The 71,697-nt window shown below is 40.2% G+C and overlaps 4 protein-coding genes, 1 long non-coding RNA gene and 1 other non-coding gene across 7 annotated transcripts; 3 read left to right on the top strand and 3 right to left on the bottom strand.

Moving 5' to 3' along the window:
- The first annotated feature begins 1,306 nt into the window (after nt 1–1,306).
- Nucleotides 1,307–18,109, top strand: rspry1 (ring finger and SPRY domain containing 1). 2 transcript variants are annotated; one of them, XM_053319423.1, is made up of 15 exons: nt 1,307–1,641; nt 2,104–2,731; nt 6,228–6,280; nt 8,298–8,410; nt 10,034–10,160; nt 10,745–10,803; nt 11,928–11,994; nt 12,429–12,560; nt 12,689–12,804; nt 12,906–13,049; nt 13,163–13,274; nt 13,598–13,700; nt 13,857–14,009; nt 15,338–15,442; nt 15,587–18,109. In XM_053319423.1, the coding sequence occupies exons 2-15, from the start codon at nt 2,334–2,336 to the stop codon at nt 15,681–15,683; spliced, it is 1,779 nt and encodes a 592-aa protein (XP_053175398.1). In that variant the 5' UTR covers nt 1,307–1,641; nt 2,104–2,333; the 3' UTR covers nt 15,684–18,109. The 2 variants fall into 2 exon arrangements, with proteins under 2 accessions (XP_053175398.1, XP_053175399.1); XM_053319424.1 differs by lacking the exon at nt 1,307–1,641 and having other exon boundaries at nt 1,660–2,731.
- Nucleotides 18,110–18,534: 425 nt separating this feature from the next.
- arl2bp (ADP-ribosylation factor-like 2 binding protein) lies at nt 18,535–22,274 on the top strand. Its single transcript, XM_053319530.1, has 7 exons — nt 18,535–18,586; nt 18,848–18,926; nt 20,386–20,447; nt 20,684–20,790; nt 20,964–21,049; nt 21,730–21,826; nt 21,928–22,274. Exons 1-7 carry the CDS (start codon nt 18,568–18,570, stop codon nt 22,015–22,017), a joined length of 540 nt encoding a protein of 179 aa, XP_053175505.1. The 5' UTR covers nt 18,535–18,567; the 3' UTR covers nt 22,018–22,274.
- A 588-nt stretch (nt 22,275–22,862) lies between these two features.
- On the bottom strand, nt 22,863–32,096 carry pllp (plasmolipin). Its single transcript, XM_053319633.1, has 4 exons — nt 31,664–32,096; nt 26,630–26,803; nt 25,700–25,816; nt 22,863–24,405 (listed from the first exon to the last, which is right to left on the bottom strand). The coding sequence occupies exons 1-4, from the start codon at nt 31,826–31,828 to the stop codon at nt 24,298–24,300; spliced, it is 564 nt and encodes a 187-aa protein (XP_053175608.1). The 5' UTR covers nt 31,829–32,096; the 3' UTR covers nt 22,863–24,297.
- Nucleotides 32,097–33,318: 1,222 nt separating this feature from the next.
- trnal-cag (transfer RNA leucine (anticodon CAG)) lies at nt 33,319–33,401 on the bottom strand. The gene has a single exon. It is a non-coding gene; the product is annotated as a tRNA-Leu (tRNA).
- Nucleotides 33,402–34,624: 1,223 nt separating this feature from the next.
- Nucleotides 34,625–43,979, bottom strand: tgm2l (transglutaminase 2, like). Its single transcript, XM_053319244.1, has 15 exons — nt 43,883–43,979; nt 43,276–43,446; nt 42,124–42,354; nt 41,288–41,406; nt 40,712–40,840; nt 40,004–40,181; nt 38,320–38,461; nt 38,119–38,222; nt 37,758–37,900; nt 37,541–37,640; nt 37,085–37,230; nt 36,823–36,952; nt 36,516–36,676; nt 35,358–35,494; nt 34,625–34,905 (listed from the first exon to the last, which is right to left on the bottom strand). Exons 1-15 carry the CDS (start codon nt 43,896–43,898, stop codon nt 34,725–34,727), a joined length of 2,088 nt encoding a protein of 695 aa, XP_053175219.1. The 5' UTR covers nt 43,899–43,979; the 3' UTR covers nt 34,625–34,724.
- A 24,672-nt stretch (nt 43,980–68,651) lies between these two features.
- On the top strand, nt 68,652–68,903 carry LOC128358349 (uncharacterized). Its single transcript, XR_008321399.1, has 3 exons — nt 68,652–68,672; nt 68,748–68,813; nt 68,892–68,903. It is a non-coding gene; the product is annotated as an uncharacterized LOC128358349 (long non-coding RNA).
- Nucleotides 68,904–71,697: the final 2,794 nt, after the last annotated feature.

The raw sequence follows: 71,697 nt of genomic DNA on the forward strand, positions 1-71,697 counted from the left end.
CAGTACACTATTTAACTATTTGGATGACTTATGAATACCTATCCAATGTATGCACAACCTCAAAAAATCTTCTGCTGCATGCTCCTTGAGCTAAGACCCATAATTGTGTGATCACTCAAGTTTTTCATGACAGCATTAGATGTGTTAGCAGGCCGGATTCACACGGCATATTGTGCATGCTTTCAGTTCTTTCTTTAAAATAATAATGATTGTACCGTCTCATATGTGACTGGGAGTTCAGATGTCCACATTCAGAGACGTGTCAGATTTGTCTAACCACATTTATTATGATCATATAAAAATTACTTATAGGCTGACTCTGGACTCACCTCTGCTGTATTCTTTTGATAAACTGATCTGAAAAACAGTTTGTTTGTGTTATTAAGATAGACTTAATAAATGTGACCTTTTTGACACCAGTAAACAGATTCTCAAATCCTTTTTTTAACCTGTCTGCTGTATGATTGACTATTATATTCAATGTCATGTATTTTATGGGCACACTTTTAAATATAATAGATATATTTTACTTGTATCTGTATAATTTATACTCATGTCCTCACTGTTCAGCAGGACTTTTGGTATGTTGGGAATTCTGTGGATTGGCGTCCATAATCTCTGGGAAAAGTCTGAGTGCAGGGGATCTGGTCACCTTTTGGCCATTTACATACTTTTCTTTAAAAGAAAAAAAAACAACAATTTCTGTTTTGTTATTTCATTGCATTGTATTGTATCCACATTACACAAATGTGGTATCACACTTGATTGATATATCAACTATACTAAATAAATCCAACAAAGTTCATCATTAGTACTGAGAAGTCCATGTATAAGCAGCATTTTAATATATCAGTCATGCCCGGTTTTCTGCTAAATTAGTACTTTTACTTTAGTAGACTACTTTAAGTAGCCTAGGCTAAATTTAGCTGGTAATACTTCCATACTTCGATACATACTATAAGTATGAATTAAATGCAGTACTTTCACTTGTAATGAAGTATTTTTACTCTGTTCTACTGATAGGGAACTTTTCCACTCCTCAGGCTATGTACTTCTTCCAACACTGCAGGTCACTAAAATGAGATGGGTCACCAAATACGATGTAACACCTGCACTGATCTAACATGCGAAAGAAAGTCTGCTCTTATCTTATATAACAAAGACTTTCAAACTAATTCAGTTCACAGACATATAGTGAAAGAAAGCAGTCAGGCAGAAAGGGTTTTTTAAACTATATAAAAATAGGGAAGCTGCGGTGTTTACAGTATGTTGACGTTGTATTGAACAGAAACACTCCTCTTTGCTCCGTCAGCCTCTCTGCTGCCAGCGCTACGGAACTGAGCGAGCAGCTAGTATAGCGTTGAAGCGTCGTTAAAGTGTGTGAGAGGTGTTAGCTTACCGTCATATATGAATGTGCTGGTTTTAGGTGTCTTGTTAGATACGAACGGCTCGTGTCAATGTACCTCTTGACTTCACTCGGCGCTTGAGTAGCACCTTGAGTTGTCTGTTTCTGCGCTGAGCTAACTTGTGGAGTTTGACAGTAGAAGCAGAGAAGCTAACCTGGCTAACAGCTAGCTGGTTAGCTACCTGTTTAGTTAGCTGCTCAGTTCTGGCGTGACTGCACGTTGAATGTTTTCTGACGTAAGTATTCGTTTCAAGTGAATTCGTTAACGAAATGATACATATGAGTTTGTATGACATATGAGTTTGTTTCATTTGCTAGCGTTACAGCTGTTGCTTGGTGGGTGGCTAGCTTGTTAGCAGGCTAACTGAAGAGCTCTTGTTTGTCAACAATACTAATAATCTGTTAAGAGCTCATTGTTGATACACTTAACCTACAACATAACTTCAGTCAGAAAACAGGTAGACATCGTATAGTAGCTGTTGTCTTTAAGAGATGAGAAAGTAAAGGGCTGATGTTAATTTTCTCTCTAGTTTTCACAGTTTATTCTCTTGACTGAATTGACAGTGTTATCTCATGGGGTGTGTCACTTCAGCTGAGCTTTGCTGCTGGCAGGACATGATCTGTTGTGAAACAGCTGAAGCGAAAGCTCTGACAGAATTTCATGTTGTCCTTTTCTGTTCTTTATGTTGCTTCCACAGCTCTGTAAGCCCTGGATGATAGCTGGACCTGAACCTTGTGCTGTGAATGATGTTAAGAGGTTTTCCAGTTGCATCACCTGACCCCTCCTGGTCCATTTAATCTTCTGTGTATACAAATCCGCCCCAAACCCGAATACTACATCTCTGCTTGGCAACAGTATGATCGTTCACGCTGACCCCACCCAGCCCACTGGGACAAATATCCCCCAAAACCAAGCCTGTCAAATGATATGATAGTAGCCGCCTGGATCACTTTCTGTGCCTGCAGGAACCTTGCAAGGGTTCTGCTCTTCCTTTCCTCCTCAAACTCCCTTCCTCCATTCTGGGAGACCTTTGCCAGTGTGGTCACCGGCACTGGAACCATGGGTAACAGCTGTGTGTGCCGGGAGGATAGTGACTTAGAGGATCATCACCATGGGTCGTCAAGGGCGGCCCGAGGACAAGCTAGGCGGGTGGATCACGGTACAAGTGTAGGTGTCGATACAGTAGAGGCCCGTAGCAGTCGTCCCAGGGACCCGGTCAGGCCACCACGAAGAGGTCGAGGGCCCCATGAGCCACGACGGAAGAAGCAGAATATGGATGGCCTTGTGCTGGACACGCTGGCTGTCATCAGGACACTTGTAGACAAGTAAGTCTAGATAGATGATAATTATATAATATCCTAATCTCCATCCTAATAGTGATGAAGGTGGGAGGAGAAACAGACTAATACAGTTTTTAATTTAATGTTCTGTTGTTAAGTCGGGGTCATGAAAACATGTAGCAGTGTGAGGATGACAACAAGCATACAGATTATCATTGTGACCGTTAGATACTATAGATCAATTTGCTCTTTGTATGGGTGTGTAGTAAGCACACCTGAGAACACTTAACCTTGATGCTTTACTTCACATTCATGCAGTAAGTTATATATTAAGGTAGGTACAGTGGCAATATTGTCTACTACTGAGGCACCATCATCAAAGTGTAGTTGTCCATGGAGCCAAACTTATTCCTACTAGCGTAAAAAAAAACCTCAGAGACTTCCAGCTGAAGCATCACATGAGATTGTTTTGCGGTCACAACCACACTAAAATGAAATACACCAACACTGAGCACTTAGAGATGCTTTTCATACTTTGCTATTGAGAAATGCTGATCGGGCCGGCAAAGCTATCACACTTCCCCTGTCATCAAAACAAACAAAAACAATCCATGGTATCATCTTGTCACTTCCCTCTGTTGTTTTACTGCAGATACACAATAAGGGAGGAAATAGCTTCACAAATCACACTTCTTATGTCTTCTTCTCATGTCTTCACCATACATCACCTTTGTAGTCTATACCTAGGATTGAATGTTTTCTTGTGGTTGCAGCATAAAACACAAATGTGTCATTGACTTTTTCAAGGAAACCGTAGCTGGAACATCATTTTAAAATTCACAATAGATAGTTGATAATAATGGAGTAAATTATTTTTATCCCAGTAATTTGACAAAAAAACACACCCCTTAAACATGTAAATGTAAAGGCTACAACCTCGACAGAAATTCATCTTCTACCAAAGTGACAAAATAACATACTTTTTAAACCTGAATATACTAACTGTTAATTTGTTCATTCAGCTGCTGCAGATACAGTCTCTTTAACCTGTGGCATGAAATAGGGAAGAAAAGATTCAATCAATCAGACTGATTCAATCAGTCAAACGTTATTTATATAGCACTTTTCATACAGGCTAGTGCAGTTCAAACACAGGCAGAACAAAGGACTATATAAAGAAAAGGATTTTAAAAACAAAGAACAAATTTAAAGACAAAATTGAGACCAATGATGCAGGATAAAATATATGATAAAAAATGTTTAGAAAATTGAAATAAAATAAGTAAAAATTAAGTAAATAAATAAAATAATTAAATAAATAAGCAAAATAAGAGAGAAAAGAGAAGCGGCTTATTAAAAGTTAGAGTAAAAACTTAGTTAAAATAGAAAAAAAGACAAAATAAAAGTAAAATAAAAGATTAAGTTGAATAAAGGCTGGACTAAAACTTTAAAATAGATTCAAAAGAAACAGACAAATCAAATAAGACGATAAGATAAAACCTATAGAATGATAATAATAAAACAATGTAAAATAAAGTAGAAAACATAAAAAGATAAATCTCTATCTCTTACTGGACATCATGGAAAAAAGTTATTTTGGTGCATGAGGAACAAGCTAACAGCAACAGTAAATAGAGAAACACTGTGGGAGAGCACTATGTTGTTGCCATCAAACAGGGAAAACCCTTCAGAGAGGACTTTGTGCAAGTCTGTTTCCTCTCTGAACAGTGTTTCCTCTCCTGGCATTTTTTCCGGTTTTCTGCAATGATGAAGCAAGATTTATTTATTAATTATAGCTTCAGCAGATGCTTTCTTTCTTCACCTGGTCCTCCACTGTGCTGCCTATATGACAGACAGGTAGCAGCACTAAAGGCAGACTACTTAGTAATATGTGTGTTGTTTCTCAGCTGACTTGAAAAGACAGATCATATTATTTTCTCCTCAAACCTGATCACCGAAACATCTCTTGTTTTCCAGCATATTCTAGACTTGTGTTGACCCTTTTTGCAAGTGTGTGTGTGGGTGGGTGGGTGTGTCTCCAGGTGAACTGTAGTCCACTATTGTAGCATAACAAGTGCTTGTATAACAGGACAACATTAGCAGGTTGAAAAGTTGACCCAGTGTAGTTAATTAATAACTGTGCTTCAAAGTTGAACTTCACTATTTATGGCAGGTGTGGTAACATCAATGCTGTAGTTCATTAACACTGAGGCATGTTAACAATGCAGTCATGTTTTGCACATTAAATGAGAGGAAGTGATTGTGAGAAATCCTGTAAAACACCTCAAGTCTTAACACAAGGAAAGTTACAACTTCCAGCTTTAAAGGTTTTTCAACAGCTGACAGTGAAATTCTAGGCTAAGTTAGGACTGAATTAAGTAATTTAGTGACCTAGTGTCCTTTTCCTGTTTGTTCTTGTAACTTCATAAAAAGGATGGCGTGTTTAAAAGAACACATCTTAGAGTAACATTCACTACATTACTATAATCCCCACAATAATATCACCTTTGTGAACTAATAATAGTGAATTCAACTGAATTACCTTCATTGTCTTCCTTACTGGAAATTTGTCTTCAGCTTCCTCCAATACATTAAAAAATACAAACAATACACACCATATCATAAAGACATTAAAAAACCTACATCAACACTACACAACAGAAAAAACATACAGCAACTGACAATTGTGTAAAGGAGCAGGAAAACCGCAGCAACCATTATTATTTTAATTTTATTATTGCCTCTGTCAGAGCAGTGTTGATTCAAAATGAATTATGACACTGTGTTATTATTTAACATTTGACAGCCTAAATGATTATTTCTCTCATCAAAAAGGCAATCAATAGATGAATTAATATAAAGTGGAGCACATTATATTTGGAAGCTGGTCCAACATCTGTGTGTCAAGATGGTAAAATGTAACAGTTGCTGCAACATATTGCACAAAAATATTGCTCACATTCAGATTAGTAAAAACCACTGACTGCTTCTCATCAGCCAAGTATGAAACATGCTCATACATTTTCTAAGAATTCCTACACTAACTCTTATTTCTCTTTTCCTTATGCTTGGTGTTCTCTGCTATAAATACTGCAGAGCTTTGAGTTTCAATTTGATGAAAAAATGTGGTACAAATGAAACATATCAGCGTGACTTCAATGAAACAGCTGTCTGACAGGAAGCAGTTTTCAGCATGGGACGAGTCATGACAAGCAGCAGCAGCAGCATCATCATCAACAACCACTGAAATAAATCCATCATAATTATACATTATACGCCTGCTTTAACCTCAGAGACATTACCATCCATGTCCATTACTGCAAACACAAAAGCACACATAGGCCTGAATCATTTGTTTATGTTATTACAGATGCACCCATCACAGAGACAATAAACACTTGATACTAAAAGGCTCCATGTCCATTTGCGCAAAGCAAAGCCCGCACATAAATAAATAAGCATATCACAAAATGTAGAACTGAGTTTGTGATTTATAACAGGCTGCTTTTACATTCTCTGCAAACTCTGCTTTGTTTTCCAGTGACCAAGAGCCCCCTTACTCCATGATCACTTTGCACGAGATGGCAGAGACAGGTAAGGAGAACAAAAGACATTCACACAACAAGCAGACGGCACTGTGTCCCAGAGTGACAACTAGTTTTATAAAAGCGGTAAAGAATACACAGAGAAATGTGATATAATGTAATAAGTGTGTGCTTGAAATGTTCAGTTCAGAGGTTCTAATGTGGGAAAAGAGAGCAGCATTAGCCTCACTTAGTAACAGTCATTTGACAGTGTGGCTAATGTGGTCTCAACCAACAACAGTATTTCTTGGTCAGTTTTTAGTCACATGCACAACTCTAAAGGCTCTGACTGTCTGTCTTACATTGACTGCAGCTGTAGACTTAGATGTTTTCCAGATTATCCAGAGGATTCATGATTTGTACCGACAGCTCATGAGTCCCAGACATTTAAACATCTCCAGAGGTTACGTTGCCTTCAGATTACGATGTCCCATTGCCCTCAGGCCGCTGGTGGTGGTGGTGGTGGTGTTGTTTTGGAGGACTGCTGAGGTCATGGTGTTACAGCAGCATTGTAAGCAGCAGACACAGGCGCAGTCCTCATCCTCTGTTCACACATTTCAATTCAAACCATTGGAAAAGTCACATAGGCTACTGTTGATATTCTCACTCAAAATGAGTATCTATACCAATTCACATTCATAAATTCCCCATCAGTCATTAATAAATGTTTGGTTAATCTTATAGAAAAAGACATTCACAATCATTTTAATAAACACAGATCAAACTTGTACATTTACATATATAAAAACGTGTATCACCTGCACAAAAATAAAAATTGATCCATTTTATTTCCATTTTTGTACACTGTGGGTCACATTAGGAAAAGTCCAGCTAAAACACATTTGTTTAGGATGTTTTTACAGCTCTCACATGTAAATAATGGGTCAGGTTAAAGTAGATGATTGGTTAGAATCAGGTGTGAAAGACGGGCAATTATGTCAAACTTTTCCTAAACAGAGGAGGGCCGGCTGCAACACCACCTACCTCAAAATGCTGCCGTCATATCACCGATTCACCGCCTCAGCATTTTCTCCAGCTCACCCCCTCAGCTCAGCTTGAGAGGTGGGGGTCCTGTGCCATCACCTGGGGAATGGATGGTCATTACTTTTACTGTAGCCATTATGCGCTGTCAGCTTGATCTGTGTGAACTGTGTCTAAAGAGGCATCTGTAGTGTGACAGTAACTGACAGCTCCGGTTCCCTGCTTGAGTTTGTGTCTAGTTGCAGTTGTGTGTTTTTTTTGTTTTTTTTGTGCATACAGTGAATGAAGCTCTCTTGCTATGTGTGTGTGTGTGTGTGAGTGAATGAGTGAGTGAGTGTGTGTGTGAGTGCCTTGTGTCATGCATATGGTGTTTGATGGTCACATGGCATGGTGTTGCGTGGCTTGAGAACAGCCAAGTTGGGTATTAGCTTGCAGATACTGAACCCTGAAGGCAGCCAAGCAGAGAGTCAGTCAGCCAGCCACTCACTTTCTGTTTGACGAGTGATACCATGTTACATTATTCATGTCGACCGGGCCTTTTTAGAAGTGATAGTGATGTGTTTTTTTTTTGTGTGTGTGTGTGTTTTTTACTGAGTCACCTAATGGGCAGGAGCTGATGGATGTTGTGTTTATGCTGCTTCTGATGCTCATAAGGTTCAGGTTCAGGTTCATCCAGTATCTGTTTGCATTAAGATGAATAATGCTTCTGTTCTGCCCTGAAGAAATGTATTAATGAATGAACACACACACAGACACACACACACACACACACACAGCCACACTAGACCAATTCTTAAAGAAAATAATGAATGTGATGAAAAAAATCTCCACCTGTTGATGTGTTTTTTCATATATAGTTTTTATAGGAAAGACATTTAAGGATTATTATTAGGAGAGCAGGTCATTCAAATGTTTTGCTATTGAGCTGTCTTAAGTGCAGTTGTATGTATCATGCTTTATGGATTCACTCAGTTGGATCTCACATCAGTCTCCTCTCCTCTCCTCTCCTCTCCTCTCCTCTCCTCTCCTCTCCTCTCCTCTCTCAGATGATGGTTGGCTGGAGGTTGTCCAGTCTCTGATTCGAGTGATCCCACTGGACGATCCGCTCGGCCCTGCAGTAATCACCCTCCTATTGGATGAGTGTCCCTTGCCCACCAAGGTTAGAGGTTATGTGTATATGTTGTGTATGTTTGTTTTAGACAAAAAGTGGATTGATTAGGGGTAATAAATTCACACTTACATTGTCCTTAGTTGTGTGTGTGAATGAAAGCTGTGGTAAAAAATTGAGATTCAGCCCTGGCACCTCCAATCAGAAACCCAATCTTTGGCCTGAGGGAAAAGGTGTCCATCATGTCCAATATGGACTTTGTCATATTGTGTGCTTATCTCCCTCTCTCCTTATTACCTGTCATATCTTCACTGCTGCTATCAAATAAATGCATCAAATTTCCCCTCCAAAATATTTGAAAATTCAAAACACCTAAAGGCATTGGCTTGTAACTCAGTTGCAAACTCAATTATTTACATCCTGCAGGCTGCAGATTCTCCACAGGAGCAGTTTTTCATTATTAGAACAGTTTAACTTACTGTACAGTAGGAACATAAGAACATAAGATGTGGACTTATCGGCATGCAGAGCAAACGTAGCAGCAATTTAGACCTTCAGATAAAATACTAATCACCAATGAGCTTAAAAGTAGATATTAAATACTTTATATAGAAATAGAAATTCAGCCTATTCAGCACCAAAGACAGAGCTTAGTCAACCGTCACTGTTTTCTTTTAGCGTCTGCTCTCTCTCTACCCCCTGTCTCCCACCCCACCGCTTTTCCCCCTTTGAACAAATAAAATATGTTAGGACCCCCTGCTTCTCTCTCTCAAGTAACCTGAGGACAGAGGACGTGACACTCTGCTCTCTTTCTAGAAGTACATAAACTCTGTATTCTTTCTTACATTCTGCAAAAAAATATGCTCCACTTTCATCAAAACATTTAGCCCCAAACGTCCACACAAACACAAACACAAACAGCTGTCATGAAAAAGGATAAAGCTGCACTTGTCACTTTCCTTGCCGGTGGCTCAAGTTTTATAAATGCAGATGCTGAGCTATTACTTGCCTGTAGATAGAAACATCAACATGTTTACTCGTCTTGCATTTTTATATGGCACCGGCTGGAGTGGAGCCGCAGGTCTGAAACAGTTGGCAGTGTGATGCTACAGCTGGATGATATCAGCTGAGCGCCTGGTTTCTGGTGCATCAGTGACACTCTGTCCCTGATAATAAAGTAAATTTAATTTACTGGGTGTGGTGTGCTTTCTACTGCAATCACATCTATCTCTCCCCACTAGAGAATCCAATTGTGTGTGTGTGTGTGTGTGTGTGTGTGTGTGTGTGTGTGTGTGTGTGTGTGTGTGTGTGTGTGTGTGTGTGTGTGTGTGTGTGTGTGTGTGTGTGTGTGTGTGTGTGTGTGTGTGTGTGTGTGTGTGTGTGTGTGTGTGTGTGTGTGTGTGTGTGTGTGTTCCCACCTCTGTATTTTGTATCTTTCACTGTACTGCTTTGTATCTTGACCTATTTGCAGCATTCCACATCACAATCGTGTGAATTTGGAAAGATTGCCACTGAAATTGTAATATTCAATCTTCTTCCTCCTCAAGCTTTGAATAGTTTCAAGTCACTGCGTGTGTGTGTGTGTGTGTGTGTCCTTCATTAGAGTAACTGCTTCATATCCTCTCTCTCTCTCTCTCTCCCTCTCCCTCTCTCTCTCTCTCTCTCTCTCTCTAGGATGCTCTGCAGAAACTCTCTGACATGTTAAGTCTGAGTTCGGCTGTAGCGCGACAGGATGCTCTGAACCCTGCTAAACACAGAAACACCACAGCTGTGCTAGGATGCCTGGCAGAGAAACTGGCTGGTACACTCCACATATACACACACCTCTCTGTCTGTAGTTATTCAGTGTTTTCTCTCACATGTTATGTAGCCTTGGAAGTTCTTAACATTAAAATTCCTTCATGTTGTTGTTATAAAACTCACAAAACAGCATCTAAGAACACAATGCAAGGTGAACCTGCCAGTCTCTTACAACAATAAAATGTTGCCAAGAAACAAGTTCTGTTCCCGTCAGCAGACTTTTCACTAACTAACTTTTCATTTCATTTGTTGTTAAAAGTGGCAACCAGACAAACTTAGCAACTATGTGCATTTAACAGCTAAATAGACAGATATTTCACTCAGCAGTTGTTGGAGACCAAAAACAATAGAGTGTGAATAATGGCCAGATGTGTAAATAATCAATATGATACGTGATAATAAGTCAGTATTGTTTCCACTTCTCCCAAATGGCCACAAATATCACATACTCCAGTTTTAAAGACCTAAATGAGACAAATTGTAAAGGATTAGACACAAACACAGACAGAACTGGAGCTTCTCATATTACTAAACATTTTGTATAGCTAATATCAGCTCTCTAATTTATTCTTTGTATTTTTTAAGGACCAGCCAGTATTGGACTGTTGAGCCAGGGAACCCTGGAGTACCTTCTGGAGAGCCTGGTGAGCAAAGCAGTGTCACCAAAAAGACTCTAACATGATGAATGTGCAGCATTACATTCTGCAAAGTGCAAGTTAACCCAAAATAACTAAACTTTTTTTTAACATCCGACATTTGGTGATGCATTGTCAGCGCTTTAGTGGCAGGGCAGCTGCTGTAATTATCTTGCTGTTATTCAAGATTCAAGAAATTCTATTTCCATTTGCACAGAGTACGTCCACACTGGAATTCTTAGTTTAAAAAAAAAGAGAAGAAAACAAATTCACAATAAATTAAATTTGAATGTATTTACAGAGTTTCTAATACAGTGCTGGAGCAAGTATTGCACATGAAGAGCATGTTAAACCAGTATTTAAATAAGAGGGTTGACTAAATAAGCATAACTAAACAAGAAAGGTGCTTGTGGTTGGAGGTGATAGAAGGGAAGATCAGATGTTATGCAGTGCAGTGTTAAGGCATCAGTATGCTTTAAGTGAGCAGACAGTGGGAAGTCTTAAGTCTAAGCATATGGGACTGCCAGATTTCTGGAGGTTTTTCAACTTAGTTTTAAATCCCATGATATTATATAGTTGTGCAACTGTGCAGAAGCAGGATATTTTGCTTTTACCACTGTGCTATTATTACTAGCACTCAAATTGTTGTTGTTGGATAAGAGCCTCACTGTCTTCTGATTGAATTTGCTTTGTTGTGCTTCATTAGAGCTTTGAGGAAGTCACTTCAGCAACAAAAAGCAACCACATGTTGACAGTTCCTTTGAGCACAAAATAAAATAAGTGGTTAACTTTAGTGAAAAATATTACACAACCAGTACACAGGAAAAGTCCTTCCAGCACTGTGCACTTTCTTTAAACATGAAGCAGCTTCCTGGTAGAGTTTATCCTGGAACACAGTCACAGCCTTGGTTACGCAGTCAATTAAATAAAGTAGTTGTGAAACACTCTGCATGATTCTCTGTTGGTGTCAGTGTCAAATTATTACAAGACTATTGAAAACCACTGAAATCTGTCCATGGAAGTATTTGTTTGTTTAAGTGTTTGATAGAAATGTGTTTTCTGTCAAATTGATGAAATGAAAAAGATCTCAAACTATTGTCTTTTTTTTGGTTTTTTTGTCATTCTTCCTCCAGAGCTCTGAGGCCCACCCCACTGTCATGCTGTTTGCTCTGATTGCCTTGGAGAAGTTCTCCCAAACCAGTATGTCCACTCACTCACTCCCATCTGAAGACCAGTTCAAATCAGACATACACCATTAGACCGGTTGAAACTAGTGACTTCCTTTCAAAGGAATTCAAAAAAAGGATTGACAGTGACCTTTGCGTTGATGAAAGCAATGAGCAGAGATGCTGTCCACTGTTGGATACACTTTCCCATTCACATCAATGAGAAAGTGTGTCCAAACTTTTGACTGGTACTTTAAACTTGAGTATCTGCTAAAGAGTAGCCCACAACATACAGTACCAGTCAAAAGTTTGGACACACTTTCTCATTGAAGTGAATGGGAATTAGAAAGTGTGTCCAAATTCACTGCATTGTCACTGGTTTCCATTTGGATTTGCTGCTGTAACATTTCTCTTCAATGTTGTGTTTGTATTATATTCCGTCTCACACCTGCTTCTTCTTGGCTTCAGGTGAGAACAAACTAACGGTGTCCGAGTCTTGTATCAGCAATCGACTGGCTGTCCTGGAGTCATGGGCAGAGCATCCCGACTACCTGAAGAGGCAGGTGGGATTCTGCTCACAGTGGAGCCTTGACAACCTGTGTGAGTAGCCTGTGTTTTTAATGTACAGTGTTCATGTAGGATGACTTAATAATGAGATGTTTGTGCCTCTGTGAGTCACCGAGGACAAAAATGTGGTAATGGTTCCCTCTGGTGTCCTCTCCGTTCAGTCCTAAAGGATGGTCGTCAATTCACCTATGAGAAAGTCAACCTCAACAATATCAATGCCATGCTCAACAGCAACGATGTCAGTGAGTACCTCAAGATCTCCCCCAGTGGACTAGAGGTAAGTCTGAAATTAGTCAAATGTAAATATTTTTCAAGATTTACATTTCACATTCACAATTTATGACCGGTTCCCCTCCATGTTTTTTCTCCCCCCCTCAGGCACGATGTGACGCCTCGTCCTTTGAGAGCGTGCGTTGCACATTCTGCGTGGATTCGGGCGTTTGGTACTACGAGGTGACGGTGATTACGTCAGGCGTGATGCAAATCGGATGGGCCACCAAGGACAGCAAGTTCCTCAACCATGTACTTAAAATCTCAAGCTTTTCTGCTGTTACGTTTTTTTTTTCCCTCATTCCGTCTCTGTTGTTCTGCAGTCACATGACGCTGCGTTTTGTGTGTGTGTGTGTGTGTTACAGGAGGGTTACGGGATTGGAGATGATGAATACTCATGTGCGTATGATGGCTGCAGGCAGCTCATCTGGTACAACGCTCGCAGTAAACCTCACTCTCACCCCTGCTGGAAGGAAGGTACGCACTGCACAGTAATAAACACACACTTGTGACTTGGGACTACTTTTTTTTTTGTCTACTTTTTTATCATACGCCTCAAAAAATAAAATTTGAAAGCGTTGTCAATAGAGGAGAGGGGCCACCACACTTTAAATGTCAGACTCTTTTGTTTATAAATTGCTTTATTGTTTTCGACGTCTCCGGAGTGTTTTCAGATTATAGCACCCACATGCTGCTGTCACTGCCAGCATTCAGGCCCTGATTCACCTCCTACATGGAGGATTGATAGTAATAATAACAGCGTGCCACGGCTTCACTCTGCTGCCTGGGTTCTTGTTTAGGAGACGCCATCGGCTTCCTGCTGGACCTAAGCAAGAAGCAGATGATCTTCTATTTGAATGGACATCAGCTGCCGCCAGAGAAACAGGTCTTCTCCTCGGCCACGTAAGTCAGCACACACACACACACGCACACACACAGTCACACACGCACACACGCACAGTCACACACACATAGTCACCTCCCGAATTTCTCTTTGTCTATAATTTCTCCTCTTTTCCCAACTAATCACATTTTTTCCTTCATCTCCGCCTCCATCAGGTCTGGTTTCTTTGCGGCAGCCAGCTTTATGTCTTACCAGCAGTGTGAGTTTAACTTTGGGGCCAAGCCTTTCCGCCACCCACCTTCAGTCAAGTTCAGCACCTTCAACGACTTCGCTTCACTGCTGCCCAGTGAAAAGATCATCCTACCCAGGTAAAGACTGAAGCTGCTCCTCACAGTGATTTTAATGGCAGTACCTAAAATAAACACTGACAGTCTGGAGAACAGTATGTAATCCGTTCCCAGCTGTCCCAGTGAATAATTGTTTGCACACAGTGTTCAACAAGGAGGTAGGCATGATACAAACATGACTCATTGTGTGGGGTTGATTCAGTGTAAATAAAGCCTTTTCATTACTTCATTTAATTGTTGGCTACAGTACATTAAAGCAGCTCTTTGTTAAAAAAGACTAGTTAAAGATCTTTATTAAGACCAGTTACATTTAACAATATGAACAAAACAATATCTGTACAGTCTGTTCTCTAATGCAACACATCATAGCAGGAAGAACACAGGTGTTCCTACTAACATGAATTATGACTCTGCACAGTTAGTTTTTCCATTTAACTATGGTAGCATATGCTGTTTTCTGGAGGTGGAACATGAAAATGAAGTGCATGTGTTATTAATCAAACGTATTACACCTGTGTTTATTTTGATAAACGTGTTTTACTCTGTAATAAATACTTTTTGTAAACACAACCTTGAATATTACCATCAGTGAAATAACGCCCAACACAACGCAACTGATCAAACAAACCTGAATATTACAAAGATGAGACTTATAGGGAGGTTATTTGTATTGGATCACAGGTTTTGCTTTTATTGTGTCCAATCTTTTTTTGACAAAAAAAGCTTAAAAATGTGTTTACTTGCTCAACAATTTGTGATTTACCTGGAGAATATGATGAGAGCCATCTAGGGGTAGAATATTGCAATATGTCATAAAATTAAATATAATTACTTTGTAATAAAAATCAAAATGCTAAACAGCCCACCGTTTTATGGGACATTATTATTATCATTATTATTATTATTATTATCAGTAGTAGTAGGAGTAATTTGATGACATGCAGGCACCTAAATAAATTGTACTATGTGCCAACACACAAAGCCAAACCTGCATTAAACAGTTTATTTTATGTATAAATATTTATATAATTTAAGAAGCCATTGTAACAAGCACGTTTTCTTGTAAACAAAGTGTGTTTGTAATTTGTTGGAAGTTGCTTTTTTTGGTGCGTTTCCTGCACTTGTGTGAAACCATCAACTGAATAATGTATTTCTGTCACCTGACGAGAAGGATACACATCCACAGAGCGACTTCAGAGCGCCTTTCAGTATGGACTTGCTGCAGTGCATTGCATAATCTTCTATACAGCATGTTAGTGCTGCAGTGCAAGGGTGTTATCACAATGCGGCCACTATTATATTTTTTTCACTTTACTCTGTGTGTGTGCTTGTGTGTGTGTGTTTTCCAGACACCGGCGTCTGGCCTTACTAAAACAGGTTAGCATCCGAGACAACTGCTGCACGCTGTGTTGTGATGTCATGGCTGACACAGAGCTGCGGCCCTGTGGACATGGGTATGTGTGCATCTAGTGTCAAAAATATTTGGATAAAAGATCTTTGAGAATAACTTGTTTTAATATATATATAATATATACGTGATTTTCTGTGGATGGATAATACGTTCTTGCTTCATGTTTTTCCCCTCCCTTCTTCTTTAGTGGTATGTGTATGGAGTGTGCCTTACAGTTAGAGACGTGCCCCCTGTGCCGCCAAGACATCCAGACCCGAGTCAGACTCATTGCACATGTCTCCTGACACACTTCCTGCCCCTTCTCCAGTAGGGAGAGACACACAAGCCCTACAGCCTCCTCCTCTAATCCCCTCTCGGCCAGCAGGGCTGCAAGGATGGCGCCACGGCGTTGTGATAACCCCAGATCTCACAGTTCTGGTCAGAGGAAGCGACGATGGAGGGGTTAAAGAGCAGAAAGAGAGGAGATGAGAGGAGGGGGAAATAAAAACCACAGCTGGATCACCGAGAGCTTTTTTTTCCTCATTTACTTGCACCTCCTCTTTTTGTATCCTTCTGACAACTCACTGCAGAAGCTGGGCCAAGAATCATCAACTTTCTTCTACCAGTGTGTTTTTCAGACAAGAGCAGAAACAATTACCAGAATAACCAGATCACAGACAGAACCGACTTCTCATCTGAAAGCCCTCGTGTAGAGTCATCAAACCTCCTTTCAGAAACGAGGACCCGCTGCGCTTTCAGTACAGAGCCTACTACTAATCCCACCACTTGTCATGCACATGTCTGCGGATCCGAAATGGCTGGGTAGCAGGAAAGAGCACAGCCTGTAGTGCAGTATTAAGCCCAAGGTACAGATAAATTTGAGATGTATCTCACTTTGATATTTTTAGGTGTAGATATGCGATTTATGTTGTTCCTGAGGTAGCATTTTCATTGTCTTTGCTCAATGTTGTGCCAACGCTTTGGTCACTGTCTGCACTGATTGATCATATCCTGGAAGGGATTTCAATCAGGAAAAAAACACCTGTGGTTGAAATGTTGGATTTTGTTGTTGGTGTCAGTTTAGGGCCTATTGAAAGTGTCAGAAAGCAAAAAAAAAAAAAATTGCAGGATTATATCTAGAGCTCAGTTTTCTGATTCAGTTTACATAAACAAATATTAAAGATAACATCAAATCATAACAGAGAAAATTTATGACACAAGTCTTGTCTTACAACAAATGGAATACTTGAATCAGTATTGAGAATTGTGATTTTCAGCAAGGCCAGCCCTGCTGCTGCTTGTGCTTTATTTAAAGTTTTTGCTCAGATTTTTGGTTTTTCCTTCAGTCTCAGTCATGTATTTAACCGCCGCAGCAAATAAAATAAGCAAGGGTGAAAATTCACAAGACATTCATCTGTACCGTATCACCTTTTTCCAAACTATGTTGTGCATAAGCTTGAAGAGCCAGTGAGGGAGAAAAGTTGTACAATTGAATTGGGATTGCATAATTGCTTTTAACAATTAAGCAAACCTTATAATGCGGGTCCACCATCAGTAAGGCTCATTTGGAGTAAATATGTCTTAATTTTTTGTTTGTGGTGACAAACTTGAGCGTCTGTATTAAGACGGCAACTTTTGGATCCACCAGATATGATTTAAGATTGTGTTATAGATGATGGTGAGTGCTGATGTGTTGTGGCGTGGACGTACAACACATTCTGTTGATGGACAGTGTTGTATCAGGTGATCAGTAAATTGTGTAAAACAAATGTGAAATGTTAAAGTGAATCCTGTTTTTCCTCTATATCAGTTTACTAAATATCCCAGGGTCCTCCTCAGGATGATGATGATGATGATGATGATGATGTTCTGGGTCTGATTGGGCAGTGAAATACTTGACCTAAATTAGCAAAGAAACTACCCACCGTACAGTGGGATTACATGTGCATTTATGTTTCACCTGCCACAAATCACAGCACTCTTAGTGGGATTGTTTGCATACAGAACTAACAGGAAGTGTCCTGTAGCTTCCAGGTTTTCAGTAAGTGAGACTGGTTCAGACTGAGTAACGTGTGGTTTCCCCTCGTCCTGCTTTATATAACAACAATAGCACATATCTGCTCTCATTTCGCCTTTTCTCCATCTTTCTCCCCTCTGTCCCCATGACAACCTTCATGGACTTTCTGTTGTTCTGTCCATCCCTTACTTGAAGCATCTCTGGGTTGACTGATTATATTTTCATTTTGGACACACGTGGTGAATCAAACATACAAACAAGATTGTGATTCAAGAAAAATTCTATTCATACAACTTTAAAAAGACATTTAAAATTATAACACTGAATGATTTTGAATTTATTATAGGTCAAGTCGTTTATGAAAAAAATCCAGAAGAGTTCCTACTCAACCAAATTGCATGAACTGGATCTATAAAAATCATTCAGACCATTGTGGAATGATTTCTGAAGAAAACATGCGTCTCAGTATGACTAAAGACTGGTGTGGTCACTGTTTGCTACCTTGTATTACCTGGAGCACCTTATACATGCAGGTGAGAGAAATTATGAGATGTCTCTGTGCTTAGAGATGAAGTTCAGGATTGTAAAGAATACGTTTTGTGAGTTGTATTTAAAACATCTATAAAGGAATTTGCCCCAGAGTTCCCAAAGATGTGATTTATTATTAAGAATTGTTGTTTCTTGGTTTGTGATATTTGTAATAAATGTATGTTCATGTGATTATTGCATGGCTGGGTGGTGATTATTTACACTTTATTCAATCCATGTGTTACATTTTACATGTCAGATCACTGACACTGACATTGTTTTTAGAGTCATTTGGATTACTTCAACAAGTATAAGTAGACAAAATGTGTAAATAGACATACATTTTTGAATAAGTAGTGAATAGTTACAGCAGAATATATAGATTATTTAAAGTTGAAACTCGGGCATGATTCCTCTTATTCTTCAAGTCAGTGAAAACCTATATAGTAGGTAGGTATAGTCATATGTCTATATGTCTATGGGTATAGTAAGCACTACGTCTCAAGGCTGTGGGAATGGGAACCAACGTGCTCTACTTTTGTTCTGCCGGACGTGACGCAGAGGCACACACATAGTCGCTGTTTCCTTGGTAACAACATTACGTTCGCTTTTCACCATCCACGTTCACCATTTATTCAAACAACATGGACATCCAAGAACGAAGTAAGCAAAAAATATTTGATTTAAGTATGTGTGCATCTTCATAGAAATGTAAAGCAACACTTTGTTTGGAAAAAAAAACCCGCGAGATGTCTCTAACAAACCTTGACAGCTCAGGTTCAGTGACGTATGTTTAGCTAACGTTAGCAGCCAGCTAACGACCGTTGACATGAAACATCAACGATACGTTTGCTGTACAAGTTTGAATAATATCTGCTGTTAAAAACCAGTGTTCAAAGGTTACATCTCCTCCTTTGTCTTCAGATATCAGGAGCTGTGGAGAGAATATAGTAGACATGGTAGACATGGTTGACATGGACGAGGAAAACTTTGCTATTTCCAGGTAGGTGTAGCAGGTGTGTTAACGTGTTAACCGGTAACTTTGAGCCCAAAGCATCCCTGGTTGATGGTAGCAACACGAAAATAACACGTAGTAGTCCCCATAAAAACTTCAAATTATCATAAATTGAATGTTCAACGCAGTATATTTTCGTCCTTTTAGTTCTCGCCAACAAGAAGCATTCACTTTTCTTCGCTTATTTTACTAAAAATTAATCTTTTAAAAGCAGGGTTCCCACGGTCATGAAATTCCTGGAAAAGTTATGAAATTAGAAACACCCCCCCCCCCCCCCCACACACACACACACACACACACACACACACATACACACACTTTTACCATGTCAAAAATCAGTAGATTAATTTAATATGAATATACTAATCATCAATTTGTATATTTAACTTTTTAATATCTTCTAATTTGTGATCTGGGGCTAAACACTTGCTCTGGTATGTAGTTATAAAATGCACCCATCATTTAGTGAGATCAAAGTGTCAAAACATCTGTTAAAAGGCTCCAGAATACAGGAAATGACATCTACTGTGTTAAAAATGTTCAGGGGGATGACCCCCAGACCCCACTCCCTTTTCAAATGCTTCCATGCTGTACATAGTCATGCTTCTTTCCTTAAAGCACAAATTAAATAAAAAATGTCCTTGACATATGGTCATGGCCATGAAAGCCCCCCTCAAATCTCACTCCAAAGTTTTCTGAAAAGTTGACAGCTCTGGTTATGATGTTCAACAAAAACCTCAACAAAGCTCTCCAACTGAAACAGTTGGACCTGATTTGGGATGGGGGCAAGTAAAAATCCATTACTGTGCCCTATAGTCGCTATGTGGGCCTACCTTTGTTAAACTACTTAAATTTAGTTATGAAAATGGTCTAAAATATTATGGAATAGTTATGGAAAAGTTTTGAAAATTCAATGGTAAAAATGTGTGGGAAGCCTGTAAAATGTTAGCTTGTTTGAGATGAAACGCTGAAGCTCGTTGGAGTATCCCATACAAGTGAAACAGGCGGTATGCTGGTCAAACTGGGTGAATACACAGTTTGTACACAGTATCTAACAACAAACTATATAGCGTACTTACACAATGACAAACTAGTTTATTTGTTGAATATGAGCTGCACACTGCCTACTTATATGCAACGTTTTGTTTCCCATACAAGAAACCTTAGAAGTAAACGCTTCAGTTTAAAGGACCAGTGTGTAAGATTTAGTGGAATCTAGCAGAATGGATTTGGCAGAAATGGAGTTTAATATTCATAAGTGTGTTTTGATTAGTGTATAACCTGAAAATGGAGCCTGCAATCTTGCACTACCATGTTTCTACAGTAGCCTGGAAACCAAACTCTTAATCTCTCTTTGCTCTCTCAGCAACACATAGCCTACTGCATATTTCTTATAGCTTATTACATATACAGCAACTCTAACAGAGTTTTTTTTTTCTTCTTCCAGTTCCTCAGCAGCAGACACAGCTTTCGATGCAGTTATTGGCTGCATAGAGGACATCATTATGGGTAGGATTATCAATGAAACTACTCTTTTTTTCCAGTTGTTTATACAGAGGTGTTGTTTTTTTTCAGTAGAAATAGTTTCAATGACACTGTTTGTGAAAGATAAATGTGTCTGTAAAAACACACCACTGATACACACAGAGAGTTGGTGTTGTAAGGAATGACAATTCGAAGTCACAGAAATCTTCAGTGTCTCATCAAGAAATGGCTCGAAAAGTGTGACGTTCTGTGTGTTTTAGAGGAGGAGTTCCAGCAGCTTCAGCAGAGCTTCATGGAGAAATACTACATGGAATTTGATGACTCTGACGAGAACAAACTGAGCTACACGGCCATTTTCAATGAATATGTGAGTTGTTGGGCTTCTCACTTAGGTCCCACACCACTTCTTTATAAAACGTGACAGTGATATAACCCTAACATTTCAACCCATAGCTGTGTTAAAGTCTAAACATATTTTGAACTGAACTTCTGTTCAGTAGTAAGGAGGTAATCTTATTTCCACCTGTGGATGTTGTGTAGGTTGACCTGCTGGAGAAACATCTGGAGCAGCAGCTGATGAGGAGGATCCCTGGTTTCAACATGAACACCTTCATAGAGCTGCTCATGTAAGACATCATATTTTATTCTGACTGTATTGCAGTGGCAGTTTCTCTTCCCCAAACAGGCGTTTTAGTTGAAATGGTGACACAGCGTAGTCTCTTTGAAAACAACCTGTCAGCTTATACAATCCTTCCTTTATCCCTTACATACTGATCAGGATCAAATTTGACCTGTTTTTTTTTACATTTGAGAGCTGTAAAAACATCCTATACACATTTGTTTTAAGCAGACTTTTTCTAATGTGACCCACAGTATACAAAAATGGAAATAAAATGCATAATTTTTTATTTCTATTTTTGTGCAGCTGATACACATTTTTGTATATTCAAATGTTATATTTAAAAAAAAAACATCATTCAAACATGTTATATTCTTCATATTCTATAAAATGTTCTCCTGGACCATAAAATAGTGATTGTCTTTTTTCCCATAAATAAATGGATATGGATAAATACACTGTGTTTGCTCTCTAACAGCTTCATTAAGGATTAATGAAACATGTATTAATGACTGGAGAATTCATGAATGTTAATTGGTGTAGACACCAATCATGAGTCAGGATATAAACTGTATGTAAGGGTTCATGCACCCGTTCCTTATAAGAAGTCATGTTTTGCAACCGGCCACTAGGTGGCACACTAGCACATTGCAAATGTAATGCAGCATATCTCTCCTCCATCTGCAGGCAACACAAAGAGGAGGTGCCCTGTGACATCTTTGACATGCTGCTGACATTCACCGACTTCATGGCCTTCAAGGAAATGTTTCTAGAATACAGAGCTGTGAGTGGTCTGCATGCTTGTAAAAATATTTAAACATGAATGAAATGTATAGTGTTTGTACTTTGCTCTATTGACAGCTGTATAAATCTGTGCATTTCCAGGAGAAAGAGGGTCGAGGTCTGGATCTGAGCCAGGGACTGGTGGTCACCTCTCTGATCCCCACAGACTCCAAACGCACCACTGAGTCGTAGTGACACTCACATGATTGAAAGGTCCAACTCTTGAATTGCCTCTTTCTCCATGTGTTCGCGTAAAATCTTTCCCACAGGCCTGCAGAAACTTCAGCTTGTGGCCAGTGTGAGTTTTTTACTATGCTGGTTGCACACCATGTAGATCAATAGTCTATATGCATTCTTCTGTATGTAGTGGGTAGTTAAAGAATGAAAGACGGATGGTTTTGCCTTCTTTCTACTCTCCAAACATTGCACTAGGCATACAATACTTGAAATATTCACATTTATAAACCTGGAATTTACAGGTGAGAGAGGCCTAATGTTTACATAACATTCATCCTCTTATACACATAAGCATTTATTCTTTCTGCCTGTTTGGGGAGTAGGAACCCAAACACTGGTGCTGGTACAAGACTAATGTTTGTGTTTCCCACTGATACACATATGTATGTAACGTGCATTTGCAGATTCCTCAGTAAGCAGGGGAGGAAAATCACTGGAAATGATTGAATCTATGATCGTGCTCTTTCTCTCGTTTTTATCACAAGAAAGGAAAAGAGCAGAACTGATGTATTTGTTTGACATTACACCTGAAGTTCTAAATTATTTGGTCAGTTTGAGTTTTGTGCCTGTGAAAGTGAATTTTAATGTGTGTGAATGTGTGTATATAGTGTGTGTGTCTGTGTGTGTCTGTGTGTGTCTGTGTGTGTGTGTTTGAGATGTGTGTGAGATGTATTTGTCATTTTCTACTTGTCTTCTTACCTAACAGTTTAAATTGTAAAAATATATTTATGTCACTGGTGAAATACTGTTGGAAGAAAAATTAGTTAGTAAAAAGATATTTTCAAATAAACAGGTAAAAGTCTTGAATCACCAAGTGTTTTATTTAAACAAGTGTGTCGTTGAGCCCCGACATTCCTCCGCAGGATTTCACTAGCATTCAAATTCCAGGTATAAAAACATAGTTTCATAAAGGCACATACAAGAGGAGTTAAGCAGCGCTGCACACTTTGTCCCGGCACTGTAAGAAGCTAGTGTACCAATATTTGGATCATTATGGGAGTCACTGTCATCAGGAACACTTTTATTAAAACTGCACATTCTTCCATCCACAACCTTAGTTATCAGTTTATCAGTGCTTTGGCTTGGCTTTCGAGGAATGAATGTGAGCACATGACACAACCTGCATGTTCAGAGGAAATCTACAAAACACAAATACCATGCATACACTCATCTCTGAACTCTTTCTGTACGTGTGTCAGATTAGAATGAGATTAAGAGACTTTGCTACTAGATAGCACAGGAGTCAAGCATGTCATCACGTGGCCTATTACAGTCATAGACACATCTAATAGATGCAACAAAAACAACACTCTGTAAACAAGAAATGCAAGACAAACTTTTCAGCACGTATGTTTTTTTTTTTTCCATATTTGTCCCTCACAGACAAACACACCTCACAGGAGTCCAATGTAGAGGAAATCATTTCTATCAAAGTCTTGAGGCTGGCCAGGCTGTCAAGTTTGGAGAAAGACAAGTTCTTGTGAACAGGATCTTGTCTTTTCCTGTTTGCCCAGGAGCAGAAAAGTCAGAGTTTAACAGTTTAAATCTAATCATTGCTAATCTATTACAGAGTAACTTAGGACACATCTTGTTTACTTTATGTTATGAAATAATACCATTCATGCCGCAAAGTTAACAATCGTTACAGGAACCGTCCCCATTGATTTTACTTTACCTCTGGTAATTTTAGCTACATAGTGTGGCCTTTTAAATAATTATTCCGATTAAATTATTATTTGGAAGTGTTTTACGCTGTAGTTTACAGCACAATTAATTCTGATTTGAGGCAAATTACCCTGACAGATTACCATCTGAGGTTTACAGTCACAAACATATATAAATATATAAATCCCATTCACTCCACATGATTAACACCACTGTTGTTGCCAACAATTTAGGGCAATTCTGTCTTTATATATTCAGAATTTAATAGTTACCATTGTAATTGCCAAAGCAAAAACATATTTCATTTTAAAACATATTTGTATATTATGTGGGTAAAAGTCTATTGAGTTTAAGTGAGTGGTATTGTCTAACTGAATTAGGTGTTATCATTATTATTATTGACCATTATTAAGACCAGGCTATGGTCAGGATCTGGGGTACCAGAGGCAGCAGTAGTGGTAAAGTGACACTTTGTTGACATCAACACTAGACTATCCAAATCACCCAGATAGCTTGAGGGAAAGAAAACACAGAGTCTTTTCCTGGGCACAGACTTGCATGGTTTGAGTCCTAGGTCGGCACTGTGTTGTTCGCAGCGTTTCCTCCATTTCCTTTCCAGTCCAGATAAGAGAAGAAAGCACTGGCACCGTACGCCACAGTCACCACAGCACCAAAGAACTGGACAGACAGACAGACAGAAAGAGGGTGAGACACCGACAGGAAGTGAAAGAGGGAGAGGAGAGATAATTACACCAACATATATCAGATCTATATGTTTCACATCTATAAAGACTTCAGGTATTTACAGCTTTAACACTAATGACCCATTATTCCTGATAAATACTCACCCATCTCACCTGGTGTGCCCAATAAAACACGACTGATAAGAGTTTATGATGACAGGACCAAGGCCAGGGCCACTGTGTGTGTGTGTGTGTGTGTGTGTGTGTGTGTGTGTGTGTGTGTGTGTGTGTGTGTGTGTGTGTGTGTGTGTGTGTGTGTGTGTGTGTGTGTGTGTGTGTGTGTGTGTGTGTGTGTGTGTGTACTTGTACATCTATCTTTGTGAGAACCAATTAAAGTTTTACACCTTGTGAGGACATTTTTGTAAAGTGAGGACTTTTTGGGACATACCTCCAAAGTCCTGTTTGAGGCTCAAGATTTAGTTTTAGGGTTAAGATTAAAATTAGGTTTGGAGTATGGTTTGGGGTTAGGCATTTAGTAATGATGTTTAACGGGTGAGTAAAGAGCTTGGGAATGCATTATGTGAAAGAGAGGGTCCTCACAACTATAGAATGACCAACAAACGGGTGCAGGTATGAATGAAGACGTGTGCTACTGAAAACTCAACAGGACTTTGGCCTGTGGAAGAGACAATAAAACTCTGTACCCAGCCTGTATTTCCTGATACTACATACCTTTAGTGTGCAATCTAACACACACACATTACACTTCTATCTCCTGCCTTCTCTTTTAAAATCTTCTTATTAATATAAATCATTAGCTCCTTTAAACAGCAAAGGTGAGGAGCTGGTGGAAACTGTGTGACCAAGGTGGGTGGACTTAAACACTCCCAAGTACTTCACTGGCTTCACAGCCATGTGAGCAATGAGAAAGCCCTTTATCTTACTTTGGCTCTTATATGTCTTAATTTTTCCAGTGTGTGTTCCTGCCACCACCTGATAAGTAAACATGCTATCAGAAACACACCTACTGTAGCCAAACAGTCACAGTGTGAAAATGGAAGGTCGGAGAGAAAACTTAAAAAATGTGCTCAGAGTTCGATTAGGCAGGGCAGGGAAGGATCATGGGAGGATTGATGGACTAAATTTCTGTCTCTTGGATTTGCTTTTGCAGTCACATTTGTTATATGACAAGCCAGGATACATTATCAAGGGTGGGAGGGTGATCTTTCTTGCATTTTTAACCAGGCCTTTGTATGTGAGTGAGTGTGAGCGACCGGTGCGAGCCTTACAGCAGCGGCTGCCATATGTCCGTAGAAATGGGTGGAGTAGAAGGGATGAACAGATGATGCGTTGGCCAGGAAGGCGGTCACATAGAGGACTGTGGCAACGCCATTGTACACCATCACCTATAGCAGAAGAGGTGAGACATAAGTATATCATCAGAGTTTCTCCTCTCTGTTCTGGCATTCCCTCCTGTTTGATTATTCTCTGTCTCCTTATTTTCTTGTTTTAGTGTCTTTCTGCCTCTTGGACCACTGCTTTGGCATCTTACGATGTCTTATAACCCAATTTACTATCTTAATTCCTCTTTTTTCTTATCTGTTTTCATTTGATTGAGCCACAAATTATCCTTGATCCATAAACTCTCAATTCAAGAAAATAGAAATCTTCAATCTAGATCATGCTGCCCTTTTTCTTGGTCAGGCACCATTTATTAATTGTTCATTTAATGAATGCATTAAGACCCTGACTAGAGGACAATAGAGAGTGTGTGTTTTTAGCCAGGCTGCACCTCGATGCAACTAAAATCAGCTGCACAGAGGACTCAGAGGGAATGATGTAATTTTAAACAAATTTCCTAACTGAGCTTTTTTTAATATGAGAGATGGTGTCCTACATGAACAGGTCATTTTCTGATCAGGTAGATCAGTTCTGATTATTTCACATGATTTTTTAGTGTTACGCTCTCAATCAATAGTAGTCAAGGGTTTCTTTTTTCCAGACATTGATTGTTGCTCATTTAGTCATTAATGTCTTATATTAAAGAGAAATACTAAAAATTATACAACTTTAAAATGTCATGGTCCTTAAGGCCAATGCTAAATAAAGCACATTTGATATAATTCTGCAATGAATAAACAGCAATATTTATAATAGTATAAAAGTAACAGTTCAGTAAAACAAGTCTCAAACTTCTTCCTCCTGTGGTCACTCCGTACCGTTATTGGCCAGGGGACAAAAGTGAGCTTTTGCTGGGTGCCAAACAGGATCATAAGAAAGAGGATGGTGGTGAGGATCCACAGAGTGACAGCCACGAACATCACCCAGCCGTACACGGGGAATGCCATGTAGGGGGCGCTGGCTATCAACGCCCACTGGAGCAGCCCCAGAAACTAGAGTGGTGACAGGGAGGAGACAGGTGACGTGGTGCAGCAATAAAAAGTACAATTTTTCAACATAAACCAATGATTATGTCACATTTTTTCAAATGCATCTTAATATAATGTTAACAATATGTATATTTCAGATGTTAGTGCTCATTGGTTATTGGTGTAGAGACAGTAATACTCATTCTCAGCGGTTAGTCGTCCTTTTATTCAAAGTATTTGTATAATGATGTAATTCCCTACTTTTCATCATAATTTTGGTTTTGTCAGAAAAAAGGGACTCATGCAATGTGCTGCACTGAAAAGAGTTAAAGATCGTGTAAAGTGAATTCAAACATTTTCTTCTAAACACATTAAATAGGTCATAAATGTATTTCTAAAAAATGTGTAAAAAGCATTTCAACCATTTAGATTTGAATTGTGGAGCTAGGCTTCACAAACTGTGTTTAAAGATTTCTGTGTTCAGGATTTAGTGATTAGCATAAACCCGCCCCTGCTGCTGTAGAGGTATAAATACATTCAACACACACTACTACTACAGTTTACAGTTAGCTAGTTAGCTGAGTTAGCCGCCGAGCTAGCCGTCGAGTTAGCTGCTGTGCTAGCAGCAGAAAGCTCTCAGTAGCACATAAAAATGTAGCTCTGCTACTCAAGTCTGTGTTTTTGTCTTTTTTATGTGTCCACCATGACAGACGACAAACAATGAGAAATTACTTAGTCACTGTCTAATAAGAGTACTTTAAAGACTGTGTAAAGTGAAGTGGTCTAGCAGCTGAGCTAGCAGCAGAAAGCTCTCAGACATAGCGTCCATGTTTCTGGTAGAGGTGGTGACTTTGATTGACAGGTGACACTTGGTAGGGGGCGGGGTTTCAGCAAACTCAGTGGGCACTCCCACAGCGTTTGGGAGCAGGCTTGAAGCCTAATTTCATATATTTGGCGATTTTTTTAATCGTTCAAATTTGGCAGGGTGGTTAACAACACACTTTTCTGTGGTATATCAAACTCAGAACACATATTTATTCTTACTTTACACGGACTTTAAGTTCACTGAGATAGTCTTTTTAAGAGAGTATCTCATCAATGCCAGTATACAGAGAAAGGTTGATAACAGCAGACAATAATAGTTACAATATACGTGTAGTATATATGAGTATTGTTCCAAGACTTGGAAAAAATGATACTATCCTTAACCAAAACTGCATTTTCTACAATACCCTGTCTTTAATGAAAAAAAGCTATGTGCAATATAATTAATTATATACACTAGTTCCTTTAAAACAAAGATGTCATTCTGACAGAAGCCACACAAGGTTTCTCTCTTTGCCTCCGTGTCCCTCTGCTTCTAACCCATGAGAAAGGACATGAGAGGGCAGTGTATTATGTATGCAGAGGTCATGTTTCACACACACACTCACTCACACACACACACACACACACACACACACACACACACAGTAGGCACTCTGATGTTGACCTTCACAAAGCACCCATCTTAACAAAGACCTCTGTTATGACTTAGAGGTCCAGTTGAAAACTTCAGATTCTGCACTCAAACAGTAAAATGTTTATGACACACAGCTTGAGTCAAGCATATTGTTGTCATATTCATGTCCACTATATATTAACATTATTACTCTGCCCAGGTGGAAAGATTTTAAACAAAAGTGACAAATGGAGGAAGGAATTCTGATTAGTGATTACATCATCACTGAAGGTTAATTATGCACAAAAGAATTGAGCAAGTTCAAATCTGTGTGATAAGCAATATGTTATCTTTTCACTGCCAATGTGTGAAGCAGGTTCAAGCAACTGTCTTGTTGAACCACAAGCCCCAGTATTTAAAGATTATGCAGATGTGTTTATAATGCAGTATACATGGAGCATATTATTTATTAATATTGCATAAGGGGATGGAAGTTTGAAACAGGAGACTATAGGTGTTCTTGGATTAAACTCTGAACAGCAGATGAATGAATGTGATGATGTAGAAAGAAAAATGTTTCAAATATAAATACTGGTGCTTCCTATTATTGCTCCTTTCTTTTTTGTGTTGGTGATGACTAAGGGTTTGACATTTTAAATTATGCTGCCATGAATGAATGACATAACAACCAACACACACACACACACACACACACACACACACACACACACACACACACACACACACACACACACACACACACACACACACACACATTACAGTCCTTTACCAGAGATTTACCCTAACCCTTATCATAACCCAAGCTGAAACCAAGTCTTTCCCTCTAATGTATTGATTTGTCAGGGATGCACAATAACCACTGGAAATATAGCACAGGTCTGTTCACAGACAAGGAAGAGACTAAAAGGCCACAAAAACAATTTCTACAAGTTTAATCTACCACCATTGTGTGATTATGATATCCTAGTTTCCTGCTCAGTTCAAGCTCAAAGTATCTATTGATGCCCAGCTTCAAGTTATTTCATTTACTGCCAGTCAGACATTGGAGCTGCCTGAACATGCTGTGAGTAGTCTAACAAATAGACCAAAGTGTCATACTGTGAAGTCAAATATAGTCTTGCAATACCGGTTAATTGGAGATCTATGCCCACCGAAGTCTGGTTAACAGCTGCTAACAAAGCTACACCTCTTACATTTTGTCACATTTTGACACACCGTACTGGAAATGATGTTCTCTCTCCATAGTGAACTGCATGCCACCGCTCCAGTATTGAGGGCCACCCTAAAGCTTTGGATTAGTTCTGCCATGCAGTTTTTTAAACATGCTCTAATTGTTTCATACCAGTTTTACCAACAAAACATGGGTGAGTGTCCTCAGTATGAGTGAAGAGTTTAAGAACTGAGTTGTGAATCTAGGTCTAATGTTGAACTGCAAAGAGATTGCTTCAAAGCTTGCTTTATCAAAGCTTATCTCTATTTAAAACAGGTCACCTGAAGTTAAATGCAAGTCATCAAGATAGTTTTAATTCCCGTGATGTACCGTGTAGGTGCAGCATCCTAAAAGAAAAACCAATTCAACTTTCAACTTTTCATTTGTAAACGAGTGTATGAGTGAATAATTTACAGTGTCTGACTTTTAACATCACATACTGTATGTCTACTAATAATCCAAACTGTCACCACAGGAACCAGTTAAGTTGATTTAGTATTCCTGGTTTATGCATATTGACACATCTTGTAAGGAAACCATGTGTTAGAAAGCCAAGGGGGTTGATTTTGTTGAATATTTGTGCTTGGAAAAAGGTTTTCATAGATCTGAAAAGATATTTTATGTACCAAGCATTTGAGGTGACAGGTCACATTCTTACCCCAGTGATCACCTGCCACACCCCCACAAACTTTACCAGGGTTAATCAGTCTTCTAAATACACTAAAAGTACACATCTGCTGACTACTACCTAAATGGCCTTACTACTACAACACCATCAAGAGCCAATAAAGCCTGATACTCATAAAGGACGGAGAAGTGAGAAATGTTTAACAGTCAGTTCATATACAGACTGTTTACAGTGGTCTCTCTTTCTGTAAAGATACAGGTTCAGGGGAATGGTGGGATGGTCAGAGGGAAGTGACAGCAGGACACGGGGGCCTCCACGGGACAAAGATCTCCTGCATCTGTCAGTCATCCAACCAGTCACGTGTCTGCTGTGGACAGAGTCTAGTGCAAATACATCACTGGAGGGGGAAAATGATCCAGCTGAGGCTCAGCGCTGTTATCATGATTGCTTATGTGGTCTATTCAATTCAATTGTACAACCATATATGAGAGCAAACATAGCAGACCTAACGCTTGTCATAGTCAATTTATCTATCAAATCCTTATGAAGTTCATTTTTGTTCTCTGCTCTGTGCCAGCTCATGAACTGACTTGACTTTAAACTGCAGAGCAAAACAGCAGAGGCTTTGTCTTGTTGTGTGTTTTGTTAATACAGTAGATAGTCAGTGACATTTATAGTGCACAGATGAAGCTTGTTGACTCACATTCAAAGTCTCGTTTAACTAGACACTGGGCACGGATATACAAATATCTTTATCTAGAACTGTTCTAATGTTAACACCAATTTGAAGAGTTTATCACATCTTGTGGTTTACCTTTAACTCATTCTCAATAATAGCAAACTGAGCCTCAATTACCCAAACTCTATCCACTCATTGGTTCTTCAGCTTTTATAACACACAGTTATTAGTTCCATGAAACTATTAGTAAAGAATCAGAATAAACCAACTATATATGCACAAACTGCTATCAAAGCTTCAAGGATAAGCATGGAATATTCTGGTGATCGTGGTATTCATGGTAATATTCATGGTAATGTTCCTCTTATTATCAACAAGCCCCAATAAATTGACCAAAAACCAACAATGAACTGATTATAGTAACAAGTATAGTCTGTGTATCTAAAGCCCTCTGTGCCATCGACCTTCATGGTTGCCAAAAATGATTAAAATCAGATCAATGAGCCACGTTTTTTCACTGGGTGTTATGTTCCTTCACTATGATGAACACGTGCACTGGTAGTTTATTTTGAGTTGACTGTATATATGTTGCCCTGCTGCCAGTCTAGAGTGTGTATTAATCCTCAGTTGAAACTAGGCAGCAAAAAAGGCACCGTTTACTTCTACTGAGTAAAGTTTACTTTAAAAAACTACAGACTTGATTGATGCTGAGAACCACAGACTAGGAAGTTTGAAAGTATTAAGAAATGGACTAAAATAGCTATTGCTGGTTTTAGTCTTATAGAATATTACCATCCTTGCTCTTTAAGCCACTAATGGTTTCAATCATCATCCCAGTAGAAACAGAACAGAAATTTGGTCTATAAGTGAATAGAGTTGATTGGACGACCAGTGAAGTCACTCACTATTTCAACCATCATGAGGACAGCCGGGATGCTTCGGACAAAAGTCATGTCCATCATGGTGGTGACGTTTGCAGTCAACCCTCGGAGGCTGTTGCCACCCTGCTGCTGGTTGTCGTAGTGTGGGGAGCTGGTTTCTGTGGTAACCTTAGATGGGAAGTCTGCCATGATTATGCAGCTTTATCTAAAACCGCCCCAACAACAAACTCCTTGAGGAATGGATGAAGTCTCAGAATCAAGTTCTGTGATGTGAATTTTCCTCCTCCAACAGCTTTCACTCCTCAGAAAATATTTGAAAGTTGGGATTCTGTAAATGAACCACTGACGACATCCACAGGTGGCAGCAGCAAGATTACTCTTTTTTAAAAATCTAATTAAAATTCGTATATGTCCAAATAACAAGTGTACAAAGAAAAAGAAAAAGAGTCCATAGAGATATCCAACATCGACTCTCCACCGGCACTGACAGGTGTCTAATGGTGGTGGTGTGACTAGCTACCCCACCCACCCTCTCTCTCTCTCTCTCTCTCTCTCTCTCTCTCTCTCTCTCTCTCTCACTCACACACACAGTTACTGAGGGCTCTCACCTCAGTAACTCATTAACTTGTTTGAAAACTGGGAGGAATGAAACATGTGACCCAGTGGCTCCCTCCTGGTGTAGATGTGTTTGTGTGTGCCTTGTCTTTTGATGAACTTCTGTGGCTGCCATATCTGTCATTCACGTCTCTATCTTGATAAGAAAGGAATGGCTTATATACAATGCTGCACAGAGTTTAATAAATTACACAAATAGTCTGAGAGGATGTGGTAAAATTTTAACTTAAAAGAGGAAATCTAACTGCTCCACACACTCAGTGAGGAATAATTGTGTGTACTGGTGTTTCAAAGTGAGTGTTTGAGTGTAATAGTGAACCACAGTGAATCACACAGTCAGAAATGCTGCTACACTGCTCTCAGTGAATGTGTAACTTTGACGTGCTATTCTGTGATTAGCACTGTTGCCTCGCAGCTAGATGGTTACGAGCTCGAATCCCAGCTGTCCCAGATCCTTTCGGAGTGGAGTTTATGTATGTTTTTTATATATGTTTGCGTGGGTTTCTCCAACCATCAAAGACATGTATGTTAGGGATAATACACCTGACCACTGACAAAAAGATCCGACGTTGGTCCCCGGCTGTCCACTAGCCTACTTTTAGCGCGCGTGTGTGTACGTAAAATACAGGGGTTTAGTTTCGTTTCAATATATGAGTGCTGAGAAATGCCAATGAAGAGGGTCTCAATCTTAATGTTTTTATTTGTCGTGCTTTATTTCATTTCAGATCAAAGAAAAGAAGAGACAAGGAAGTAACCATCATTCACTCTGCCTCTTACATAAAACACTGAACATGTCTTAAAACACATTGAAATAAAAATAAATACGTTTTCCGTCATGTGAAACGCATTAAATCGGCACTACAGCGGTCCTGTTTTCTTTCCTTTTTCCCGTAATTACAATAATAAAATCATTAAATACATATTTGTTTGTGTACTTACACATTTGGCCTGTGATGAACGTGTAAGTATAGAAAACGAAATACGTATCGAAACACCGGTGGGTTATTCGTTTCTGTTATTGACAAGGTGAATTCGTCCGTGTAAAGAAGAGAGAAAAATATTGATGTCAGAAGTGGGATTCGAACCCACGCCTCCAGGGGAGACTGCGACCTGAACGCAGCGCCTTAGACCGCTCGGCCATCCTGACATACGGCTCTATAGAAAGACACTTCATAAAAAAAGATCCTCTATGCATAGATACTGCTTTTGATGTTTTATTTAATTATGAATGAGTTTATCATAGCAGAACATATAATTATTTACCATAATTACGTGTTTTTGTGTGTCGTATGACGTTGGCAGAGCTGTGAATCAGCAAGAAAAGCGACTTCACTTTCAAACATGGTTCTCTGGCTCCCTCTGCTGTTATTGTTATGGTACAATTTACTTGCACGATTGAAATTGTTGATGAAAATTGGTAAATGATACCCATGAAATCTGCACCCATAACCAGGAAAACGGACAACACAGCAGATAAATGGTAACAATCACATATGCAGTCGTATGTTCACACTAGAATCAGCTGATGAATGAAATAGGTGACTATCTTCACTTTGCGCTGCTGCAAGTAGCAGCATGTGGATATTTATCAGTCTCTGCAACGTAGGTCCTTTTACCATCCTGGAGATCCACACGGGTCCAGTGTGATATATTTAGTGACACTATGTTTTTAGATTTCAGTTCTTCAACTGATGGGAGCCCCTGTCCTGTAGCTGCAGTTTAAAGGTTTGTTACAGAGTCTCAAAGTTATGGACTTAACACAGACATCAATGTTCTGAGATATCCTAACAGATCAATATGACCAAATCAATAAAATAAAAAATCTTTATTGGAAGCATACTGTCTTTATGTTTCATATCAGCTTAACATACACACACATTATATAAATGCATAAATATCATGATTAGTTACAATGATGTTCCAATCACATATTCTCTAAAAGTGGATTGGAGAAAGTGCAAACAGGTAATCAAGTAACAAAATGTATAAAAACATATTAAGAGTGATAAGATACTTTTGAGCAATGTACACATAACAAAACACATAACTTCATTATGTTAAATAAAAAGCACCTCATGACTGAGGGCCCTGTTGCTTTTCATTCTAGTCATGTAATTATCTAGCATGGATTTGGATGGGACAAACACAATTTTGGCAATTCAGTTAAGATATTCAAGAAATGAAATGCCACTCATGGGAAAATGTAAACCAAAAGCACAGTGTTTAAATATTTGCCATCTAAAGGCTATTAGCTGGTTTGTTTGTGAGCATATCCAAGTGGGCATCTTTTCCCAGGCACGATCATGTAAATAAACTAATCTGCTTGTACCCTACTCTGTGATACACGGCTGCTGCTTTCATTTGGGCAGTTATAACATTTCTTTACACATTCACACAAGGGAAGTCCTATCTTCACATTATCACATAATCACATTATCTCACAATATTGGACGTGCCTGTTTCATTTAGCTCAAAAGTTTCCAATATAATCCCATGATCCGTTGTATCTTTTATGGACAACCACAGTGGCGGCTCCCTTCACGTCCTTCAGCCTGTCAGAGTCAAAGTCCACCACGAGCTTCCTCACTCCGGTCCGTATGGGTTTGAAGGAGAGCTTGACAGACACTTTCTGGCCTGGAGCAATATTATCACTGAAAGAGAAAAGAGAGAGATAAATATGAATTGGGATAGCTGAGATGACAATGAGGAAGGAGCCTCTGGAGGAGATAAATGGAGGTAAAGTTATGGAGAACATGAATAATGAATGCTTATTTTATTTAGCTACTGAAATCCAGTTCTGAACAGAGCCATAGTTTTGACCTGATTGAGGATTAGGAGTCATCCTCGTGTGACCAACTTCAATAGCAACCAACCCACAATTTATTAATAGTTTATTTCATTCTGGATCTAGGTGTTGTACCACAAGACCAACTGACCAACCAATTGCCCAAGACCTACACACTGTTAGCTTGGCTACAAAAAATAGTTTTTGATTTGGAAACATCCATTCTATGCGTATTATACTGTATATGCAGTGACATAAGGAATTTACTGTATATCACTTCGCATGGCTCATGGTGAAGGTGATTGCCTCAGTACTTACTCAACTAGAACCTCAGTGGCAGACAGTAGGCCGGCCCCCTCTACTGTGAACACGCCACCCCTCAGTGGGACTGGTAGAGGGTTGGTGAAGGAGATGTAGGCTGTTGATTGCTCATATACAACGGCCTTCCCTTTCAACTGTAAAAAAGACAGAAAATAGTTCTCTATTCGAATGGGATTATATGAGGGCACAAATAACAGTGTCCGAACTCAAACCTTAAAATCCCAGACCAAGAGACCAAACCTACAGACTGAGCAGTGCTACACCCAGGAACTACGTTGGAGGAACTACATATAGATGCTGGTTCCTCCATTCAAAATGCAGGTGAGGTCCTTAAATTCCTAAATAATTTCAGTTGATTGTAAATACAGCCTGGTGTGGTTATGGAGGAATATTCTGAAAGCTGAAATTTTGATCAAAACAGCCCTCACTGGAGATTTATACCCAGCCAGTATATCCATGTGGGCCCCATAAGGATTACATTTGGGCTGCAAATATGAGTCCCAAGTGAGTTTGTCTGCAGTTGGATGATGGTGGCCCCACCTGTGGGCTTCAAGTGGGTTCTGACTGGGTTTCAGGTGGGGCCCACCTGGGTGAGTTACACGAGACCCACCTAGGCCCCATATGTTTGCCCATACTGTGTCGAAGTGGGATCAGAATGGACCTAAATGGGGCCCTTTTAGCCAGCCCATATGGGCTTCACATGTGGGGCCCATGTTTCTGAAATAATATGGGGCCCATACATTTTGCCAAGTTTATGCCCATGCTTGCTTAGCCCACTTAAATCCCTTATGGGGCTCATACAGTCAGCCCACATGGGCTTCACATGTGGGGCCCATTTTACTGAAACCATGTGGGACCCGCACAATTTGCCCAGTTCAAGCCCATGCCCACTTAGTACCCATGTAGCCCACATTTAATCCATGTGGGACCCACATGGACATGCTGGCTGGGTAATTACACATTTCCTTTTTTTCAGTGACTGCCTAAACCTGGAGGAAACCAGTGAATATGTAAAATTCTTAAATACCGTGACATGGAGTGTTTCAAATCAGATTAACTGCACACTCAAAAAGTTAATAGTTTCATTTTAAGTAGTATTCTGAGTAAGATCACATCTGCAACCATGACCTTTGTGCGCACACAGTATGTACCCACCTGGACCAGGAGTTCAGGCATGCTCAGTGGTATGTTGGTCACGGCCATGATGGGTTCGTTCGCCCCTGGAGCCTCTAAGAGTGCTTTCACCCTGATCAGATGCTGCTCAGAGACACACCTCACATAGTCGTCGTATCGCAGACGCAGCACTTCCCTGTGGGCTGAACACACATGCACACACACATTAAAGAGGGTCTTAAAACATATGCTTCTGCAAACAGTAAGAAAAGGTAAATGTGCGCAGGTAAGATGTAGCAGCTGTCATTTTACAGCACTGGAGCCATATGGATTTATTTGAGCTACAAACCTTGGTGAGCGGGGACAGTGATAGTGATAGCTTTTCTCTGGCACTCCCCCCGGTGGAGGGAATTGTAAGTTACAGCCAATGCCAGCATGGTCAGCTGAGCATGAGCATCTTTTACCCCATCGTTTTTCACCTGCAGACAGAATCAAATCAGGATTGGATGGATATGAGAAAAATGTCTGATACACACCGGCCAACTGCAGCCCCAAATTTATCATTTCATCATTTCATCCATTCATTCAGCTCAAGTCTGAGCACTCCTTACCTCAACAATCACATCAAAGTCTGTCCCAAATACAGGCTTAGCATGCTTTATTGTCATCTGCAGTTGTACTGGTTCTGCAGTCCCATTGGTCGGCTCAGTGACTGGTCGTCCTGCCTTCTCATAGACTTCTCTCTCCTTGTTGGAGCCTGGGGAAAAGACATTGGTCCATGACAACAAATCCTAATCACTAGTCTAAACAGATGACTATAAGCAGATATTTCACAAGATAAAAAGAGGAAGAGGACTTAATGTGATGAAATGTTGCAACGTGGGGTGTCCATTACTTGTATGTATTGTCAATAAAGTTACAAGGTAAAAATAAGTAATCAAAAGAAACTTACAATGAGAAAGTCAACGTAGGAAGAAAATTAAACTACAAAGCTCTAGTGAATGCTTATACTGAGTTAAGGGGATGTGATTAGAATCAGTATGGATGCTCTCTACTTTCCAACTAACCTTCAGGATATTTGTACTCTCCAGTCACATCTTCTCTGTGGTTGCCATAAACACTCTTGGTGCTGATGTTCCTTCCCACGGTACTCTGGTCCACTTTGATCTGTAACCACAATGATAATCATCCTTATCTTTAATGTGGCTATCAAATCTTTTTTTAAAACTCCAGACTTTTCCACTTGAGCAAATGTGAAAGTCGGTCAAAACATAAATTGATCACCTTCTGCCGTTGGCCATCTGGGTGGACGATCCAGTGGATGATGTCAGCATTCACCTCAGCGAATACAAACGGAGCGTCGTACTTCACTGCCAGATTTCCCTCCTTGATGGCTTTCACTGGACATGGACCACAGCAAAACTCACCTGAGAGGAAATTCATTCCGTTAGGGATTTAGCATTTCTATATCATTAGATAGTTGGTATAGTGACAAGACAACAGTTTGGTCATCAGGTTAGCAAGACACACAAACCAGCTTTTAATCCAACATTCCATCACAACATGATACCATAGAAAGCCAGCAATGACAGTCCTAAAAAAGAGATGTGAACAATAGAGATAAGGTTCAAAATGATAAATATACCATCACTCAGTTCTTGCGGGGTGGGATCCAAAACCTGCCAGCCATCATTTCCCTTGGGGAGATCCTCTCTCTTCATCCAGGACTCGACCCAACAGTGGAAGTTCCTAAAATCACAGAGAGATTTTAACATTTTATTTGATCATGTAATTAACTGCTAAATTGTCCTCTTCAAAATCTGTGTGTGTGTGTGTGTTGTCTTACCAGCTACTGTCTCTCCTGCCTTCTCCGTTAAAGGTCTGCAGTTTTTCATCCAGCAGGACGTCATAAGAGAGGTTTCCATCAACATCATGAGCAGAGCTGAAGTTGGTAATAAGGCGTGTTGGGATCCCCAGACAGCGGAGCACTGTAAAGATAACAAACATCTCACTGCGACAATTCTTTTCTTTGTTGTCGTCTCTAAAATTGAGCTCCTCAATTTGGCTATATTGTCCCATAGTACCTGGCTTATTATTGATAATGTTACTTTTTGTTTATGAAAAATGTTTAAAGCAATAGTTGGACATTTTAAGAAATTCACTTATTTGATAAGAACTTAGATAAGAAGTATTTTTTAAATTAAATTATTCATTTATATTTATTTATTTACTATGATAATTCGCACATTTGTCTAAAAGGGCTTTGGAAGAAGACTGATACTGCTGTGATGTCTGTTCACTACATATGAAGCTATGATAAGATAAGATAAGATAAGATAAGATAAGATAAGATAAGATAAGATAAGATAAGATAAGATAAGATAAGATAAGATAAGATAAGATAAGATAAGATAAGATGTATCTTTATTGATCCCCCTTGGGAGAAATTCAAATTGACACATCAATACAGTGGAGAAAAGTAGCAGTGTAAGTGATAAAATAAAATAAAATAAATACTATATACAATAAACAGTCTGTGCAAATAAATCTGCAATATATAGATGTGCAATATGCAGGAGTTCCTGTGCACATGTGTGCAATGTTCCTGGGATTAACATAGTAACAAAAGCATCAGCCTTTTTTAGTGGGAGTGGGAGATACTGGGAGGAGGGGTAAACAGCTGGCCTGGCTCAAATATAACAAAATCAACCTATTCACTGTTTCACAGGGAGTTATGTGCAAGGCTATTTGTTGCCAGTCAAGTGATGTGAACTCCTGTAGGTCACTGCTCCTGGCCAAGAAATAGTCACAGGACATAATTCACAGTGAATTCTTGTTCTTACACTGCTATTTCTGTTTGGATCAAACAAATAACATATAAATGTTAATTAGTGAACTTTAGATGTGGTGTTAAGCTGGTTTTGATATGTTTGGACAGTCTTCATGATAAGCTAAGTTTATGTAAGCTTATATTTACCATACAGATGTGAGCGTGGTGTTGATGTGATTTCCACCGTCCAACATTTTACTAATGCTGAACTATTCCTTTTTTTTAACCTTTATTTCTTGAGGGGAAATTCACTGAAAGCAGAACTCTCTTTTCCAGGAATGCCCTGATCACATCCACACAGTTACACACATTCAAGCTGAAGCTGCCCAGTACACAGTACAACCACAGTCTGATCTGCCAGCCACTGAGCAGCTCCACTAGTGCAGGTGGGTTTAGGGGTCTTGTTAAAGGGCACCAGTGGTGGTAATGAGGTAGCTGCAAGTGCTGCTTTTTCACTTTCCCCACCCAGATTCATCCTTCCACTCAGGGGGACTGAACCAGAGACCCTATGGTCACAAGCTCATTTCTCTGACCTTTAGGCCACCACTGCCCCAAACATGTAAAGTCTACAGAACAAATTTTAGGATTTATCCATTTTAGGATACCTCTGACTAGCCTATATTGATGACAACCAAGATCCAAGATTCCCTGATGACATTTTTGTCAACAATCATGCAGCCGTGAAATCTGAAAGCCTCACCTGTGCAGGCGACAGCAGCAAAGACCCAGCACTGGCCGTATTTGACGGCCCTGGCACCGGCCTTGCTCCACTGCTGGAGGATCGGCACGCTGCCGGTCCATCGATTTGGTGCAACTCCATCAGAGTATGGCTCTTGCCAGCGACCAGCCAACACACCCTTGTCACCGTTGGCATTCACCTGGACGGGTAAAGACAACAGCTGTGAATCACTGCATGAAGCAAAATTTCAAAATGAGAATGTTTTATGAATTTTCCTACCAATACATCGTGTTTTATAGGGAGAATAAGACTGTCATGTAAGCACCATGTTGATATGATATGACATGATATGATACAATATGATACAATATCATACCATACCATACCATACCATACTAAGGGATACCATACCTACCATACCATACGATATGATACGATATGATAGAATACGATACCATACCATATGATATGATACAATACAATATGATATATAATACCATACCATACCATACCATACCATGTAACATGATATGATACCATACGATACCATACCATACAATAGGATACAATACCATATGATATCACCATTCTTTAAGGATTTCTTTTAAGGACTTTGTGCATCAGTAGATGGTTTGGACAGGGAACTAAGTCAGTTCCTCTCGTCAATGTTTTTTTCTTGTACTGTTACTGTCAGTATTGTTTTAAGAAGAGAGTAGAAGAGATTGTCACCATTGCAGTTATTATCCTGCTGACATAGACAGGGTCGAATCTGCGCTCCATGTCCATCTCTGAGTTGTTCAGGGCATCGTTGGAGTTGTCCAGGACTTCAAAACAGATGTCCATAACATAGTCCTCAAACTGAGAGAGTAACAGGGAGATCAAGAAAAAACATGAGAGAGGAGCAAAGAAAAGACTATTTGTGGAGCAGTAAATGCTTCTCAAGCTTCTAAAAACACATTTCAAGCTACATATGTTTCCCATTGGTTATTCTATGTGTCTTACACCAAATCCTGTCTGCCTATCTGTTAGCTTCTCTGACACACACTTCCTGCCGGTTCATCTTCCCCTCTGCCCTCTCAGAAGTCTGTGAAGGGACAAGCCCATGTTTGTGTGGTTTGGTTACATTCTGACACCTCCTGTCCACAAGTTCTCTCCGTCCAACAAACTGATTTCCAGATCCAGCCGAAGCCCCCGAGTGTCCGCTGTCACACTACTGTGACAGTTCACACAGGTTCACCTACTGGCCTGACAGACACAGACTCAACCCGTTCACACAACATAACTGTGTATGTGTGTGTCACTTACCTGTCCATAATTCCAGGGAATGCTTCCGATGTAATCCCAGGCTCCCATGTAAATGATTCCGTGTTCATTCATAACATACTCCTGGAGCAGGCTCTCATCAGGGAGGTACACCACATCATCTGGTACACACACACACACACACACACACACACACACACACACACATAATTAACACTAAAACTATGCCGATGGAAATACAAACAATAACGTTCAGCACAGATTAAAACTACTGCAGACATTTTGTGTCCTATGTGTCCCATACTTTTAAAACTATGCATCAGCTGTTGCATTTACAGGAAACAGAAGCAGCCAACAGGCAGAAGCAACAACATTGATTATGAATGATCTAATATAAATTCTTTGAGGGTTTGAGGGAGTCAGTTACAAAAACATGACACTGTCACTCTGTGAGAAAATCATTTGGCATTTTGATGACACTGGTGGAAAACGCTGTCTCAGAGTGACACTTGAAGCTCCCACAAATGCTTAGTTGGGTTGATATGAGGTGACAGGGAACTGGAACTGTCGCATGATTTATTTCTTTAACATGGGAGCACCAAACAGTAAAGGTGAAGAGGGTAGAAACCCCTGCAGCTTTTGCTCCTAATGGAATTCTGCCAATAAATCCAGGTGAAAACATATCCAATTTGTTCTGCTTTTTGTTTGTAAGACAAATCAACCCATAAGTCCACTAGTGTGATTATGATATTGAGTGCAAATGAAAAATGTGAGGAGCTGCATGATAGTGTTTAAAAGCTGCAGCATGTGAATGCATTTAGTCTGACCTCTTAAAGAGAGCAAATAGCAGAGAGTGAATGCACTGCTTTATTTTTTACCTTTGCACCACGGGTTAAAGAGCAGGTGGAAACTGATTTTGTGGTTCTCCTCCAAAATGCGTCCGTCAGGTGACATCACCAACATGGATAGTTGGTAATGGCCAATGATAGCGTCTGCTGGACTGTGCAGAGTCAGCAGCATTTCAGCCTGAGCTCCCTGCTGGTTAAACCACCATTTGTCTCCTGTCCCACGCTCCTTCTGAACCTTGATCACAACCTCGTCTCTCTTCCCTGTGGAAATATATGAGAAGAGATTTATATAACTCAGTAAATGGTTTGCTGTACGATCAATACATTTCTTGCTTTTTATCTGGGGCAGCATCACATTTCTATTGTATCAGTTTCTTCAGCTTTTACAAAACCCTTTTTTACCCAGCAGAAGTTTTACATGCATTACTTAATCCTAATTTAGCTGTTCATTATTAAAGAAGACATTTTTTCTTAGAAACTCCCACGAAAAGACCAAAAACCAAGAATAAACTGACCCTACTGACAAGTATTTCCTGTGTGGCCAAAACCTGCTATTACTTATCTCTCAGTGCCAAAGAGCTAAGAGAGTGAATGAGTGACATGTTCCTGCATCATGATGAACACAGACACAGAGCCAATAAATAAATGAAGTATTTTTATTATAAAATTACATAATATGGTGGTTATTTGCAAGATAACAGTACACTCTACTTGTATTGCTAAGTGTAAATTGACCTCAATTACTTTGTATCTCCTTCTGCTGAACTTTGACCTGTTGTCCTTGTTCGTACACACTTCTTTTGCAGAAGGTCGGTGTAAATTTAAGGAAATAAATAGTTTTATACACTGGTGAATTAATTGTGTTATACAGTAAAATGAACCCATTGTCCCCATATGAGGAGATTTGTTTTTGTTTTTTAAACTACTTCCTGTTCTATGACAATGCTTATTTTTTGTACCTATCAGGTCCTACTGATCCCAAATATCTAGGAATTAAAAATGCATACCAAACAGAAGTTCATGTCTCAAATAAGACTTTAGTTTTATGACAATGCAAATTTCAGTCTGTACTCAAATCAGAGTGAAAAAGAGGCTGGCTTTGTGAAGTTGCATTAGAACGCTATCAGACAATTGAATTGCTGACACCACCCTCCAGTAGTTGCCAGGTGTGACTGTACTCACCAAGGTGCAGGACCAGTTCCAGGTGGTGTTCGGGGGGCAGAGAGTCAGAAAACTGTAGGGTTATGGAGAAGGCTTGACCCCTACGTACAATCAAGCGCTTCCGATCAATCTCCCTGGTGTGATGACCCAAGTTGTTTTCATGACTTCTCAGATCTGCAGCAGTAATCAAACCTAACAGGCAAAAAAAAAAAGACTAAGTTCAGCTGTGTCAGCAAAATCTGCCTGTGGTCCACAGTCCTGTTGCCTCACATTGTCATTACACGTGTTCTTTAATTTTGGGAATAGCAGTCATTTGCTCCCTTGGTGAGAGCATAAAGACTAGAAATGTTTGATTTTGTTTAATCTGTATAAAAACGGATGCTTTTCCTGTTGATTCTTTGACAGAGTGGGTAAATGGCCAATAATATAACAGCTAGAACAGTCTAGTAAGTTCAGAACATTACATAATTTTACTGTAATGCTGCATTTAAAAGCAGGAAAAGAAACACTTATGTTGTAGCACAATATTACGATATCCAAATTCTAAGATGATATTCACTCTCATATCACAATATAGCTAGATAGCTACATAGAGAAAGTGCAAAGAAAGATAGAGGAAATGACTTACTTTTGTGGTTGGCCATTGCAGATCTTTGTCTTCGTGTGATAAAATGTTGCTCTGACCGTCCTCAAGTGTCTTCACTCTCTTCTTTTCGCACTTGGTCTCCATCACAGTCTTGTATTTATACAGCTCAAGTCTGACCCTCCCACCTCTCTGAAACACTCTCACTCACTGTTACTCACATCACCTCTTTTTTTGACCTCTGACATCACTTACCAAAAACCTGCACTCCTCTGTGGGTGTATGTACGCTTGCGTGTTTGCAGTGTGTGAGTGATTGTTTATAGTGTCTTTCTCATCGTCTCTGAGACACTGTGGTCTTTGTTGCTGTTGGCTATATGTTGAAGGGTGGATGTTGCTGGGGTTCACACATGCACATGTCTGTCTGTTGATGTGTATGTGTATATGTTTGGAAGTGTGTGCACATCAACTCCTGTGAGACAGAGTGCTACTCCAGCCAGAAGAGAGACATTCAGTCACGTCCTCTCTTATCTGACTCCTACTAAAGTAAATATGCAACAGTTGGGCTGCATTCATTACACCAGAATGATTTTAGCAACGTTATACATAACTGATGTCTAACTGTATGTGAAGAAAAGAAAGGGAGGGCATATTTTACTCATTGTGTCATTGCAGCTGAAATATCAGTTTGTCTAGTTAAGTGAGAAAGGCAGCTTTATACCAGAAACACAGTATTCTTTTGCAGTTCAACTGTCTTTAATAAATCAATAAAATGCATGCATATGAGCTTCCTGGGCTCTGCAGTAAGAGAGGAGCACACTGAACAGCTCAGACACCTGCGTTCTGTCAGATAATCAATAACCAGTGTTGGGCACGTTACTTTTAAAAAGTAATTAGTTATAGTTACAGTTACTTCTCCCAAAAAGTAACTGAGTTAGTAACTGAATTACTCCACTATAAAAGTAACTAGTTACCAGGGAAAGTAACTATTGCGTTACTTTAAAAAAAAAAAAAATTAAAAAAAAGTATAAATATGTCTGTTCTGTGTTTTTGGCCACAAGTTTTGTAGTGGCGTGTGCCGTTGAGAGATGCTTCATTAGGTTAGAGTTGCTTGTAACGGACGCTCTGATACATAATGTACATTTCACATGTATGTTCCTGCCTTTTACCTCAAGGACATTAAAGTAGTGTCTGTACTTCCAGTTTAAAAACACAACCTTTTCCTCTGAACTCGCCATTGCTGCAGCTTCTGCTAGTTTGTGTGTGTGAGGCTGCTGTGTGCATGTGTAAACACTGCCTCTGATTGGCTTACCATGAAATCTTACTCTGCCTTAACTGCTTTTGTGGCTGAGAGCAAAGTTGGATGAGAACAGGCTCACTGAGTAGATTAGCTTCAGTTTGTAACGTGCCTCATTTAATTAAGTAATGTAACAGCGTTGCAACGATGGAAATAGTAATTAGTTACATTACCTGTTACTGAAAAAAGTAACGCCGTTAGTTATTCCCATCACTGTCAATAACAAATTCATATATGGTGTCATGCCAGTCATGTACAACTATAGTTATTGCATTTAATTCCTCTTTCCAATGTCACTTCTTTAGAACCAGTTTCATAATTGATCATATCCTTCAGATAACCTTCTCTATTTCTTCTTTCCTAAGACGTGACAACACACTCAGGTCAAGAGTGCATTGTGTTCTTTTAAAGGTAAAACTGATGAATTAAATACACTTCTACACTGGATCAATGCTCATCAAAATAACAATACAATTACATAGTGAATTCTCCAACAGTACACAGTAACCCTAACCCATAATATCATTTTTCCTCCACAGTCATAGTGAGGTGAAATGAAAGGACTCTTTGTTTTCTGTAGCATCACTCTCTTTCTCTGTGATTATTGTAAATATATAAATAGGTCACAATTGTCACTTTCATTGCAGATTTAATCAGTCAGTGGACAGCTGTCAATTAGTACACAGGACACTGACTGACTGAATACATTTTTAGTGATTCAAATTACCGTTTCAGTTTTCTTTGAAGAATTAACAGAAACCAATAAACATTTGTCGGGGCCACACAATGAAATTAAGACTCATTTTCTTTAAGTTGAAGTCTTCTATCTTGTCACGGTCATCGCTGTACCCTCAGTTCATCCCTTGCATTTTTTGTGTTTTCCTTTCTGCTGTGCCACTTCCTACCCTTGCTGTGTGTGTGTATGTGTGTGTGTGATGTGGGCCTGGTGTTCCTGATTGCTGTCCAGCCTGCACACTTGCAATCCATCAACACATCTACTCAGCAGTATTTAAACTCTGATTCTTCACCCGCTCATTGTCAGGTCACTGTGGCAGCCATTGTGACAGTGTAGTGTAAATGTTTCATTATAATGTTGCATTACTGTTCAATCATGATAAAGATTGAGATGTATGGTTAAGAATGAACTGTGTTTGGTTAACACTTGCGGAGTTAATGTGATTTAATATGCTCTTACTGATTGAATTCACTACACTGTCACCCATAGATAGATAGATAGAAAAAAAGATGTGTGAAACATGTAACCAAATTTTTACATTATTCTTTTTTTTAAATTATTATTATTATTATTATTGCAGCAAGAGAAAAAGCAAAACATAATGGTAGATTTTAAAGGTATAGTAAGCAATGTGGGGGAAAACGAGGAGAAAAGTTGTTGATATTTGAGTGAAACCCGTGAAAACCAAACCCCCCACCCCCCCTTCGTGCTCCATCCCCGAAGTTCATGGACACGCATTGTCATGGTAACGGACGTAACCACTGCGCAAGCTGACCTACATGGCAAAATCTGAAGCGTCTACTGCGGGACGGTAAGTCAAGCTGTAGTTTGATAGCATTAGCAGCATTTATTGCTCTGATAGTACAGGTGGCTAGCTTGGCTAACACCTGAGGCCTGTACTACGAAGCTGGATTTTATCTTATCGAGGTAACTTCAGGGTTAACTCTGGGTTTTCCGTATTACAAAGCTGGTTCACTTCTTACCGGGGTAAATCACCATGGTAACTTTTGCTGAACGGCTAACCTGCTCCGGAGCAGGTTATGTTCTGGATAAGAGATCAATGAGTATAAAAGCACCACCTCCTGACCAATCAGTTCTCTTAGAAAATGACCTGCCCATTCTTAAAAGATCCTGTCAACATTGGTGCGCGGATCATGAGAGGAGCGCTTAGGAGAGAAAGAGTTTTTAGGGATAGATGCAATTTTTTAATTGACCAAAATATATATTTAAAAATAATTCTTGAGGCACATGAGGGATATTATTCTGTATGTTATACAGTTGGTTTGAAATCATTCACTCAAATGGTTGAAGCGCATAATAGGTTTGTATTTTGAATGTTGAATATTAAACTAACTTAATGTCTCTTATGAAAGGAAGGGCACTGAGGAAGCGCTCTGCCCCAAACGTCTGTGCCGTAATAAAGTGACATTGTGTGATCAGAGTGCTGTCCGTTTATATTGTCCGATAAATTAATATTGTATAATCTCATGAATTTACAGAGTCGGCAATTTTCTGCCAGCATTCCTTCCTGGCTTTTGCTGCAGCAACAGTGTTGCTTTTGGCCTGGATGATGTGTTTGAATTCTTCATATTTATGAAGAATAATTGTCTGCTCCTCCATGGTAAAGTAGTCTGCTCTGCAGGGTTTCTCCATGTTTGTGATTGGTCAGACGCTGCAAACACCTCCCCTTTATGTGAGCGTGCAGAGATCCAGATTGGAAAACCCTGGGTTGATAACCAGGTTCGTAGTACCGCTGATCCTAGATTGCGAATGTCTGGGTAAGTCAACCCAGGTAACGGAGAGATATCCTGGGTATGTTAATCCAGTTTCGTAGTACAGGCCTCAGACCGCGTCTCAATCTCATGTGAGATTGAGATAGCAAACCTGTGTTTATATGTCTTCATGACTGTAAACACTTTGAAAGCAGTGAACAAACACCAGATACACAACGAGCAACTACGTTGTAGGTTATATTAGCACGCTGCTAACGTTAGCTGCGAAACGTACAGCGCATCAAAGCTGTAGTAACAACTCTGCTACTTTACAGCTAACGTCACAACAACATCCTGACTAACTAGACAGTGAGCTGAATGTCAGCAGGGGGGGTATTCCAGAAAGCAGGTTATAGGGAAAACTCAGAGTAAGTTAACCCTGAGATGAGGAAACTCCGTGTTATACATTCCAGAAAGAGGTAACTGAAACTCTGAGTCAGTCACCATGGTAACTGACTCTGAACATAACCTGCTCGCTGGCAGGTTCTCTTTAAGAACCTCTACCCGTCTCCTCCTACCTGAAGCAAGCTACCAGACATGCATGATCCGTTTCTTCGCAATCCGATAGATATTGAGGCAGAATTAATTCGCAATGCCTTATGTCTGGAGATGCAGCATCACTGTTCATTACACTCAATCATTTCTTAACATTCCCCAGCCATATCTGCCTTCTTGTTGATCTTATTTTTAGGAAGTATTTTATTTCCTCAACTGTGGAGTAAATCTCATTCTGTAATCTCACCTACAATGATAGTGATCGTACTAGTACAAACAACCATTAATACAATTATTAATAAAGGCTGTCATGACAGCCACAATTTATTAGCATTCATTAACAGTTGCATCACAGCAATGAGTCATCTGGAGCAGACCTGCAAAAGCAAAGACATCAGTCATCCATCCATCAAGTGAATGATATTGAGATTGAGCAAGTGGTGCCTTACCAGAAAGTCCTTTCAGTAGCCACCTTTAACAGGACTGTTTGAGGTTTCACTGGTGGATCCTGATCCAAGCACACCTATGGGACCAGGCTCTCCTGGGGTGTAGCGAGTTTTAGTATACATTGCTCTTCCTTGCTGGTACCTTGAGCGAGAGCTGAAGGCGTAGACTGGCTCCAGATCAGACACGTCACTGAAGACCGGCTCTGGGGTTTCATCACCAGAGCTGGCAACAAAGTCATAAGAGGCGCCCCCTGCAGAACCACTACCTGAGCTAGCATAGCCACCATATCCATAGCCCCTATGTAGAGCACCACTGTCATAGCCACTGGGCTGAGAAGCTGGATAAGCAGCTCCATATGAAGAGGCCACAGGTCTGTTATATGCAACAGACCGCCAGCCTGGGTCAGCAGCACCTGAGCCATATTCTGTGGAGAAACAGGATTTGTTTTAGTAGAAAGTAGCATTCAACACAGGCTGTTTAGACTATAGAGCTTCTTAGGGTCTGATTTCAGTGGTTCTTGGCTTACTTTTCCCTGCAGGGACACAGGAGATGCTTCCAATCAGCAGGCATGAAATCCATAACATCCTGAAAAACAAACAAGACACTTGATTTTGAGTCTTCAGATTATGGTAATATTTAAGAACATAATCAATTACTAACCTCATCCTGTGTAGTTAGGTGGATAAAGTCTGATTAGAGTTGAAGGTAATTTGAGACTTCTCACCAAGAGACTACATTAAAAAAAAAAGTAAGCTCATCATTAGCACCAACAACCTCACTCAATATTGTAAGTAAAATAAAACCAATTTCATACCTGCTAACAAACCACCAAACCTTCCCAACAGGAGCTCCTCTGTGGTGTCTCTATGAACTAAGAGCTGCTTTTAAATGATTCTCAATGCTGATTGATTGCTCATTAGTAACAGCTGGTGGTAAAGCAGATCTGAGGCCTGTACTACGAAGCTGTACACTCAATCATTTCTTAACATTCTCCAGCCATATCTGCCTTCTTGTTGATCTTATTTTTAGGAAGTATTTTATTTAATATTCATGTAGTACACATCGTCACATTTTAGTCTTAAAATCAATGACTCCAATATGTATAATAAGTAAAATAGTGTAAAATGTTAATCTACTAAGCAGGATATTAGATGAGAGGACATATGTGTTAAACAGCTTTCTGTGGGGGGTTTAAATTACTACATGTTGAAATGTATGTACTGAATGAATATTTACTTTGTTTAATAGCCTACGTCAACTATGAAAATAATCAAAGCGAGGTACAATCATAGCCCAGCAAAATGTGCCTTACTTTTCTGAATTATGTTTTTTTACTTCATTTTTACCTGCTTCCAAATACGTTACACCACTTTTTCACCTGTATTCTACAATTTTAAGTGAGGTGTGTTAGTCAGTGGAGTGGTGCATTAAAACTTAAGCATTGACTCGGGCAGCAATTTTCTATCATGCTGCTTCTCTCTCCTTAGCGTCTGCAGCGGTGTTACTTTTTGTGAAATATATGATCATATTCGCCACAGGCCTGCAGGGGGATATCCAGTTACAGTGAGGTGACATAACTCAAGCTTGTTTTCTCAGCAGTTGCCATGGTGAATCAAGGTATTGGGGCTCCATTGATGATGGCTTTTTATAGCGGTCGCGCACGTGCCAAGCTCAAGGTGAATTTACTCAAAGTTGATTGAACTAATTCAGGTCAGCTGTTCTGGAACCGGATACTCAGAGTTTCCTATCTCAGAGTAAGTCAACTCAGAGTTCAGGGTTTGACTCAGTTTGTTGAACCTCCTACCTGGAATACCCCCCAGGTAACGTTACAGTTTATGTGAAGCAGCGCTGATGTCCAGCAGAGCAGCGTCCGCCTTCACTCTCCGCTCCTCCGCCGGGTCTCCGTCGGTCCCTCCGCTGGGTCCCTGTCTGTCCCTCCGCCGTTAGAAAACCACACTGATGTGTCCGCGGGTCCTTGTCTAGTCAAAGTTCTTCTTTTATATTAAATGTTCTTCTAACTTTCTCCTCTCTGGATGTTTCTTGGTCACCTCTCCCCGTCTCCACTATGACTCCGCTCCGACTGCGTACACTACGTAATCCCCCCCATATGTCTGATCGTGAACGTGCATGAAGAGACGCTCCCTGTCTCTGATTGGCTGGAGCATTGTTGACTTTTTTTCAGCACACACAGCTAGCAGGTAGTGAGGAGAGATTTGGTGATTTTGACAAAAAATTTATTGGATTATTATCGCTTACTACCCCTTTAAGGTTGAAACATTTTCTTAAAGAATCAGTATCAGAAAGATTGAAACATAAATGGTGAATACTGAAGAAGGGACTTTGTTTTGAAAGGAGAAGAACTGAGGCAAAGGTTTGACAATAGTGGTGATGGCAAAAAGTTTGTGTGTTAAAAGAGGGATCAGGGAGAGGCTTTGTAGCCGAGAGCTTGTATAGGGGTAGGCATCACTGAGGAGCCCTGACTGAGTGTCATGACTTTCAAAGGGTGAGCTTGAAGGCCAGTGGTTGAGATGTGGATAAATGTGTGGAAAAAAAATAAACCAAATTAAAAGAGGTGCCAACTTAGAGAAATTAAAGTATGAGGTGTGAACATCAGTGGCATCAGTAGTGTAAGGGCTGGATTATGTATGTGTATGTGAGGGTGTTGTAATGTGCAGAAAGCAGGATAACTACAACTGGAGCCACATATCCTGAAACCAAAACCAAAAGCTGGGGCCTGTGAGGAGAAGCAGAAGCGAGACAGTCACAAATAAGCTATAGGGCACTGGGCCAAGCTGCCCTGAGTTACTGCAACTCAGCTCAACTCTTCACCTGCAAGGGAGAAAAATTAGCCACACCCACACATGAACCCACAGGGCCATCACATAAAATTTGTTTTCATATTTACTTCTAAATCCTGAACAAAGCACCAACTACAGTATATACAGCATCCAAACAGGTCGCCACATGAGTTGAATATGAAAACCTTCAATCTCATAACAAAAAGCGACAGATTAATGACAGAGAAAGTTAAAAAGATGAATTAGGTGAATTTTTCATTTCTCCTCCAGCACCAACATCTGGTCAATATTTAAATTTGGCTAGCTGAAAATGCTGCTGTGTTCTCCACTAGCATGATTGTAGACTCGCCTTGTCAAGGGATTTCACAGTGTTGTGTAATAAAGATATTCTAATGAGTCAGCTGTCACACTCCGCTTAAAGTGGAAGATGACCTGTCAGTCAGGCAGGAACGTGATATTTGGAGCAAAGAGTCAAAACCTCTGTTTAGGATCAAAAGAACAATGTCAGGCCTCATGTCTCAAAGGCTGAATCACATCATCATAAAAATACCAGATTGAACACACATTTTTTTAAATCCTTAAGATGGTATAACAGCACTAAAATGAAAAACTGAGTTTCATGGTTAAATGTGTTGCCTGTGCTTTCCTCTCTGGCTATTGCTCATCTACACCTAATCAGTCCACAATGAGGTGCTCCTGGCCCAAGGAGGTTAGGATGTGTCAGAGGAGAGGCATCTTGTTTATGGACTGCTGGTCTTGCCTGTCAGCCTAGGATGTTAAGTGTTTCTGTTGTTTTTTGATTGTTCGTAGTTTAATTCATTTCAGTCATTTAATTTCTTGGTTGTTATATATGTTTAGTTAATAGATCCCATGGTTTGGGTGATTGAAAAGGTGTTAAGGAGTTTTACTTTGGGTAAATGGTGGATTGTTGTTCGCCGTATAGCGTTGACCAAGGGTGGGGCGTAACACTGAGATATAGTAATTCTTGTTCTCTATGACCTGGACACATGGTCATAATGTCTACATTCACTACATTTACTCATTGTTCTCCTTCCTCTTTTCTCTGGAATCCCATTATGTAATCTGGCTTTAGTCATGGCTGTTACCACTACATTGCACAATATTTTTTCATCAAAGCTTGATAAGCGCAGTTTCAGGAGCGCGAACACACACCAATTACACCCCTTCCTATATAAACAGACCTAACAGCTTCCCCCTTGTTCACTCTCGCTTTTGAGTTTCCCGCCCCCCCCCGACCTCTCTTCTGTTCTTCTCTCCTCTCTCACAGGTTCCTAGGGGTTCGTCACTGCCCGGGCGCAGCGGCGGATCCTTCGTCCGACCTCCCCACACCACATCAAGAATCACTGTATCAAGAATCGTTCCGCATCATGAATACACAATTCATTCAAATTCTGTCAATAAATCTGTTAAAATGTATCTCGTTGGTGACGTGTTCCTTGCTCGTGAATTTAGCATCAGTTTCAGTTCCAGTCATTATATCAGAGAGAAAGTCTGGAGGCAGAAAAGAAACACTAACATTCACATCTGTCACTTTAATTATGAATTAGTAATTCTCACAGATTTTGTGATATTGAATGAGCACTGATATATGGGTTAGAATTTAAAATTGAAAAGGTGATGTCCAGTCTACATTTATATAAAGTTTCTAGCAATGGCATAGTAATTTGTCAGGGCTACAACAACATCTTAATCACTTTGTGTTTACCTGTCTTGCCTTCCAACCTAATAACATCTCCTGTCATGTAAGACCAGAGCTAAATAGAGAGTAAATATGGGACACAAGAGATGTTGTTCCACTTCTTCTGTAGATATGCAATTGTGTCTTGACACATTTGGTGTAACAACTTTATATGATTATCATTGTTTTTATGTAGTCTTGCTGGTCCAAAGTGCTGCCCAAAAAGAGAGATAAAATATGTAATTGCTCATTGTTTTGACTTGTGCACTTGTTTGGTTAAAAGCCCAGAGACCTAATGGAGGAAACACATTTCAGTCGCTTGTATCTGCAATTTCATTCTCTATCAAAAGATAGAGAACCCTCACCCACAGGTGAGGGTTGGAACGCACATTAAATGGTAAATGGACTGTACCTATGACCACTCAAAGTACTTTTACACTATATGTCTCATTCATCCATTCACACACTGATGGTATCGACTACCATGCAGGGTGCCAACCTACTCATCAGAGGGTAACTAATCATTCATACACCATTGGCATAGCAACAGGAGAAATTTGGGGTTAGGTATCTTGCCTAAGGACACATCAACATACTATATGGACTGGAGGAGATGGGGATAAAACCGCCAATCTTCCGATTGATGGACGACCTCTCTACCTCCTGAGCCACAGCCGCCCGGTACCAGAAAAAAGTTTGGACTCCTTGAATGAGAAAGTAAATCTAAATGTTTGACTACTACTGTTAAGGCTTAATTTAAAGTTTTGCTTTCCTGCTCAGCTGCTTCTTCACCACAACGGTCCAGTACAATGTTTGCATTACCCATGATTCTGCACCAATCCTCCTGTTGACTTCACACTACATCTTACACCTCAGCTGTGAACAAGATCCTAAAATATTAGAACTCCTTCACTTAGAACAGTAACTCACTCCCAACCCACTGTTTTCTGGCAGATGTTTAAGACTTGGAGGTGCCTGCTCTCATCTTGACAACTTTACACTAGGCTGCTGCTGATGACCTGCACAAGGCAGAGAAGCAATCCTGATGTCCTCAACATTTTCAGTCATTTTCCAAACCGCAATGAGGGTTAGGGTTAGGGTTAGGGTTATCTTGGCATTGTTGCTAAAACACTGAGTCTTTGGTTTTTAATGTGTCTTTTTGAAGCATAAAATACTAATTGTCAATGTACAGGCAGGTTATGTGTGAATGCAGACGGAGAGAAAGAGAATCTGTTGGTGTGACTCAAGAGCTCACTGCATGGTGTTACATAGCTCAGTGCCCGCAGATGGCTTGTGATGGCAGCTATACTGTCTGGCTCAGAGCAGGATACGTTATGAGGTCTGTGAGAGACTGAAAGACCTGAGAGTAAACACACACGCATACAATGAACACAGTACAATAAATAGCACAGATGATAAACAGGAGCACACAGTCCACAAATAACCTGACATTTAATAGCCTGAAGGATTGTCACTACTGTGCTATAATGATGACGTATGACACATCATGTGTTATATTGTAGGCCACACACACACATGGTCACACACATACACACACTTACAATATATCCTGAAGACTGACCATAACCATTATTTGGCTAAACCCTAACCATTCACACACACACACACACACACACACACACACACACACACACACACACACACACACACACACACACACACACACACACACACACACAAAATAATACCACATATATGCTCCTCACTATTTTTTTTCAGTGTAAACAGATTCTTAGAGTAAATTGAGAGGAATTTAAGCTTAAGTTAATGCAAGTGAGTTAACTAACGTGTAAGTGAAAAGACACAATGTAATGAGCCAACTCCTTGTCAGCAAATGCTGGTTATATGAAAACACACACATCTGTACTGTCTACAGGACGCAATTCTATCAATCTGTTGACATGAAAATGTGTAAATGGAAGATGCACTCATGTTAATGATCTTTGATATTTTTATTGCTATGTTAGCTTGCTATATGTCATTCCCCCTATAGGGTCATGTTGTATGGAAATGTGTTGATGTAAAAATAAGTATGAATGGATAAACCATGCACATACAGTAGATTGCAAAAAGGTATGCATGGATTTACAAACTGAGCATGTAGATTGTTCTGTCTGCTGCTGTTTTTAGTCTTTTTTATACTCCTTATGTGAGGGACAGGTTCCATAAACGAACTAAGAACTCCCTAACTCCTCCGTGCATGATAAACACCCACTTCATTCAATATCCATGACAGTCTGTGTGGTACGCCCCATGAAAACTAAATAATAATAAAAAAAGATAATGTACGATCTTTGAACTGCATGTCTTTTGCATTTTTTTTGTGTGTGCCACCCCTCCTTTATGAATTTGTGCTCACAATGCCAGTAGAAACACCTCTTGTTATTGTACCTTATCTTACCTTATTCTTGTTATTATAAATACACACATTTTACATTTTACAGAGCAAATATGTGCACTAGCCTTACTGGAAAATAGCATTTGTATCAGTGTGACGTCAAACTGTGGAATGCTGGGATGGTCATGTTTCGGGAAAACAAGGTCTCTGACTGACCTCAGCTTCCCAATCACACCAACGTGTCAACAGAGTGACACACTCATGAGGAGGGACTAAAAGACTTAATTTGTCTTTCACCCTTTTTCTGCACTATCCCTGAACACACACACACACACACACACACACACACACACACACACACACACACACACACACACACACAAAGGCAGGCACAGAAATGGAAACCACAGACAGGGGACAAATTAAAGGACAAACCAACATAAAGTGTCTTAGTAAGGTGTTGGGCCACTGTGCCGCCAGAATAGCTTCAATGCTCCTTGTTATTGATTTTACAGTGTGTGAACTCTACTGAAGAGATGAACACCATTCTTCCAAAAGATATTCCTTCATTTGGTGTTCTGATGGTGGTGGTGGAGAGCGCTGTCTAACACATGGGTCCAAAATCTCCCATAGGTGTTCAAGTGGGTTGAGATCTGGTGAGTGTTAAGGTCATAACATATGATTCACATCATTTTCATATTCAAACTATTCAGTGACCCCTTGTGTCCTATGGATGGGGGCACTGTCATCCTGGAAGAGACTACTCCCATCAGGAAAGAAATGTTTCATCATCGCATAAAGACGATTACTAGCAACTACTTTGTATTGTAGTGACCCTACCCTCTAAGGCAGGGGTATTCAATTAAAATTTACTGAGGTCCAATTTGTGAAAATTTCCTCATGCGAAGGCTCAGAACATCATAATGTCCATGTTATTTTTCAGTGCCTTGAAGTAGCATTGTCGTTACATCAGCATCTCTGTCTAGTAGCTAGATTGTAGACTGTCAAGTAAAAACAGTAGAATTAATTTATTAGTATTTACACTGAACGGATTCAAATAACTATAAATATAAATAAATAAAATAAGAATAAAAAAGAAAATAATACATTTTAAATAAGAAAGCAGAAAGATTTTGATTGTGCTTCCTGAATAAAATGCCCACAGTGACGCTGACAAACAACCTGACACACAGGCTTTGAACCAAAACCCAGATTAGCCTTTTCGGCTTATGTGTAAATGCAAATATCTTGGGTAACACGTTCGATGAGTATCCTCTGTGGTTTTTACAGTCAACTCTATGTCACACAGAGTTGCACACTGTTGAGGTCGCATATGGGGCAAGGCTCAACCAAGTAAAATAATTTTACGCCACTCCTCCAAATAACCCAGCACTGATCTTTGCGAATTTGTCATGAGTATTTACATCAAATCAGCATTTCATGATTTTCCTCATAGTAAATGACTAAACCTCCGAACAGGAATTGCCTCTACCTAAACATGCATCCATCAGCACAATTGGAAAGGTTACATTGCTTGGATATATGCAAAGTTTGCTCACTGTGCACAACTATCTCAACCCCAACCAGTCACCCTAGAGCCAGGTCCTCCCTGAGGTTTCTTCACATTAATAGGGTTTTTTTTCTTTTCTTGCAGCTGTAGCTAAGTGCTTGATCATGTGGGAATGTTGCGTCTCTTAATTAAATTAAGAAGGGCAGTCTAGACCTGCTCTATGTGTAAAGTGCCTTGAGATGAATTTTGTTGTGTTTTGGTGCTATATAAATAAAGATTGATTGATAATGATTCTTACCTCTGCTGGAGCATTGATATAAGTGTGTTTTTCCAATTTTAAGAAATGACTTCTGTTCTTTTAGTCATTGTTTGTGGGACCTAACGAGAGCTCTGCCTGCCCTTCTTTTAGACATCTCCCTTGAAAGTTTGACAAATCTAGTTTATCCTCTTCTGCAAACTTTCATTGGTATTTCTTACACTGAGTGCATCTTGGTCTTTTCCTGATGTGCTTTATCATAAAACACTGCATCTAAGAGGGCTCACAATTATGCAACCTCATGTTTGAGCACCTTGGCATGTGAAATGGACACCCCTAACAAAACTGAGATTAAGACATGGATAACCCAAAGGCAAGTTTTCTGAAGTTGGCAAGGAACCTCCCCAACATCAGAAGTTGTTTTTAAAACCTAATACAATAGAGTCAATACAAGGACTCAGATTTCTTACAAATAGTATATTAGCATCAGATGTACGAGTCAGAAGCAGCATGTAGACCTGCAAGGTAAGAAACTCGGTAAATAAAGCGCACTATAAATACTGAGAATATGCATTAGTGATTGTACCTTACCACTCTTGCAGGACCATTCTGGTTTTAAGTTTCACCAGTGGCCCTTGACATTGGCATGACTACAGTACCAGGCTCTCCTGGGGTGTAGCAAGTTTTAGTATACATTGCTCTTCCTTGCTGGTAACTTGAGTGAGAGCTGACAGCATAGTCCAGTTCTGGGTTTTCATCACCAGAGCTGGTAAACAATGCTGTCCCCTGCAGAACCACTCCCTGAACTAGCATAGCCCCCATGTGGAGCACCACTCTCATACCCACTGGGCTGACAAGCTAGATAAGTAGCCCCATATGAAGAGACTACAGGGCTGTTCAAGGGTTCCAGTGGCCTAGGTAAGCAGCACCTGAGCCATATTCTGTTTTAGCAGTAACTAGCATTCATCACAGGCTGTTTAGAGTAGCATACAGAGCTTTTCAGTGGTTATGGGCTTGTAACAGGACTGAAAAAAAAAAAGTCAGCACAGTTATCCAGCTGAATTACAATTGAGGGGATCACAGTAGTTTGGTCAATCATGACAAGTTGTACTGTCATTTTAGAAAAGTTAATAGCTTGGAGCCAAGTTTTAATTTTGAGCATGTTAAGGTAAAACCCCTTAAAGTCAACTTGGAAAGCTTCAGAAACTGGGTGAAGCTAGATATGTATGCATGCTACCCTAACCTCCAGATGTTGGCAGGAGGGGGGTTTAAGAAAAAAAAGTCTATATAAAAGGAACCATAACATGTACACTTGCATGGAACACTGTTTGAGTCCAACACCATATTGCTATGACTGGCCTCAATACAGGCTAAAGCCAAACATAATGGCACTACATAGCTCATCTAGTCCAGGTAAGCATTTTAACCCAAGAGAACCTGGTTAATGATGCCATCTAGGGTCATTTTCTTTACTGTTGCCACTGTGACCCAGATATGTGTAGGCTGCTCATATAGAGGTTTTAAATCCATATCCTCAGCTGGGAAGTATTTGAGCATTCTGTTATCAAGGTAGTGATCACACTGGCACAAACAATCCTTAAGACAGGCTGTCATGATAAATATAATTTTATTTGCATTTGTTAACAGTTGCATCACAGCAATGAGTCATCTGGAGCAGACCTACAAAAAAAGCAAAGACGTCAGTCACCCATCCATAAAGTGAACAACCTTTAAGATTAAGTAGTGCCTTACCAGAAAGTCCTTTCAGTAGCCACCTTTAGCAGGATAGTTCTGGTTTGAGGTGTCACTGGTGGCTCCTGATCCCAGCATGCCTACAGAACCAGGCTCTCCTGGGGTGTAGCGAGTTTTAGTATACATTGCTCTTCCTTGCTGGTACCTTGAGCGAGAACTGAAGGCGTAGACTGGCTCCAGATCAGACACGTCACTGAAGACCGCCTCTGGGTTTTCATCACCAGAGCTGGCAACAAAGTCATAAGAGGCACCCCCTGCAGAACCACTACCTGAGCTAGCATAGCCTCCATATCCATAGACCCCATGTGGAGCACCACTGTCATACCCACTGGGCTGAGAAGCAGGATAAGCAGCCCCATATGAAGAGGCCACAGGTCTGTTATATGCAACAGACCGCCAGCCTGGGTCAGCAGCACCTGAACCATATTCTGTGGAGAAACAGAATTTGTTTTAGCAGAAACTAGCATTCATCACAGGTTGTTTAGACTATAGAGCTTCTTAGGGTCTGATTTCAGTGGTTCTTGTCTTACTTTTCCCTGCAGGGACACAGGAGATGCTTCCAATCAGCAGGCATGAAATCCACAACACCCTGAAAAACAAAGACGCTTGATTTTGAGTCTGGAGATTTTGGTAGCATTTAATATAGTTTATTACTTACCTCATCTTAGTATGTTTAGGTGGATAAATTCAGGTTAAAGTTTAAGCTAATTTGTTGCTTCTCTCCAAGTGACTGTACCTTAAAAAAAACCCTCATAATTAGCACCAACAATTCAGTCAAAACAGTCAGTATTGAAACTAAAACAAAACCAATTTCATACCTGCTACCAAATCAGCAAACCTTCCCAACAGGAGCTCCTCTGTGGTGTCTCTGTGAACTAAGAGCTGCTTTTAAATGATTCTCAATGCTGATTGATTGCTCATTAGTAACAGCTGGTGGTAAAGGACACCTGGAGTGTGGGTTAATTAACCTGCTCGTTAAGAAACAAAAGTGACCATCTGGAAAGAAAGGTGTCAAAAAAATAGACCAGTATGACAAGGTGGAAGGCATACTTGTGGTGTCTTGTTGATAAAGATGACAGAGTTCCTTATTTTTGTCCTAACTCGACCTAAAAAGCAAGTTTTCCTAGTTGTTTCAGTTATGTCAAACACAATGGGAACACTGCTGTTACCCTGAAGACATTTAACAAGTGCAGTATTACCCAAGGTGATGGCATCACAACATTTGAGAAATCTTTTGGTGTAATTGGGATTCCAAAGTGCTGAATAAACTCAATATAGCTATTATAGGGAGAACACCTGAGAATACCAGGTGCTGTAAGATTTGTCTTCTCAGCTTCATCAACAGAGGACGCTGTTGCTCCATTAGCATACACAGGGCTTTGGGAGACAATTCCAGCTGTGTCTATCTGCGGGACAGAGGAGTGGCACTTCAACACATCACTAACCAAGTAGTTATTGCGGGTCCAGTACTCGAGGCTACAGCATGTAAACAGCCTGTATAGAGCCTATGAGCACAAGTATACATAGCCTGTGAGCTGCAAGTGTAGATCTGTAATAATATTTTCTCTTGACTCCTGTACTTAACCCAGTCACTCCAGAAGTGAACAGATACAATGTGGCCCATATTCATACCACAAATATTGTGGAGCTGACCTTTGGAGTACTGAAAAGCCAGTTCCATTGTTAGAACCACACTGGAGGAGCACTACTGTACACCTCACAAAAAGTGGCACAGATTGTAGTTGTCTGCTATATGTTGTACAAACACCACGGTTTGGAGCATGATGCCATGTATATGGAGTAAGAAAGTGACCACTGGTCTGGTGTAGAGCAACAACATTTTCCATAGGAAAAAAACATAATTAAACACATACACAACATATATTGTAGCTCTGGACAAATGAAACTGAACATTAGCTTTAAGAAAATGAGATGATGAATTTTATTGTCTCCCTTTGTCCCCTCATTTCACCAACCCTGCTTTGAGTGAGGGGTTTCTTTTTCATAGGGTGCGTGCCTCTTGTCCAGTCCCCCAGCTACTCTGCTGTGGGACTTTTCCCCCTTGCTGGTAGTCCAATTGAATGACAACCTTACCCCTGCCTGTATGCCCTCCAATCCCTCCCAGCAGGGCATTAATGGCCATTGTCAGACCAGATGGCTGGTGTGCACAGTCCGAGTGTACCACCTCACCCCTTGTGTCATCTTCCTAAATTATCACAGAGAGGTTCCTGGCATGACATGCCTATGAAGTTATTACTGAAGTTCCATATACATACTAGCCAATTTTCAAAACAGAAACCCAACCCATCTGTTCATTTCCTGTTTAAAAAAAACATCTGGACACATTGAAACTCTGCACAAACTGTAAAGCTTTGAAAACTAGAGCCTTATGTAATGAATTTGATTAGTTATTTTTCTATCCTTAAAGGTTTTTGCATTTAGAGTTGTTTTTTCCTTTTGTTTGATGTAACGTTACTGCGAGTATTCCTTGTTGAAACTTCAATTGTTCCACCATTTGTCCCATGTCTGTCCAGACATCACTTGGTAAAATAGAGTCTGGTCAGTAAAGTGACAGAAGCTGAAGGAAGGTGCCATAAAAGATTGTACATGTAGATGTGTACCAGAGACCTGTACTACAAAGCTGGATTTTCTCTTATCGAGGTAACTTCAGGGTTAACTCTGAGTTTTCCATACTACGAAGCTGGTTCACTTCTTACCGGGGTAAATCACCATGGTAACTTATGCTGAACGGCTAACCTGCTCCGGAGCAGGTTATGTTCTGGATAAGAGATCAATGAGTATAAAAGCACCACCTCCTGACCAATCAGTTCTTAGAAAATGACCTGCCCATTCTTATAAGATCCTGTCAACATTGGTGCACGGATCGTGAGAGGAGCGCTTAGGAGAGAAAGAGTTTAGATGCAATTTTTTAATTGACCAAAATATATATTTAAAAAAACAATCCTTGAGGCACATGAGGGATATTATTCTGTATTATACAGTTGGTTTAACATCCTGAGATCAAAGGGTCAGGGAGCATAATAACTATAGTTATGTAAAAAAAAAAATTGAAGATATTTGTAAAGTGGCACATGAGGGATATTAGTCTGTATGTTATATAGTTGGTTTGAAATCATTCACTCAAATGGTTGAAGCGCATAATAGGTTTGTATTTTGAATGTTGATTAAACTAACTTAATGTCTCTTATGAAAGGAAGGGCACTGAGGAAGCGATCTGCCCCAAACGTCTGTGCCGTGATAAAGTGGCATTGTGTGATCAGAGTGCTGTCCGTTTATATTGTCTGATAAATTAATATTGTATAATCTCATGAATTTACACATTAACAGAGTCGGCAATTTTCTGCCAGCACTCCTTCCTGGCTTTTGCTGCTGCAACAGTGTTGCTTTTGGCCTGGATGATGTTTGAATTCTTCATATTGTTGAAGAATTGTCTGCTCCTCCATGGTAACGTAGTCTGCATGTTTGTGATTGGTCAGATGCTACAGACTCCTCCCCTTTATGTGAGCACACAGTGATCCAGATTGGAAAACCCTGGGTTGATTTACCGAGTTGATAACCAGCTTCGTAGTACCGCTGATCCTAGACTGCAAATGTCTGGGTAAATCAACCCAGGTAATGGAGAGATATCCCAGGTATGTTAATCCAGCTTCGTAGTACAGGCCTCAGGTCAGAAGACAGCTCATTTCGAACCCTGACTGAGTTAAGTTCTAGTTTCTGTATGAGACAGATTGCAAGCCATTTGTTGTTACCTCAGAGACACACTGCTACATAGTGTCCTTTCCTCAACTGGAGTATTTCAAGTCTTGTGTAATCTCACCTACAATTTAAAAAAAAAAAAAAAAAAACACAAACCCACAACCCATGAGACAAGAAGAGTGGCCACAATTTATTTGCATTTGTTGACAGTTGCGTCACAGCAATGAGTCATCTGGAGCAGACCTGCAAAAGTCAGACATCAGTCATCCATCCATCAAGTGAGTGACATTGAGACTGAGCTAGTGGTGCCTTACCAGAAAGTCCTTTCAGTAGCCACCTTTAGCAGGATAGTTCTGGTTTGAGGTTTCACTGGTGGATCCTGATCCCAGTATGCCTACAGAACCAGGTTCTCCTGGGGTGTAGCGAGTTTTAGTATACATTGCTCTTCCTTGCTGGTACCTTGAGCGAGAACTGAAGGCGTAGACTGGCTCCAGATCAGACACGTCACTGAAGACCGGCTCTGAGGTTTCATCACCAGAGCTGGCAACAAAGTCGTAAGAGGCGCCCCCTGCAGAACCACTACCTGAGCTAGCATAGCCACCATATCCATAGCCCCCATGTAGAGCACCACTGTCATACCCACTGGGCTGAGAAGCTGGATAAGCAGCCCCATATGAAGAGGCCACAGGTCTGTTATATGCAACAGACCGCCAGGCTGGGTCAGCAGCACCTGAGCCATATTCTGTGGAGAAACAGAATTTGTTTTAGCAGAAACTAGCATTCATCACATGTTTAGAGTACAGAGCTTCTTAGTATCTGATTTCAGTGGTTCTTGTCTTACTTTTCCCTGCAGGGACACAGGAGATGCTTCCAATCAGCAGGCATGAAATCCACAACACCCTGAAAAAAAACAAGACACTTGATTTTAGGTCTTCAGATTTTTGTAACATATAAACATAGTTAATTACTTACCTCATCCTGTGTGGTTAAGTGGATAAAGTCAGGTTAGAGTTGAAGGTAATTTGTGGCTTCTCACCAAGAGACTGTAAAAAAAGTAAGCTCATCATTAGCACCAACAACCTCACTCAGTATTTTAAGTAAAACAAACCCAATTTCATACCTGCTAACAAACCACCAAACCTTCCCAACAGGAGCTCCTCTGTGGTGTCTCTATGAACTAAGAGCTGCTTTTAAATGATTCTCAATGCTGATTGATTGCTCATTAGTAACAGCTGGTGGTAAAGCAGATCTGGAGTGTGGGTTAATTAACCTGCATGCTAAGAAAGAAACGAAAAAAAGAGGAATCTTAATCTTGAAGGAAAAGTGTCCGTTTAGACATTAGTCTGTTGGTCTCTGCTCTGTTCTTCTTCATCCTCTCCCAACTTAGGAATTTGTGTGCTTTTTGTTTTTAATGAAGAAAAATTAAAGAGGCTACAAACAGCCATGTATATTTATATATATTATATATATTATTATATATTTATATTATTTATTTTTTGTGTAGTTCTGGCCACCCTGTACCTCGCCAGCTTGCCATTCCCTCAGCGCTGCTGCTATTACCTGGTGTGTAATCTAATGCACCTCATGTATGCAGCTCCATGTCCAAACACAAATAGAAATATGTTGTACCTTGTTGGCTGATGTGATTTTAAATATTCTGTCTCAAGAAGAAAACTATAGTGGAAATGCTGGGTCAGCCAGAGGACCCGATCCTGGATGACGGCACCCACATGCTTCTCTGTTTCAATCAATCTTTTATTTATCAGTCAATCTTTATTTGTATAGCGCCAAATCACAACAAAGTCATCTCAAGGCAGACCCAACATTCCCACATGAGCAAGCACTTGGCGACAGTGGCAAGAAAAAACTCCCTTTTAACAGGGAGAAACATCAGGCAGAACTAGACTCAGAGTGGGCGGCCATCTGCCTCGACCAGTTGGGGTAGAGAGGAGAGAGAGGAAGTTTAGGAGAGAGAAGCACATTGAAAATCAACATTGAAGCTAGAAGGTCTGGGACTGGAATCTGTCATCTGGACGTCTACAGACCCAGATTACCTGTGAGACCAGAAAGCACAGACAACTCCGGGGAAGAAGTTTAGGTTATTGAATGCATTAATAATACATGAATGTTAATGTATATAGATGGATGGATAGAGAGAGAGGGGGAGGAGGAGAAAGGAGCTCAGTGCATCATGGGAGTCCCCCGGCAGTCTAAGCCTATAGCAGCACAAACTAGGAGCTGGTCCAGGACAAGCCTGGCCGGCCCTAACTATAAGCTTTATCAAAAAGGAAAGTTTTAAGCCTACTCTTAAATGTAGGGAGGGTGTCTGCCCCCTGGCCAAATCTGGATGATGGTTCTACAGGAGAGGAGCCTGATAGCTGAAGGCTCTGCCTCCCATTCTACATTTAGAGATACTAGGAACCACAAGTAGACCTGCATGCTGGGAGCGCAGTGTTCTGGTAGGTACATAAGGTACTATAAGCTCTTTAAGATATGATGGAGCCTGATCATTAAGAGCTTTGAAAGTGAGGAGAAGGATTTTACATTGAATTCTAGATTTTTTTAAAGATTTTGTTGGCATAGATGCCTTTATTTAACAGTAGACCGACAGGAAACATGGGAGAGAGAGGGTGGTGTGACATGCAGCAAAAGACCTCCGATCGCGATTCGAACCAGTGCCAGCTGCATATATGGCATGCACGCTAACCACTCGACCACCTGCGCACCTCTCTTTCTAGTTTTTGTCAGAACATGTTCAGCTGCATTCTGGACCAGCTGGAGAGTCTTTAGAGACTTGTTAGGACAGCCTGATAATAATGAATTACAGTAGTCCAGCCTAGAAGTAACAAGTGTATGGATTAGTTTTACAGCATCATTTTGAGGCAGGATATGTCTGATTTTTGCAATATTATGCAGATGAAAGAAGGCTGTCCTTGAAATGTGTTTTATACTGTATGGGAATTAAAGGACAAATCCAGATCAAATATAACTCCTAGGTTCCTTACAGTGGTGCTGGAGGCCAGAGTAATGTCATCCAGAGTAGTTATGTCATTAGAAAATGTGTTTCTGATGTGTTTGGGGCCAAGCACAATAACTTCAGTTTTTTTCTGAGTTTAATAACAGGATGTTGCAGGTCATCCAAGCCTTAACGCATGTTTGTAGTTTAATTAACTGGTTGCTTTCATCTGGCTTTCAGCCAGCCAGAGCAAGACTTAAGGTAAGAAAACTTGTCCTGCTGCATTTAAAGTAGGTTGGATATTGTTCCCCTGATGTGGTAAACACTACTAAAACAAGTAGTCGAGTGGTTGGGGCGCATGCCACGTACGCAGCCGACCCCAGTTAGAGTCCCCTCTCTCTCCTCTGTCTAAATAAAGGCATCTAGGCTGAAAAGAAAGAAAAAAAAAGAGACTTGTTTATTTTTTGTGTAGTTCTGGCCACCCCATCCTCCTCCTATGCATTTATCTGTACATAGGCTGAAACACTGAAAATGTAACAAATTGAAGCAAAAAAAAAAGTCTGAAATGTGTATTACAGCATATATGATGCACACTGGAGATGGGGTCCATGTATGGCATTCATGCAATTGTCTTATTAGCTCTTTCAGTTTCAACTGTTTGAAATAAAATATGGAGGCACATGGAAAAAGCTAGATTTTCCAGAGTCTCTGCATATCTCATTGTTACTGTAGTCTTTATAAAGACTGCCTGAGAGGTGTGTCTCATGAAGGTGGGAGGCCAGGTGGAAACAGTATGGAAGATGAACAGGGCAGGCAGGCATATAAGAGTTGTGAGGAAAATACACCCACTGATAAATCAGGGATGGATATAAGGGTCAATCTTCCACTTGTCTTACAGATTCAGAGCCATTCAAGCCTAGAATTTCTGCCCCCTTCCTGCTTGAGGGTGTGTCACTATAATACAATTACAGTAGAGAAAGGGGGAGTCTGAGCCACAATAGTTGGAGTAGCCATGGAAAATGCTCAACATAATGCTTCATTCCAGTCTAAAAATGGGGAACAGAGATGACCTGTAAACTATACCTGCACATGAGGCTATAGCTATAACCCCAGCTGTGGCTCAGGAGGTAGAGCAGTCATCCACCAGTTGGATGATTGGCAGTTCAATGTGTCCTTGGACAAGATACTTAACCCTATATTGCATTAATGTTAGTTTCCACCTAATGAGCAAGTTGGCAGGCCCTGCCATCAGTGTATGATTGATGGAAGAGACATGTAATGTAAGTGCTTTGAGTGGTCTTAACAAAAACCACTAAGTACAGTCCATTTAACTTAAATGTTTAAAGTTCTCTTCCAGGGGAGAAACTAGCATAGTCTCAAAGTTATGTGGGAGTATTAACCTAATTTTACACAAGTCATTTTGTTCTGAGGCACACAAAGCAGTTAGCTTCAGTGATTTTAAAGCCCATTTCCTCAACTGTGGAGTAAATCTCAATCTTCTGTAATCTCACCTACAATACTAGTGATCGTACTAGTACAAACAATTATTAAGAAAAGCTGTCATGACAGACACAATTTATTAGCAGTCGTTAACAGTTGCATCACAGCAATGAGTCATCTGGAGCAGACCTGCAAAAACAAAGACATCAGTCAGCCATCCATCAAGTGATGGACATTGAGAGATTGAGCAAGTGGTGCCTTACCAGAAAGTCCTTTCAGTAGCCACCTTTAACAGGATAGTTCTGGTTTGAGGTTTCACTGGTGGATCCTGATCCCAGCATGCCTACAGAACCAGGCTCTCCTGGGGTGTAGCGAGTTTTAGTATACATTGCTCTTCCTTGCTGGTACCTTGAGCGAGAACTGAAGGCGTAGACTGGCTCCAGATCAGACACGTCACTGAAGACCGGCTCTGGGTTTTCATCACCAGAGCTGGCAACAAAGTCATAAGAGGCGCCCCCTGCAGAACCACTACCTGAGCTAGCATAGCCACCATACCCATAGCCCCCATGTAGAGCACCACTGTCATACCCACTGGGCTGAGAAGCTGGATAAGCAGCTCCATATGAAGAGGCCACAGGTCTGTTATATGCAACAGACCGCCAGCCTGGGTCAGCAGCACCTGAACCATATTCTGTGGAGAAACAGGATTTGTTTTAGCAGAAACTAGCATTCATCACATGTTATTTAGAGTAGAGTATAGAGCTTCTTAGTGTCTGATTTCAGTGGTTCTTGTCTTACTTTTCCCTGCAGGGACACAGGAGATGCTTCCAATCAGCAGGCATGAAATCCATAACACCCTGAAAAAAATATATATATGAATAATAATAATAATAATATAATAATAATAATAATCTTTTGGAACATAGTTAATTACTTACCTCATCTTGGTATGGTTAGGTGAAGAAAGTCAGGTTAAAGTTAATTTGTGGCTTCTCGCCAAGAGACTATACATTAAAAAAAAAAACAAAGATCATGATGCACACCAACAATTAGTCAGTATTGTAACCAAAACAATCTCAATTTCATACCTGCTAACAAACCAGCAAACCTTCCAACCAGGAGCTCCTCCGTGATATCTCCATGAACTATGAGCTGCTTTTAAATCAGTCTCAATGCTGTGAGGATTGATTACTCATTAGTAACAGCTGGTGGTGGTAAAGGACACCGGACGTATGGGTTTATTAATTAGTAATTCCAGATACAGACAATAAATGAAGTTTCAGTTGTACAATCATTTATTTTCTTCCTTTTTTCATTCATTGCATGGGTTGCACATGTTGTAAGGTAACCAGGGGGAGTAACTCAGTAACTTTTACTTTGAGTACTTTGACTTTTACTTGAGTACAATTTTAGTCAGATAATAGTACTTCTACTTGAGTAGGATATTTCAGTATGCTTTAATGCCTCTGTCTACCACCAGCTGTTACTAATGAGAAATCGAACCTCAGAGCATTGAGAATCATTTAAAAGCAGTTCTTAGTTCATGGAGATACCACAGAGGAGCTCCTGTTGGGAAGGGAAGGTTTGGTGGTTTGTTAGCAGGTATGAAATTGGTTTTGTTTTAGTTACTATACTGACTTAATTGTTAATGCTAATCATGATCTTGTTTTTATGTAGTCTCTTAGAGAGAAGCCACAAATTAGCTTTAACCTGAAATTAGCCACATATCCATACCAAGATGAGGTAAGTAACTAACTGTATGTTGCAAAATGTTACCAAAATCTCAAGGCTAAAAATCAATTGTTTTGTTTCCTGTTTTAGGGTGTTGTGGATTTCATGCCTGCTGATTGGAAGCATCTCCTGTGTCCCTGCAGGGAAAAGTAAGACAAGAACCACTGAAATCAGACACTAAGAAGCTCTCTACTCTACTTTAGACATGTGATGAATGCTAGTTTCTGCTAAAACAAATCCTGTTTCTCCACAGAATATGGCTCAGGTGCTGCTGACCCAGGCTGGCGGTCTGTTGCATATAACAGACCTGTGGTCTCTTCATATGGGGCTGCTTATCCTGCTTCTCAGCCCAGTGGGTATGACAGTGGTGCTCCACATGGGGGCTATGGATATGGTGGCTATGCTAGCTCAGGTAGTGGTTCTGCAGGGGGCGCCTCTTATGATTTTGTTGCCAGCTCTGGTGATGAAACCTCAGAGCCGGTCTTCAGTGACGTGTCTGATCTGGAGCCAGTCTACGCCTTCAGTTCTCGCTCAAGGTACCAGCAAGGAAGAGCAATGTATACTAAAACTCGCTACACCCCAGGAGAGCCTGGTTCTGTAGGCATGCTGGGATCAGGAGCCACCAGTGAAACCTCAAACCAGAACTATCCTGTTAAAGGTGGCTACTGAAAGGACTTTCTGGTAAGGCACCACTTGCTCAATCTCTAAATGTCATTCACTTGATGGATGGATGACTGATGTCTTTGCTTTTGCAGGTCTGCTCCAGATGACTCATTGCTGTGATGCAACTGTTAAAGAATGCTAATAAATTGTGGCTGTCATGACAGCCTTTCTTAATTCTTGTCTCGTGGATTGTTTGTACCAGTATGACAATCACTACCTATTGAGATTGCAGACAACTTAGAAATAATTCCCTTCCATTTGTGTTGATGCTAACAGCTATGTAGACTGTAGCAGTGTGCCTCTGAAGGAACAGACTGGCCTTTGATTTGTCTGTTAGTAGTATATTGGCGCTTTTCACTACACAGTTCCACCTCGACTTGTGTTTTTGCGTTTCCATTAGGGATAGTACTGTTTTTGTAATGGAAAGGTCCTTCCTGGCGTCAAGCCGAATAGTAGTGGAAAAACGCCACTTGTATACAGAAACTACGGTGACTGTGGGGTCTAAGGTGTAGCTTCATGCAGACATGGTACACAAAACACACTTTGGCCTACATGTTCACAATCTTTTATGGCACCATCTTTCAGTTTCTGTCACCTAATTCACTGACCAGACTCTTGTACCAAGTAACTTATGGACAGAAACGGGACATGATAAAATGAAGCCATTCAAGGTCCGTGTTCTGTTCAGAGGCGTAGTGTTAATTTGATCTTGTTACAAAGTCCTTCACACAGAATAGCATGTCACAAAATAATCTAGTACGAACTAAAGCAATCAGAGCAGTCAACAAGTCACTGGCAAAAGGGGCAATCTGAAAGCTCTGCTGAAGTGTTGGGGGTTTTTTTAAGTCACTGAAATTGCTTTTTCTTCAGGCAGAGTATTCGAGTTTAGGTGCTCTGAAAGTTGTTGGCTTTCTAGAACTTGAAAGACTTCTGCTTGAGCTCATTGACTAGGCTGATGGGATAATGGTGGGAATTGCTGACTGGAGAATGAGTAGAGGGGTGGGGGTTAAGAGAAGTTAGCTCCACTAGAGTTTAAAATACTGGACACCAGTGCAAGGAGGCTGAAACAGGTGTAATATGGTCACTTCTCTTGGTTCTTAGAAGTCAAGTAGCGGAGTCCTGTACTGATTGCAGCTAATCGATTTCTTGTTGCGGCAGGTGAAGAGGCTGTTGCAGGCAATGAGGCGTGATATGTGACTTTTTTTTACAACCTTGCTTGTTGCACTGCACAACTCCTCCACTGCCACTGTTCCTGCAGCAATAACCACTCAGCCCCACTCACCAGATTTTTTTCCACTTTGGGGTGGGGCTGGAGGGTCCTCCAGTTGTGTTTCCTATGCCGACCCCTCTTTTTACTTCACTTTGGTGGGCCAGTTCTGCCACAGACAGGTTGGCTCCATCTACCTCACCTGGTCACCAACAGCCAAACAATGTGCACTCTTCTCTGCCTCTGAATAGTTGGGTAAATCCTGTGTAATCATCCAGAGTAGAACCACTAATCCTTCTTATTTGTGACTCCATTGTCAGACATCAGTTCCAGGCTGGTTAAAACGTACTGTTATCCAGGTGCCAGAGTTCTGGATATAACACAGAATGTGCCCTCTATCCCTAAAAAGCACCCTACTACTGCTAGTAATCATTCATGCTGGTGTGAATGATACCTCATGTCAGCTGGATTAACATACCCGGGATATCTCTCCGTTACCTGGGTTGACTTACCCAGACATTCGCAATCTGGATAAGCGGTACTACGAAGCTGGTTATCAACTCGGTAATTGAACCCAGGGTTTTCCAATCTGGATCACTGCGCGCTCACATAAAGGGGTGGTGTTTGCAGCGTCTGACCAATCGCAAACGAGAAACCCTGCAGAGCAGCTTTACCATGAAGGAACAGACAATTATTCTTCAAAAATATGAAGAATTCAAACACATCATCAGGCCAAAAGCAACACTGTTGCTGCAGCAAAAGCCAGGAAGGAATGCTGGCAGAAAATTGCTGGCATTAAGTTAGTTTAATATTCAACATTCATTTGACATTCAAAATACAAACCTATTATGCGCTTCAACTATTTGAGTGAATGATGTCAAACCAACTGTATAACATACGGACTAATATCCCTCCTGTGCCACAAGGATTCTTTTTTAAATATATATTTTGGTAAATTTTTACAATTAACAAATATGAATAAAATTCTGCTTTTCTGCACTTTTGCAGCGATTACTCTCAAGATGT

This window comes from Scomber japonicus, chromosome 5 (assembly GCF_027409825.1).
Source record: "Scomber japonicus isolate fScoJap1 chromosome 5, fScoJap1.pri, whole genome shotgun sequence".
NCBI classification, from domain to species: domain Eukaryota; kingdom Metazoa; phylum Chordata; class Actinopteri; order Scombriformes; family Scombridae; genus Scomber; species Scomber japonicus.

Excerpts from the sequence above, each read along its gene's own strand:
- rspry1 (XM_053319423.1), top strand. The coding sequence starts at position 2,334 with ATGATAGTAGCCGCCTGGATCACTTTCTGTGCCTGCAGGAACCTTGCA. Across the intron at positions 10,161-10,744 it reads CCTGGCAGAGAAACTGGCTG|GACCAGCCAGTATTGGACTG; the intron begins GTACACTCCACA and ends GTATTTTTTAAG. Across the intron at positions 10,804-11,927 it reads AGTACCTTCTGGAGAGCCTG|AGCTCTGAGGCCCACCCCAC; the intron begins GTGAGCAAAGCA and ends TTCTTCCTCCAG.
- arl2bp (XM_053319530.1), top strand. Across the intron at positions 18,927-20,385 it reads GAAAACTTTGCTATTTCCAG|TTCCTCAGCAGCAGACACAG; the intron begins GTAGGTGTAGCA and ends TTCTTCTTCCAG. Across the intron at positions 20,448-20,683 it reads CATAGAGGACATCATTATGG|AGGAGGAGTTCCAGCAGCTT; the intron begins GTAGGATTATCA and ends TGTGTGTTTTAG.
- tgm2l (XM_053319244.1), bottom strand. Across the intron at positions 41,407-42,123 it reads CTTTAACCCGTGGTGCAAAG|ATGATGTGGTGTACCTCCCT; the intron begins GTAAAAAATAAA and ends TGTGTGTACCAG. Across the intron at positions 36,677-36,822 it reads CACTGTCCCCGCTCACCAAG|CCCACAGGGAAGTGCTGCGT; the intron begins GTTTGTAGCTCA and ends ATGTGTGTTCAG.
- pllp (XM_053319633.1), bottom strand. The coding sequence starts at position 31,828 with ATGGCAGACTTCCCATCTAAGGTTACCACAGAAACCAGCTCCCCACAC. Across the intron at positions 25,817-26,629 it reads TTGTCCCCTGGCCAATAACG|GTGATGGTGTACAATGGCGT; the intron begins GTACGGAGTGAC and ends CTTCTGCTATAG. Across the intron at positions 24,406-25,699 it reads GACATATGGCAGCCGCTGCT|TTCTTTGGTGCTGTGGTGAC; the intron begins GTAAGGCTCGCA and ends CTGTCTGTCCAG.